General features: G+C 44.8%; 5 protein-coding genes and 1 long non-coding RNA gene across 8 annotated transcripts in view; all 6 read right to left on the bottom strand.

Annotated features, from left to right (window-relative positions):
* Positions 1–9,506: 9,506 nt before the first annotated feature.
* Positions 9,507–21,604, bottom strand: LOC118217386 (SUMO-conjugating enzyme UBC9-B). Its single transcript, XM_035399347.1, has 7 exons — positions 21,445–21,604; positions 11,960–12,037; positions 11,521–11,604; positions 11,008–11,080; positions 10,747–10,856; positions 10,277–10,356; positions 9,507–9,576 (listed from the first exon to the last, which is right to left on the bottom strand). Exons 2-7 carry the CDS (start codon positions 12,023–12,025, stop codon positions 9,516–9,518), a joined length of 474 nt encoding a protein of 157 aa, XP_035255238.1. The 5' UTR covers positions 12,026–12,037; positions 21,445–21,604; the 3' UTR covers positions 9,507–9,515.
* Positions 21,605–26,382: 4,778 nt separating this feature from the next.
* On the bottom strand, positions 26,383–35,398 carry LOC118217315 (BTB/POZ domain-containing protein KCTD5-like). The gene is made up of 6 exons (XM_035399214.1): positions 35,041–35,398; positions 33,551–33,659; positions 32,875–32,966; positions 31,591–31,686; positions 31,327–31,455; positions 26,383–29,087 (listed from the first exon to the last, which is right to left on the bottom strand). Exons 1-6 carry the CDS (start codon positions 35,254–35,256, stop codon positions 29,058–29,060), a joined length of 672 nt encoding a protein of 223 aa, XP_035255105.1. The 5' UTR covers positions 35,257–35,398; the 3' UTR covers positions 26,383–29,057.
* Positions 35,399–36,839: 1,441 nt separating this feature from the next.
* LOC118217213 (3-phosphoinositide-dependent protein kinase 1-like) lies at positions 36,840–50,445 on the bottom strand. 3 transcript variants are annotated; one of them, XM_035399046.1, is made up of 14 exons: positions 50,295–50,445; positions 47,010–47,140; positions 46,632–46,674; positions 45,598–45,735; positions 45,309–45,453; positions 44,987–45,084; positions 44,643–44,718; positions 44,476–44,544; positions 43,758–43,854; positions 42,779–42,952; positions 42,208–42,425; positions 41,707–41,764; positions 39,497–39,649; positions 36,840–38,965 (listed from the first exon to the last, which is right to left on the bottom strand). In XM_035399046.1, exons 2-14 carry the CDS (start codon positions 47,109–47,111, stop codon positions 38,852–38,854), a joined length of 1,485 nt encoding a protein of 494 aa, XP_035254937.1. In that variant the 5' UTR covers positions 47,112–47,140; positions 50,295–50,445; the 3' UTR covers positions 36,840–38,851. The 3 variants fall into 3 exon arrangements, with proteins under 3 accessions (XP_035254937.1, XP_035254939.1, XP_035254940.1); XM_035399048.1 differs by having other exon boundaries at positions 47,010–47,137; positions 50,295–50,418; XM_035399049.1 differs by lacking the exon at positions 50,295–50,445 and adding an exon at positions 50,190–50,282.
* Positions 50,446–54,117: 3,672 nt separating this feature from the next.
* On the bottom strand, positions 54,118–56,488 carry LOC118217244 (interleukin-21 receptor-like). The gene is made up of 6 exons (XM_035399104.1): positions 56,324–56,488; positions 55,921–56,075; positions 55,483–55,648; positions 55,177–55,276; positions 54,948–55,032; positions 54,118–54,839 (listed from the first exon to the last, which is right to left on the bottom strand). The coding sequence occupies exons 1-6, from the start codon at positions 56,439–56,441 to the stop codon at positions 54,186–54,188; spliced, it is 1,278 nt and encodes a 425-aa protein (XP_035254995.1). The 5' UTR covers positions 56,442–56,488; the 3' UTR covers positions 54,118–54,185.
* A 696-nt stretch (positions 56,489–57,184) lies between these two features.
* Positions 57,185–62,520, bottom strand: LOC118217243. The gene is made up of 4 exons (XR_004763144.1): positions 62,435–62,520; positions 58,567–58,606; positions 57,797–57,887; positions 57,185–57,314 (listed from the first exon to the last, which is right to left on the bottom strand). It is a non-coding gene; the product is annotated as an uncharacterized LOC118217243 (long non-coding RNA).
* A 5,064-nt stretch (positions 62,521–67,584) lies between these two features.
* The window catches only part of LOC118216115 (interleukin-21 receptor-like), a 15,824-nt gene continuing 13,621 nt past the window's right edge, over positions 67,585–69,787 (bottom strand). The window contains exon 10 of the mRNA XM_035397140.1: positions 67,585–69,787. This exon is cut by the window's right edge and continues 673 nt beyond it. Coding sequence (XP_035253031.1) covers positions 69,750–69,787 — 38 coding nt within the window. The 3' untranslated portion in view covers positions 67,585–69,749.

The following is a 69,787-nucleotide window of genomic DNA, read 5'->3' as shown; positions in this document are numbered from 1 at the left end:
CAAAGAGTGCTGGAAACCAGCCAGCTGCCAGCTCATTCACTTTTACACAAGCTAGAGGGGAACGGCACAGTGCTTTGATTGCTTCAAGAAATGTACCATCATCACCAGCCTGGATACATTTTCATAAGTGCAAATCCCTATTAACTCATTTGAAGGCCATTTGGATATCTATGCAGGAATTTTTAGCCGGTGTTTAAAATCAAAGACATCTCCTCCTCCGTCTTCAACCCTGCCCACTCACCCCCCCGAGTACCTGACCAAGTCCCAGAAACCTGAATAAATTAGAAACTACCGGAAAATTCGTCCCATCAATTACTCGGACCAGACATTAGGCCACACAGTCCGGCTGGGACCACAAACTGAATATGTACAAATAATATATAAACAGCCTGGCAACCCTAGCTGCACAGCTAGAGGTAACGTTACTTACAGGTCCAACAGAAAACAAACCAACTCCACGTCTCATGGGAAACTTCAGCTGACGCCACTGAGGAGAAGCAATTCTAAGGTTACAGTAACTAGTTCTTGAACAAGCCCTGTTGGCTTGTCTTTTCGCTTCGCTAGCTATAGCAACAAACGCTCCATTGAAATCCGATCCCAAACCACAGGCTCCTTAGACACACCCATCCCGGTAAAGGTGCACAAATTTGGCAAAAGCTCGCAAAGACAGAGTTTGCCGGTTCAACATAGATCTGCCTTATAACATTTAAGGCAAAAATCTATATAAAAAATATAGTATGCCTTTAATTCCGGCTATGGTAATTCAGGAAACTGTATAAATATGATGAATACAGACTCTGTGCTTTCTAAACCTGTTTTGTTCATCAGAGGGTAAAAGCCTGACAGCTCCAAATGCCAGGAAAGCCTATTATATAGAACACAAGAGTATATTTCATAAAGCGTACTCATAAGGGTAATGCCCATGCAGTCTATGGGGACCCTAGGATCAGATCATTTTAAGCAGGCTTGGGGGTTGCCTTAATAACAGGCCTAAAGCAAAGGGGTGGAAAGATGCCACATAGAAAACGAGTCTGGAAAAGTCTGAATCAAACAGGCAGTACACGTTCTAAGGAAGTCATTATCTCACCAACTGCCTTTCCATTTTTTTGCCTTCTTAATAGCCGATGTAACTTCCTCCAGGGTGAGCCTGGCATTTAGGTGAGCCCAAACATTCAGCACAGCTTCTGTCCAATTATCAGTCTCACCGTTAGCGAGAGTCACTTCCATAGGAATTTCTGTATCCCTCTTTGGCCCCAATTTATTCATTTCACTCCAAAGATTCTGAGGGTTAGGGTTTTGAGGGTGATTGCTTTGGAGCGGCTCCAAATGCATTGCTTGCCCAGAGTCGAATCTCTGTTTAAAAAAAAAAAAAACTTTTATCAATGAAGTGTTGACAATGCTGAGACTTATTTCTTTAAGTTGCTTTCAGGACACCCTCCTTACAGTACATCTGAAAAAAAAATTATTTTTAGCTTTTCTCATATCTGTCCATAATACAGCTCATTATTCCAGAACCATTTACCCTTTGCCTGGTGCTTAAAACCTTTGTTTAAGCTAGAGGACTTGGGTAGAGAACGCTTATCAATCTCTTTACAGAGCATGTTACAAAGCAGCTCATAGCAGAAGTCTACTTCTTCCTGCATCTTTTGGCAAGCTTCTATATTTCTGATTATTTCTAGGAAAGCAGTGCAGCTCAGATGAAAGCACCTTATCAGGGAAGTCTCTCAGTCGCCCTGATTGAACAGAGCCCCCTAGTGGCCCAGAGGAGGATAGCATCTCATTATTGACCATGCATCTCCCTTAAATTCCAAGTATAATAATGAATGATCAGGTATTTTGAAGAAATCCACCCACCACCCCAAGGCTTTCAGGAGCATTACTCTCTACAAGGTCATTGGGGGGATCACCCTGAATTCGATACACTGGTCTAAGCACTCTTGGTGAGTCAGGATGTAATCTTTGGCGAAACTGATGTGATGTCATCATTTGGAGGAGGAATTCTACCATTTTAGAATGCAGCGCTTTGAGTCCTTGGTGAATTCAGTAAGTGCTGCCACATGCGTATTCACTGCCGAGTCTCTAGCCGTTTCTAGCACCCATCCATATCTAAACAGTCATCCATATTCCAGATGCGGCTGTCGAACTCACCACATATACATAATGCATCTGCTTCTAAAGAACACACTCGTCCAAGCAAATGGCTAATGAGGGCCACAGAATCCCTTCCTTGTGTGAATCATTTTGGTGATAGACAGCAAGAAACAATAGCAAATGAACATAGTGATAATCGGTGTTCGAGTTAGAGTTATACCACTGCACTTCAACCACCTTAAAACCTCATTTTTAACAAAAATGCCTACCCCACCAGAAGCTTTGGGTGCTCTACTATGAGTTTCTATTTTGACAAAACCAAGAACAGCCCTCCATAGTAACAGAAGAATCATTGTGAAAATGCGCGTCATTTAATGAAATGAAGTTTGCGTCGACTCGCCCAGTGCACGCTGGGATAGGCTCCAGCAGCACCACCCCCACCCCCACCCCACCCCCACCCCACCCCCGACGCTGCTCAGGATAAGTGGGTATAGATAATGGATGGATGGAAGTTTTCATTGAGGAACTGCAATGATGGTTCTTAAATCACAATTTGATGTGGTACAACTGTTCACATTCCAATAAATCAGAGAGAAGTTCATCGCTTATGGACTGGGCAGATGTCTCTCAAGATGGCCACCACGCGCAACCCGCCAAGCTATGGCCGCCACGCGCACCCGGCTCCACGGGAGAGCTTGCCCGACTGGGTCTCCCTTCAGGTGATCCTCTCTCCTCGGCAGCCTGTTCGTCCCAAAGATGAAGGAGTCCTTCCCCCGGGAAGGACGCACGTACTTGGCCATTCAGTTGCAGAGTGAGATTTTTTCCGTGCCTGTCCTCGATTTCGGCAGTTAGGGCTTCCAATTCAACATTACTTTCCATTGTGTAGACTACTGAGAACTAAAGGAGCCCTGGGGTGTGGCCTAATTAACAGAAATGTACTGTGCTTTAGCTAGCTAGCGAGTCCAGCAGATGTACTGTTCGGTGAGATCACATTAAGGACACGACTGTGGGCAGCAGTGAGCTCACTGGGTGGTCAGGTGCACCTGCAGTTTGAGCAGGTGAGTCATCCTGAGGACAGGGCAGCATCTTAGAATAGTGGCAGGGAGGTGTGCTGAGGGCAGTGCATTATACAGGGAGGTGTGCTGAGGCCAGTGCGTTATACAGGGAGGTGTGCTGAGGCCAGTGCGTTATACAGGGAGGTGTGCTGAGGTCAGTGCGTTATACAGGGAGGTGTGCTGAGGCCAGTGCGTTATACAGGGAGGTGTGCTGAGGCCAGTGCGTCACACAGGGAGGTGTGCTGAGGCCAGTGCGTTATACAGGGAGGTGTGCTGAGGCCAGTGCGTCACACAGGGAGGTGTGCTGAGGCCAGTGCGTTATACAGGGAGGTGTGCTGAGGCCAGTGCGTCACACAGGGAGGTGTGCTGAGGCCAGTGCGTTATACAGGGAGGTGTGCTGAGGCCAGTGCGTGATACAGGGAGGGAGGTGTGCTGAGGCCAGTGCGTGATACAGGGAGGGAGGTGTGCTGAGGCCAGTGCGTTATACAGGGAGGGAGGTGTGCTGAGGCCAGTGCGTTATACAGGCAAGGAGGTGTGCTGAGGCCAGTGCGTTATACAGGGAGGTGTGCTGAGGCCAGTGCGTTATACAGGGAGGTGTGCTGAGATCAGTGCGTTATACAGGGAGGTGTGCTGAGGTCAGTGCGTCATACAGGGAGGTGTGCTGAAATGTGTGCCCACATTTCGTGAATCATTGAAATATCATGGTAATATATTTCAGTATGTCACATTACATTTTGATTGGCCTTCTGGTCGCTGGCAGACTATAACAGCTGCACAACCTAAGATTTAAACTTGCCCATTTACATGTGACATCTGTGCACACAGAATTCATTTGTTTAGCTCCATGCTAGATGTGGGTCTAACCCGTCTCTGGAGACTGGTATTAAGGCAGAAGCAAGGACTTGATAGATGTGGTTTCTCAACATCTGTGAAAGATTACGGGCGGGGTCATTGACGGCGTGTTATTCCCGTAACGTATACACCATTTCACAGGAAAATATACCTATGGGTGTTCTAGAACCTGGCGGACATTTTAAACATCAAGTCTACTTGTAGATAATGTCTTCTTTAAAATTAAAGTAGATCCGTTTTGTTCAATCGTTACAGTTTCACTTGCTTGGGTGTATACTAAAGAACAGGACAGCCTTGGAACACACAAACTACATTACCCATTAGGCGTTTTACAGATGCTTTTAACCAGTGCTTCTTACACAGATTAGAGTTCTCTGCATACAATCCATTCCTACAGCTGGATGCTTTACTGAATCAACTCAGGTTTAGCAGGCTGCTCAAGGATACAGGAAATCAAACCAGCCATCACAGACTTACAAGTAGGCCATCCCTCCATAACCATTATGTGATTCTAAAGGTGCACTGTAGAATTGGTGCGCCATTTCTTCGCTGTCTATCGTAAAATGTCATTTTCACAGCAGGTGAATATTTCCCTAGCACAATCACAATACCTTCCTTGCTCCATTAGAAGGCGTCATTGGTCAGAAATGGTTTTGCTCTGCGTTTCTAAAGCTCAGTACGGGCTATAAAACCATCTACTCGCTTTTCAACCGCAGATATGTTTTCCACGTAATCATGTATTCGGCGCGCGCCTGTGTACGTGTGTGTGGATGAGGGGAGGGGATGGGGGTGTTAAAGTTAAGGAGGACAAATTCATTAGCGATCTGCCACAGGAAACGGGGCAGTGACAGCGACGAAATGAGGAGCCCGCCATTCAGCCCGCACGCGACCCCGCGCTCCTGCGCTACCCTCCGGAGCGCAGGAGGCGGGTGACGGCGCTAATGATTTAATTTGCATCACAAACCCCGCGATTTGCATCGCGTGTTAATTGCGTCTCACCTGCTGCTCCGAGCCCGTAATCAGTGGCCCGCGGGGCTGCGGCAGGAGAGCGTGTTCTCCCGAGGGGAGCATCGCCGCCGCCGTGCCTCCAGGCACTTCTCGTCCTTTCTCGTTCATAGTGTTAATTTCCGGTTGTGAGAAAATTAATCCGAGCGATCTGCTCACTTCGAAAAAAAAACGGGCGTGCCTAAATTACATGTGGTGAGATCGCGGTTCACGCAAATGGAGAGACCCGCAGGCGAACCGGTCAGAAAGGGTCTCCCTCCCCCCCTTCGCGACGAGAGTAGCGGCGCCTCTATGCGCCATGCCTGACCGACCAGCCTCGCAAGAACCACCCCTTGATCGCGAGGCGAGACACGAAATTACTCGAAAGCTTTTAATTGCCATTCAGAAGCTCATCATTTGTGGATCACCGGCATTCAGCTGGAACGTCACTCACAGGCTTTAGTCAAGGTTACAATCACAATTAATGGTGTCGGCTCCAAAGAAAAGGCTCACCAGTCATTAGTGCAGAAAAGCCTGTGTCCACAGAAGGAACGACAAGAACCCAAAATTAAAATATCACGATGGTGAAGCCAACATGGTAAAAAAAATTGACTTTGACAGGTCACCAGGGAAATACGCCGTTATATCTGCATGTGTGGAGATGGAATTAGATTTCAGAAAATGTATCAAATTCATTTATTCGCTGGTCGATCCTCATTATTGTTTTCACAGGAAATACAGTTATTATATTTATATACGACAGCATACATTTCAGAAAAGCAGTAGATGTCAAGAACACTGAAAAACGGACCCCAATCCAACTGGGCCCAGGTCTCATCCCATTTGCCTATTGCCTGGAACGACCCAATCACAACTAGAACATAAGCAAGCACCCCGTCCCTACCCCAGGACTGTACTGAACGCTATACACTGGCAATCTTCCGCCCATGCAATATATAGTTTTTTTTTTTTTTTAAGGGATTTGTTGCTGAAATTTAACCAGGGACCAGAAAACATTACCCAAATGTTCTCGTTGAGAATCTTTCCCACACAACAGGATTGAGGACGTATTATTAGCCAGCGTACTTGGGAAATATTTTCAACTGAATAACATCTAGGCTAATTGGACCAAAGCCAGTTATTTGAAGCGTTTACCGGAGTTCTTCTGAAAACTTTTCAACCCATCTTTGTGAAACACCCTCCGTGTCTGAGCCCAAATCACTGGGATTTGACACTGCTGCGTTTCAGCGCTCGAGCACTCCATTTAAGCCACTGATTGGCTAAGGAGTCCACTCGCATTGTTTTCGAGACCTAAATCAGCGGCTGATTGAAAGAAAAATCACAAGAACTTGCAGACGCCGAAGCGCCCCAGGTCTAGGATTTGAGATTCCTGCTTACAGTCAGGAAAGAGAAGAGAGGGGAGAATAAACGCGCTCGGCCCTCTTCAGTTATGAATTGTTCCAGCTCGTTGGGCCCTCGTGTTCAGCGCAGCATATCTGAAATTACTTCAGAAACGCAGATCTGTGATTAGAGCGCAGCTTGGTTATAACGTCGTGTGCCCTCGCATAGTAATGAACGTCATCGTCGGCAATATAAAAACAGATTCCCCAATTATTGTTGTGGTTATTGTGCAATAGCAAGCCGGCGGTGGCGCCCCGCAGGAAGTCGGGCGTAAACAAACGGCCGTACTTCACACTGGAGATTAAACTTCTCATTTAAAAGTGGAGTAGGCCACTACTCGGCTGACCTGCTTTTGAAAATGGAGGAACCATTTGACTCGCGTCCTCAATGAGGCGATGCACTCAAAAGCAAGTCAAGTTCTACAGTGCATTACGGGTCTGCTAAACATCAGTCAATGTAATCAGCGGTGTGATTAGATCTAGGGGGGAAAAACGATTTAAAAGGACAGAAAAATCTGGATTTTATCAGGGCTTCTGATTAAAACTCATTAAATAATTTTTTTTTTTTTAAATCATGCTTTTACCGTTATAGAACCCTTATACCTGTTGAAATTTCACTGTCTTTGTCTCCATTTTTTACAAACCTTTATGATATAAAGCCCTTCGTAGCTTTACTCACCGTACTAAATGAAAAGTCGCGCGTTACATTGAAGTGGATCTGTACGTTCGAAGTACTCACCTGCACGCGGCACGCAACATGTATTTCTCAAGGTCAGTCGTATTATGCATACTCTTTTAAAGGATTTATAAATTAGCAGAAGAGCAAATCTCTATAAACCAGAGAAGAATACGCTTCTCGGCTTCATACTCCACTCCTTTAGCTAGCTCATCTGAGCGTTAGCAGTGTGCCTTCCTTAATCCGTTCATTTGGATTGGACGGAATTTAGACTTCAGAAATCGCACTGCTATGACCGTGCGCTAGACGTCACGTTCGGAAGTCTGCTTCTGAAAACTTCAGTTCTCTCAGAAGTTTTTTAAAGGTCCGCCAGCCAAGTGCCTCCAACGGCCGGATTCATTTCGGCACCTCTTTGTCCTTTTCATTTCCGCTTGCTCTTTAACGGTGACTCATTCTGACACTTCATGATGAAAATACCTATAAAATCCACCTCTCCCGTGAAGGCCTGGTTCTCTGGGTTCTCCTGTGAAAGGGTATTCTCTCTGGAGACTTCTTTCAGTGACAGGAGGGGGATTCACAGCACGGGAGGAGAACGAGGTTTTACTCTAACTTCAAAGTTGGAAGGTCCAAAAATGATGGTGGGGACTGGGTGGGCGTGCGGCGCACCAAGATCCCACAGAGAAAATAACATTTTACAGTACTCACCTTGATCCAACGCTCACATTATTCTAAAACATAACAGCAGCTTACGTGCGCATACGCGTTTAAAAAAAAGAAAGTGAAGAAATAAAAAGTTGTGTGAACATGTACACAAGGGCTGTAAATTGGACCCAAAATTTTAATTTGATTACTGTATTAAAACATGAGATTTGTATATTTTGTAATATTAATTGCAAAATTTACATGCAAGTCAAAAACGCATCATTAATGCATTGCCATGAAATGCTCTAGGGCGGTCCCTGTTATGCGCGTCACGTCCTCAAGCGAGAGCAAGAAGGCAGAACAGGAAATGAGCTGAACACGGAGCACCCCACAGCGAGAACACCGTGGACTGAGACATTTTGGTCTTTTTGGAAGAAGTGAACAAACAAAGGATCAAAACAAAGCTTCTGAACAACCGGAGCCGGAAGATGTGCCGCACTCACCGAAACGAACATAAGTTCCAAAGTTCCCATCACTACTTCCAAGCTTTCGGCCGTGTTGTTTCCTAGTGAGAGGACGTGAGCAAGCTCATCTACGATTGGTTAGTTTAAACAAATGGAAATACGGGGCTCATTCAGAAGCAAGAGGCAAATTAGATTTTCAGCGCACACATGGACATTCAAAAGTTAATTTCAACTATTTGGATGTTTATTTTCTCCTCATTTGAATATCAAATCTAAATTTGACAGCCCTAATGCACACTGCCATGGTTAAGGGTTACCACGTGTTTTCTAACTTGTTGCCCAGTTCATAAGGCGAATGTTACTGCCCGGGTTTTAATATTTAATTTTTTTTTAAACAAGTGCAGACCTGCACTGAACAGGAACTAAAAACAAGACAAAACCACCGTTTGTATAAACATTTTTATTTACTCTAAACACGTACATGAACAAAACACCATAGAAACACAAAGAGTCTGATGCAGTTTTAAGCTAACCTGCCTCTTGATATTTGATTCACTGTGGCTGCTCCCTCCCATTGCCCTCCGGGACCTACTCAAATGGCCAAGGCAGCACGACGCTATCATATATTACAACATGCGGAATACAAGGCCTGCATCAGAGATGGAAAGAGTCGTCTAGAGACGCTAGAGTAATCATAGAAAGTATAAAAGTTCATCATTTTACAGCAGTTGAAATACTGACATATTAAAGTAATAGCAAGTTTTACATCATTAAAACCATGGAAAACACACAGACTGATAGAACAGACCCTGTTTGAAAGAAAATGAGGGGGAAAAAAAAACAGCATATTTTGGGGGGGGAAAAAAAAAAACCAAGATGGCCGACCCAAATCTGTGTACTTGTATTCAAAATTATTATTTTTTTTAGTCTGAATTGTTTGAGAGTAATAAATGGTGGGGGCACAATGATAAGCGTGTGGAATCTGGAACTGTGCCACCCCCCCTTGCACCTACAAAGAACTAAAAAGGATAAAAGCAAGTCCCCCCCCCGCCCCGCCCCTCCCCCCCCCCCCCCCCCCCCCCCCGCCCCTCCCCCCCCCCACACCAGACAAATTGCGGCTAAAGACCAGAAAGGGCAGCACATATTCAGTTTTAAATAAGTCCTGTAAAAGTACGTGCGAAGAGTGGAGAAATAAGTACGTGAAGGATAACATTATTTTTTGGGGAAAATAAAAATTAAATCAAAAAGGGAGCAAAAAAAACAAAAACAAAAAAACAATAAAAAAATAAACACCACCTTGCCCACCGATTCCTTCCGTTCTTTCACAAGGATTTTTTTTCTCTTTGACGTTTTATGGTGAGAATTTTTTGGCTTGTGCTCGGACCCTTTTTTCATATTCTACTCTGTTCTGGCTGAAATGGAAAAGAGATTCATTTTTATTTTCAATTTTTAAAAAAGCACACATTAAATGAACAGGCAAATAAAAGCGCAAACGAACACAAACGTATAGATTAAAATCAGCAGTCAAGTCGATTTATCCCGACGTGCTTTTTAGCAAGGCAGCTATCGTTTGAATGACAGCCGTTTAGTCATTACTCTCTCACCCAGAGCCACTCACACGGCTGCATGTACACAGCTGTTTGCATACTGAAGCAGCTCGGTGTAACAGCAGCGTCTTACCTGGGAACTGAACCTTTGAGAGAAAAGCACAGTTCCCTCCCCCATTAAACTCCACAGCCGACCCTCATTTAGACCCATTAAAGCCTAACTGGCACCCACCTGCAGCGTAGTGTAATGGGTAAGGAGCTGGTCTCGTAACCTAAAGGCCACGGGTTCGATTCCCGGGTAGAACACTGCTGTTGTACCATTCAGCAAGGTACTTATAACTTGTATTGCTTCAGTATATATCCAGCTGTATAAATGGATGTATCCAGTATATATCCAGCTGTATAAATGGATGCAGTGTAAAAAGTGTTAAAAGTTGTGCAAGTCGCTCTGGATAAGAGCGTCTGCTAAACGCCTGTAATGCAATGTAGGCTAATGTAATGTGATGTAACATTAGCGGCACGCTAGCACTCGAACCGCGGTGCGCTAGCATCAGCGGGAACTCACCAGTAAATGGTGTAGGCCTCTGCCTGGGCTGGGTCCTGGATGTTGGGCTCGTTCAGGAGTTCTTGGATTCCTAACAGGATCTGCGGAGCGAGTGACAGGCGTGTCCACACGTCAGTGCCGCTGCTCGGCTGAGCGAAACCATCGCCATGGTAATCGGGCTCGCGGCGCACGGTGGGATTCATGCTTCGTGCTGCCCCCTGCAGGGCAGCTACTGCTACAGCGTTTCTTCCAACAAACTGCTCGCAGGATTGCCTGCACATGCTCAGACCACGCTCGCTAAAACTCCCCAAAAATCCAGCAATTAAAAATTTTTGAGATTAAAATCCCACCAAAATCCGTAGCAAAACCCCCCTCACAGTACCTGTGTGAATGTACCCAAACCCCCAGCACATCCCGCACCCCCCCCACAGTACCTGTGTGAATGTACCCAAACCCCCAGCACATCCCGCACCCCCCCCCCCCCAAAGTACCTGCTTGATGGTGATGGCTGGCCTCCAGTCTTTGTCCTCCTCTAAAATGGAGAGGCACACTGTACCAGAGGGGTAAACATTGGGGTGGAACAACGGAGGCTCAAATTTACCTGGAAAGAGAGAGACAGAGAAACAGAGAGAGAGAGAGAGAGAAAAAGAGTGACGGAGACAGACAGAGAGTGATTCATCGAGCACACAGCAGAGGCCCACTTTTAACACGCCCACCCCCCGTCCAGCTCCAGACGGCCCAGCGGAGCTCACATTTGGGGGGAGACGAAGGGTAGTCGTCCTTAAAGAGCATCCGCAGCTTGAACAGGCCGCCCTCCCACGGGGTCTGCAGGGGAAAAGAGGGGAGCATCAGGACTACAGCCAGAGCAAGGAAGAGACAGGGCCCTGCTCCTACTGCAATATGCAAATAACCCACTGCTCACCCAGCCAATCAGTGCCTTTCAAATGATACAGCACATTCCTTTCAAGGGCTGGGTGAGTTTTAATGCCTAGTGTTCTCAAAATCATGTATGTCAGTTCTGATTTAGAATGGTTCACCAGAAAGACTTCACTATAGAGTAGAGCAACCTTCTCCCTTCGAGAGAGAGTTCCTGGGACTGTTTTTTTCAAAATTCTACACTAGTGTTCTAGAACGCTAGTTGTTCTGACATTACCGGTAGCGACCGTTACGTTGGCATTAAAGTTTCCGGCTAAGAATTCATTCCAAATCATAGGCCACTTGTGAAGGGTCAATGCTACGGTAACCGTGGAAACGGCGCTCCTTACCCCTTTCTTTCCAGGAATGGCGCACTCCCAGTTCATCAGGTTCATGGTTCCGTCGGGGTTTTTGGTCGGCACGGCCACAAAGCCCTAAAACAGACGTCACACGGCGCGTCACGTTCCCCGTTCCAACGTGCTCGGTTTTAGCCAAGCTTATTTAGCAAACTAGCATGCGGCAAGTGCACAGGTGTCAGCTGACGAGGTTGGGTTAGCGTGGGATGTGGTTAGCTAAGCGTGAGTTAGAGTTAGCGTGGGATATGGTTAGCATGGGTTAGGGTTAGCATGGGTTAGGGTTAGCATGGGTTAGCTTAGTGTGTGTTAGGGTTAGCGTTAGCATGGGTTAGGGTTAGTGTTAGCATGGGTTAGCTTAGTGTGTGTTAGGGTTAGCATGAGTTAGCGTTAGTGTAGGTTAGTGTTAGCATGGGTTAGCGTTAGCCGTACTCACGAAAGGGTGGTCTTTCCGCCAGGCCTTGCGCTCCTGCGCCAGTCTGCTTAAGGCGATACCAGACATGACTCGTGGCTCCTGCAGAAAACAATCACAGGAAACTCGGTGACTGGCAGTAATGAGACGGCTTCAAACTCTCTGCAAGCTTTTAAAAGTGAACACCTTGCACCTCGTGGAAATAACAAACCCTTAGTTTCGGACGGATGGCATGATATAATGACAGCAGGTGCTTGTGATCATGTGACCAGCGGTATGATGTTTTAGGCCCACAAGGTCAAAGGTCATCAAACTACCTCCACATACCAATCACCCTAATTCCCTGCCCGCTACACATAAGAGTGGAAAACAGGGGGCATTTTCATAAAATAATTGTACATGCTAGAAGATAAAATGAAGATCATGGTAAATCTTAATGTGATAATCAGTGGACTTAAGAAATCCCATAAGTATAATATAATGAGCAATTCAACAAATTCCAATTCTGAATCTGATCAGGAAAATAAATATGCCAAATTGAAATATTCAAGAAACAAACAAAAAAAAATTTTTTAAACCCAAAAATTCTGTGAATAAAAGAGGGCGAGAAAAAGCACAGAATTTCTGAATTTAAAGTTAATGAACAAAAAAGGCTCCCGGCCTAGGGCTAGTAGTCACTTTTCCTACAACGTCCAGCACATCCACTGACCATTCAACCCAACGCCGAGCACATCCATTGACCATTCAACCCAACGCCGAGCACATCCATTGACCATTCAACCCAACGCCGAGCACGTCTACTGACCATTCAACCTGACGTTTGAAATCCCACACTTCAGTTCCATGAAAAAAAAAATTCTAGTAATTCCATGCAATTAATAAAACACTTCAAATTACAGTAAAATTAAGCTTAATAACTTACACACACACACCTTAACCTGACCTGCACCCAGAAACACAGCTACGCCATCACACACGCACGCGCACAGCCCCCTGCATCATGTCATCCCACTTCTGTGTAATTAAATTATGGCCCAAATCACTTAATCCTATAACCTCCAGCAATGCTAGCACAGAACAGCAGTGCTTAGTCTTACACCACAGCACCTTCGCTTTTTGAAGACAGTGACATTTGACAGCTTCAGGAGAATCTCTTAATGGGATCACACTTCAAAAACAAAGACAGAAATTAGGCTTTAAAGGCATCTTTCGGTACAGCTTTAAAGCTGCAGAGACCGCATCCTTCTAATTTAAACACTACTCTGGAGACTGACATCCTTTTCTCATTTAAACACTAGAAATATAGAGACATCCTTTTCTCATTTAAACACCAGAAATATAGAGACATCCTTTTCTCATTTAAACATTGGCTAGAGATAGAGACAACATCCTTTTCTCATTTAGACACAGAACCAAAGAAAACACAGACCAGAGTGCCTCCAAGAGAGGAGACTCATACATTTCCCAGAATCTCTATATGGGGATTTCTAAATTTAGAGCTAGAAAGATGATTGATCGAAATGTCCTACCAGTCAGGGAATATTAAATGCAGTACAGAACCCCCGCTGGGTGGCTGGACACCTGACCGAATTAAGCCTGATGAGGGGAGCTAGGGACCAGAAACATCAGACGCTCCCAATTCAACAGTCACACAAAATGTCCCTCACTTTCACTATTGGAGGTAGGGTGGGGGGGGGCCGGGGGGGGAGTCCCGTGATCCTTGCAGTCACCAGCTCTCCTTCTGGCTCAGAGTACTGCAATGGAGCTGACCATCAAAAAAAAAAATGTCTGTACGATTCGGCAAGGCGCGGTCCGATTCCCCGCGGTTTCGGACAGCCTACTGATATCGGGCATCACGGACCGACCTCGGCGAAGCGACACGGACGCACGCGAGAGGACTGCGTCCGACAGGAGAAAACTGCAACCCAGCGCAGCGCACGTTTCGACGAGTGCAACAGTTGCGTCAAACGCAGAGTTCTTGGAATCGCACCTTTAATATTACGGCCACTGACTTCCAGTTGGCATAAGTCCAAGCATTTAATGAAACATCTCTTTGAATCCTCCAAATTTAAACTTGTGATTTAAACAACACTTAGGCCAAAAAGACTTGGGTCACAAAAAACTGCACCTCACGCGTGTTGCACTGGAACATTTCCGGAAGAAACCTTTCCCTCGAGCTGTTCTTGGGAATTCTGTGAACACCCTTCCCTTCAGCGATCTTCCATCTCTATTTACAAGAATTGGTGACATGAATCACCACGTAAAGCAGGGCTGCCCGACCCTGCTCCTGGAAATCTACAGTCCTGTGTAGGCTTTGATTTCAAACCTAATTTGGCATGTGACTACCAGTTAGCAGCTCAGTGAGATCTCTACCTGTTGAATGAGGTGTGCTTTGTTAGGTCTAGAGTGGAAAACCTACAGGATGGTAAGATCTCCAGGAGCAGGGCTTACAGGCCCTGACACACAGCATTCAAATTCACTTCCCCCTGTGCTGCAACTCATTTAAATACGTGTTTGCTTTCACTCTGGCTACATGACAGATGCTTTCTGCTATTGCGACTGCAAAGTTGACCGACAGTTGACCTGAACTACAGTTCCCAAAATGCACCACTATTACTCCTTTGAGCTCATGCCTGAAGGAACAGCTAAAATAATTGTAGGTAAACTCATGCATTGTTAGAGTGCAAACAGGAGTCAGACTCCTAGGACACAGTGTCCTGCAAAAGTATGGTAAAGGAGTGAAGATTGTTATTTTTTTCTATATGCTTAAGGCATTTCCATTTAAGATCAAAAAAGTAATGAGACAAAAGTACAGGCAATCAGTTTATATTTCCTGGTATTTACATACGTATGTTTTACCACTTTTTCAGCTGTTTTTGTGTCGTGTCTTCCACTTCCTGCTATGCATGCGTCCTGTAGATTTACCGAAATCAAAACTTAAAAATCATGGGAGTGTTTTAGCTTACAACCCCATGATTTGACAAATGGATCAGCAAAGGCTGTAGTTGCCCTAGCGACTCAGTCCATTTTGGCCCGTTCCGTTCAGTGTGCAGTCTTACTGCACACTTACTGCAAGAGAAGCACGGACCCTCTGCTGAAATGCAGTTTCTACTGCAAAGAAACTACAGTTTCTCTCCCGTCCAGACTGGGGTTCATGGGATTCTGAACGTCTTCGACCGACCGCACGAAGAATCCTCGGCCTGATTTTTCAGGGTTTCGAGCAGCGTATCTGCAAATTTCACACAAGCGGTACGTTTAGGGGACCTCATCTGGGTGCATCTGACGGAGGACTGGAAGTCAATTTCCAACAATGTCACCGATTAAAACAATACGTCCAGGCGGCCCTTGTGATCAGGGGGGTCGAGCCTCGCGCGGACGAGAACGCGTTTCGGCCGAGAGAAAGGTTACGCATCACGCCGAGCGGACGGGGAGCGAAAGAACGCTTAGCAGCAGATTTTACGCGGGGAGACGAGAAACCAACATCGCCATCAAACTACTCATTTCAAACGATACAATTCCCCCTCATAGAAAATCCCTGTTAGTCCGTCACCATAGAGGAAGAGCACCGAAAATCACTGCAGAGAATCACGCAGATAGAGAAGAGCTCTATGGTATGAGACAAGCGGCAGACAGGGAGGCTGGACTTCCTTACTAGGTAAGGTATGCATTCTATCCTTTCCCCTTTACCTCGATGGATGGAAACGTGGACGCTGAAGAAGCCTGCAGAGGAATATCCATTCCACGGTACAGCAATGACAAAACTGCTTCCAGTCAGCTTGGCCTAATGCAGAAGCTTCAGCGTTACCACGGAAACGGGAAGTCGAACCATATGTTGGGGACACGTTTCGAACATTGTCTTTACGGCAGCAGTTTTGTAAAGAAGTGACTCAGTAAAGTAAAGTTTTTGTAAAAGCATGAAAACAGACCACTCCGAAACAGAAAAGTTCATGAGTAGGCTAGTTCTAACAAAATACAAAGAAAAACTCGGCATCACCATACAATCCCACTGAAGGCTTACTGGCCGTGTTCACACAGACCGGGAGTGGCAGCCATATTGCTTTTTGAGAGAGAGAATGTTGTTGTGTGTTGTACACATTACGGCAGAGCGTAGTGGAATGACCTCACTGCGTGGGTGTGGCAACAGGAGTCCCTCTCCTAATCAGATCTCACCAAGGCTGTAAATACCAAAACAATAAAATAAAACATTTTAAAAACGGAGGTGCGAGTTTCTGTCAAACTGTCACCGACAGAGACACTGTCTGTTCTCGGTTGTTAAGATTAATATTGTACCCTAGGTTGAGTGACAAGAAATGAAATGCATTTCAAGACATTACAATTCCAAATGCCACCATTCCTGTAGAATGACCCCTTACAATGCATTAATTCTTCAGTATAGGCTATACGATCATTAAGTATAAACACTGCAGGGCACAGGGCTCAAACAGGGGCCCGCTATAGGGCACAGGGCTCAAACAGGGGCCCGCTATAGGGCACAGGGCTCAAACAGGGGCCCACTGTAGGGCACAGGGCTCAAACAGGGGCCCGCTCTAGGGCACAGGGCTCAAACAGGGGCCCGCTCTAGGGCACAGGGCTCAAACAGGGGGCCGCTCTAGGGCACAGGGCTCAAACAGGGGCCCGCTCTAGGGCACAGGGCTCAAACAGGGGCCCGCTCTAGGGCACAGGGCTCAAACAGGGGGCCGCTCTAGGGCACAGGGCTCAAACAGGGGCCCACGCTTTACGGTCTTGTCTGATGTACTGGAACCGATTAAATACCCTCAAAAAGTGCAAACCCCAGCTTCTGGTCATATTGGCAGGCTCAATTAAACCAGGCAAGATCAATCGAGCACAGAAAAGTATTTGAATTCAAAACAAATACGCATTTGACCAAGGTCTGCAGCCTACTATAGTCTGACAGCACACCGCATTGGCTGCTGGTCTGAACAGTAGTGCAGAAGCTGCAGACCATCAAACAGGTATGTGCAGCACTAATCAAAAGGTGCAGCTCATTCTACAGCACAACAGCAAACTGTGCACTACCATCCTTTAGTCAGCTAAAATACACCAGAGTAAGCAAACCTGTAGCCAGTGCTGAGCTAGCAGTGATCTCCCTTAAAAACCCAGAGGCCTACACGCAGGCTGCAGACAACAGCAATCATACCAGGCAGAGAGGGGTGTACAGGCAAAACGACCGGCTCCCTTATGCACTTGTGTGGGTACCACCAGGTCAGACTGCCCAAAGTCCCACAAATATCCCGAAATGACATTACAAAATTAAACAGTTATTGGTTTTAAAATTGGCTTCTTGGTTTTCCGTTGATAATGTATTCTTACACAAATAAAACCATTAACATACCTCAGTGTTCCGATAGACAGGGCATGCCCCATACCTGTACACCACAGACAGTTTGGCACTTTTCAGGGTTTCCCACAAAAATACCCACAATGACCACAGACTCTCAGCCCTTAAGAACATAACTTCTGAACCTTCTGACCTCAGATAAACATAGAATTCAGATACAACTTCACATGTGTACACAATAAAGCTCCAAACTTAAGTTAGTGTGCCTTTTTTTTTTGTTTGTTTTTTTTTGTCATAGCAAATCCCAGACTAAAACTCCAGTCCCACAATCAATAAATTTAGCTACATCTTATGCCAAAAAGCAACATCAAGTGTAAAACACTGGAATCTATCATTAGAGACAAGTGGGATGTGTTTCTTTAAAACACTTCATTACAATAACAATATACTAAGGGATGGCCAGCATAGTTTTCACAAGAAAAGGTCATGCCCGACAAACCTTTTGGCATTCTTTGAAGAGGCTACCAAGTGACGTGACTAACGGTTCATGATATTACATACTTAGATTTCCAAAAAGCATTTGATAAAGTAACATGAGGACTAATTAGCAAAATGTATGAATTAAAGGAGGTAATTTAGAGTGGGTTCAGAACAGGCTACATGGTAGAACACAGTAGCAGCAGGAGAAGTATTATCTGACCAGGGAACTGTGGGAAGTGGAGTCCCAAAAGGATCGGCGCAGAGACCACCGCTCTTCCTCATTTATATCAATGACCTTGACAGGGACATAGAAAGTAGACTAGTCAAATTTGTAGATGATACAAAACTGGGAGGCCCAGCTAATAGTTTTGAACTTAATAAAGTAACCCAAGAAGATTTAAACAAAATTCAGAAGTGGGCAGAAACCTGACAAATGAAATTCAATATGGCCAAATGTAATGTTGTGCATGTGGGAAACATTAGGCAGGATTACTTTATAGGAGAAACTAATTTGGAATGTACTCAGTTTGAAAAAGACTTGGGAGTAATGATTGATCAAAGCCTTTCAGGTTCTAGGCACTGCTGTAGCAGGAAAAAAGGCCAATAGGATGCTGGGATATATAGTAAAAAATACTGAGCATAAAGCCAAGGAAGTTATACTTATTCTACGCATCACAATACAAGTAGGCTATCACGATTCAATATATTGTGATACTATAAACACCGCAATATTGTGATATTTTGTCAATTTCAGAAAAATGTCACCAAGAACACGCCTGGATATGCACAAAAACAAGAGTAAAAGTTTACCTCTGTCCATTCTGAAGAGGAAAAGCAGAACAATAAATATTTTTGATTCACCAATAAAGGTTCACATTATGCATGCCAACATTCCATTCAAGTAGGCTAGTCAAGAATGCAATCTGCCGAGTCCCTGTAACACCAAAATCATAAAGGGTTGTCAGCAATAGTAGCTAGCTACTGGGCCCTTACAACCTAAGCATACATAATCTAAAAAACAGGAGACTTGATTTTATCCATCAGAAAGTAATCATCTCATGAACCATTTTGTAAAAACTCCATGGCTCTCCAGTCATTCTGTGACCGTCTGTTGTCCAATAAGCACCACTGCGGATGTTCCAGCACCAAAGTCTCACACTTGTGCCGCTGCCACATCTTCATGTGTATAGCGATAGTGTTTTCGAAAATGTATATAATATTGCGAAACATAGTTTTGCACCACTCAACTGTATTGATATTTTCTTACACCCCTAAACGGACAAAAGGTGCCTGCCATGAACTGATAGTCTACCCTCATTCAGAGCGAGCAAACGACGACATTTAAAAAAAAAAATTTTAATTCACAAAACTTCTTAAATTTCTCTTACTTTGTTCTTTAAAATGTTTCCACGAAAATCAATGAGATTCATGACACATGTGCAGACCTTTGTGTGTGTGCATATCCCAGGTGTGTGAGATGATGAATGCTGGCTGTTTGTAAATTTTATGCGCAATCTTGTTCATGTGATTTATATATGGAAACAGAGAAGAAAATAAACAAATACAGAAAAATGATGAATCCCGAAATGTTCTTGGAAACATTTGTATATGCCGTATACGATCAAATGTGATCAAACACGTTTCGTGAACAAGGGCCATTGTCTTCATTGCAAAGGCAAGACCAGTCATTTGAATCCTTCTGGATAAAATACAGCCACACATTATACAGTTTCGCTTTTGCGATTTTGACCATGTTTAACATTCGCTAGCAAGCCAATGGTACCTACTGACGCAACCCAGACGACAAAGCAATGGTAACGGAAGCGAAAACAACACTAAAATGAAGCACCAAAATCTGCATTACAATTCGGCAGGTACCGGTCGTATGGGAACTGGTGCCATAGTGCTACCGGGTTTCAGGACCCAACCCTATTCATGGACCCCATTCAAGACAACTACACGATGACAAAGTAGGCCCTACAACCTCAGACTACTACTGCAGGCTTCGCCCAGCCATGACCACATTCTCTTCTGAAGGCAAGATGAAGAAAGAAAAAAAAAAAAAAAAAAAAAAAAAAAACAGGGCCAAGTTGCATGAAAGAATTTTGAAAACATTGGTTGCTTTTGAAAAAAGCTTGTTTAAATTTGTGTGACCTAAAATAGCCAATAGTTTAATGTAACTTGGCCTCATTTTGATATCAATACTTTTGATTTTGCAAGTTAATTAATAACTTAGACAGCGCTTTGTTTGCATGAGTAACTTGCCATTTTTGTATATTGAAAACGTGTTTTGCTCAGATTTCCATTTACTGCAAGGAAACAGCTGTCAAAATGGTAAAAGGAAGCTTCAGCTATAGAGACTTCCTGCAAAAGTGAAATAAGATGAACTGCTGTGCACTGGCATTCAATAAACACCTCATACGCAAGTCTGCATAAATACATTACCTTGCATGACTTGAAGAGAACCCGTCCTTGTGGACAGATCTAATCACAGAGAAAAGTGATTTGAACAGAAGGTCACATAAGGTTCAGCAGACTACAATTTCCATGGCCATCAGTTTTATAACAGTATCCTTTTTTAAACGCACTTGACTTCCCTTAGTCAATAGGTTTCACAGACAATATGCCCGTGAAATTGGCAATATTTAAGAATGATAACGTTCGGATTCATGCAACCAGAAATCAAAACAAACGCTACCCCTATGTGGCCACTGCGGCTTATTAACAGCATTAAATACTGTGGGCTTGCGTATTGATGATTATTCACAGGTGAAAAAGCACACTGCAAACCTCGCAGAATCCAACAGAGAACCAAGCCAAGTGCCCCAGATCTTCAAAAGCAAAGTGCATTCCGCTGAAGAGCGAGAAAGTTTCAGGCCAACATCACCGTCAAAATGAACATTACCCCCGCCATTGCCTAACTGCGCTAAACTATCGGCGCACATTCGGAATAAAACCTTCGCCCGGCATCTGAAAGACGACCAGTTATAATGCACAAACAATAAAGCGCATTAATTCTCGGGTTGGAGGCCGTCGTGAAATAGCCAGACCTCCGCTGTTCAGGGAGTCAAAGAGAAAAGCGAACTACTAGATGTGTGAAATAAACAGCCAGCTGGATAAAAACAAAGCCGGCGGGGCTACAGCATCAGTCTCTACGGTCGTACTGCTAGCTGACGATAGCGTGCTATTCGTTAGCCACTGCTGCACTGCTAAATAGTTATCTAAATGTGTGGATGATTGGTTAGTTACCCTGGCATTGTTGTTTCATCATTTTCAGTGTTTAATGTTTAAGATGACATTGGTTCAGGATAAACGCTAACCATCCACTGAGTCCCTTCACCTAAAATGAAAGGTAAAAAAGTGACTGAGCGATGCAGTGCTAACGCTATCCGGCCGAGGACGCAGCTATCTAGCAAAGCACCATGTGGAATGAGCTAGCTGCGCAACTCCCCAGTACAGACTTCCCCTTGCTCAAGGCAACATTTCATGAAGAAGATGTGAACGCTGAATGCCTCCCCTATGCCGATCGCCCGCTAACCGCGCCGGACAAAGGGCCAGACTCTCCCAGCAGCGCAGCCGCGCTCATTCAGTCTTACGGTAGCTGGCGCTAGCAGGCTAACAGGCTAACGAGGCAGAAAGAGGACCAAACAAAACAGTCAAACTCGAACAAGAAAAACGCTTCTGGGGTCCATTTAAAGTACAGACGGGTGTGATGCTAACAAGTACTTACCTTCTGTACGATTAAAAATGTATATTACTTTATGAACCGTTCGCTTTTTATTTTTCAGTGGTAATCGTATCTGACTCGGGACAAAACCTTGCGAAGTTTCCCTCCTGAAAAAACACCGAATTTCTCCCAGGCTAAATAGGACCTCTTGGCAGCTAACTTACGATTGCCTGAAAACAATGAGCTACGATTAATGAAAGCGCATCATGTTATATATTTGGACCTCATTTTTGGTGGTGTACACGACTGTTACATCATAAAAATACACAACAGAAAAGATGACAGTAATCTGAATGCAATAGATTTTTAAAGCCTCTCCACATTTTAAAATATCGCAGCATCCTACATATCCTTGACACAGTAACGTCCCATATGTGGACGGCATACGCGAACTTTGGAAAAAATACCACCGCTTTTGCTTATTTTTGATTAAATAAATTGGTTCTAATTTGTCCATACAGGCAATAGTTTTGACAACTATGTTTTTAAAGGGGCCGTGCTCCGTCGTCAAGGGAGTATCTGTAAAGTACAGTATCTGTTGTTTTAATTAATGTTCAATGACCAGACTCAAGATATTTGCAAAGTATCAGATTATTACAGTATAATGTTACACATGCATAAATATGTGCACACACTATTCTTGGTGATGATAGGCATGGCCGCCCACAAAAAAATAATAATTAATAGAAATTTTAAAAATATAATGAAGCAGCTGAGATGCATTAGTAATCAATGCTTAAGTAATTTCATAAGATCAACTTTCCCAAATGTTGATTGCTTAAAACAGACAGAAGCTAGCATTTTCTAGTATGGATCTTAAGTTTTAAATTAAGACAGAAGTGATGATGTTGCATCTGTGTACTTCATCTGTCCCCTCTCCACCCTGAATTCCCATTCCCCTCCTCCACATCTCTCCCCTATCTAACCCACATTTCCTCCAAAAAAATCCAATCTACCTTCTCTTCCACGGGTTAATTCTAGTCACAATGTGGACCGCCTATCGCACGGATGCTATGGCCCGACCATTGCACTCATATTTACTTGGAATGTATGAAGGTGATTTCAAAATCTAGGCCTTTTCTTAATTTGTACTAATTGTAAGTCACTCTGGGAAAAGAGAATCAGCTAAATATCCAAAATATACATGTAATAGGACTAGAAGAAGAGACTGGAGAAGCCATGTGTCTGACTCCTTACCTTACCGACCGCTCAGTGTGTGGTCTGATAGCCACACAACAGGAGGTAGATTGCTAGACTTTGCATCATTCATAATCCCTGGAAGATTTCATTGTACCTTTTATCACTGTTATTGTTTGAAGACCCTAGCATCATTGCAGTTGTTATCAGCGAGCACTTTGAGTTGCTACTGAAGAAGAAAGAGAATAGTCTAATGGAAAACAAGCTAAGGCTGTAGCTTGTGCAAGCAAATGTGTCCTTCGTAGGCATTTTAACTACCTAGCTGCATTGAGATGTGAACTAAGGAAAATACACTTGGTGAATTTTTAACTGTCATTTAATTACCTTTAATGCTTTGTTTGTTTTCCCAGTTAATTGACCAACTGCTTCTTCCTCCTGCTGTTTGATGCACATGTCATGCAAGGATCACCCAGCCTACCTCAAGGGCGACACTGCTATAACATCACATTACAGTAGAGGCATTTAGCAGACACTCTTATCCAGAGTGACTCACAGTACAGAACATCACATAGCATTTACATTGCATCCATTTATACAGCTGGATTTATACTGAAGCAATGCAGGTTAAGTACCTTGCCCAAGGGTACAACTATCTGGTTACAAGCCCAGTTCCTAACCCATTATAGTACGCTGCTGCCACTATTTTGTCACCAGAGTCTAGTTATGATCATTCTCACACAGAAGCCACTTTTCTTTGATTGAGCGCATTTACCTACCTTCCAGAATGCGAGGATCTGGTTCAGAAAATAAAAATCCTCCCCAGGATTTTATTCCAATCACCTGGATTTGCCAATTAGCACAATTCTCCAGCCAGGAGGTGGAACCAATTTGTGAAATCAGCTGGCTGAGTTCATGGGTGGAAGAAACACATGGCAGGACTTTTACTTGCTGGCCAACGCTACAGTTACAGATGGTGAATTTTAGAGGTCTAGAGGGAGGGTCAACGACGAAGCAAAGAGGGGAATCCTGGGGAGTGGGATCAGGGGTAAGCTTCACAGCATTATTATACTTATCACACCATTATTTTATAATAATTGCTAAAAAATAATGGCAGTCAGGATGTACCGTAGAAGTGCACAGGAGCTGGCCTGGTAATCCACTTTATTTTTTTGTGTTGCAACACACCAGCCTATGAGAGAAAAGCAAGTGTGATGTGTGAAGTATTTATCACGTACTAATTAGCATGCCAAAACGAATGCCTTTTCAGCAGCTGCATTTTTATTATTCCCAAAACCTGTATTTTGTGGATTTTATATTGAATCTGATGATACTTTCATAAGAAAAACCGTATTACTATACAACTTCTTTGTTGTGTGATTTTCTAAAACCCCCAAGATGTGTGTCCCTATATTTCACACCATATATTCTTCTCAGCATACATTTTGCCTTTCTGGGATCAAGTATATTGCTAATGAGCACGTCAATAAAGGTAAGTTTTCCTTCAAGTGACTCCTCAACATAAGGTCAGTCAGATACTGATCACATTTTTATGATTTTTAACACACCTGCACAACTTCTTGAATCTATGTGTTGTGGCGTCTGAAGCAACGTTTTCTTAGCAACCAGATATAAGCAACCCAGCCATGTGGCTGATGTGGAATAAGAATTTAAGAGATGTTTTATCTTGATGATCCAGAGAATCCCTGACATACTGAAGACCTCTTATTACACTCTCATCCTGCCAAGGTGGCTATCATCCCTATAATTAGAACTTTTTGTAAACAGATGCAACTTCAGAAATCAAAATGTTCAGATTTCTTTTAATTTTTTTAATAGCCACCATGCCTGGAATTTTGAGACCCTCCCTGACTGCAACAAAGCAGTGAAGCTACCAATAAATAGCCTACCCCTGTGCACCATATCGCTTGTGGACCAGATGCTAACCATTTCTGAAGCTCCCAGACGATGAAACATAATGCAGGCTCATATTAACTGAATTTAGTTAATATGGGTCATTATGATGTTACTCTGGGCAGTTTTGCAATGTTAAAGGTTATCATTCTTTTCATGCAAAATGTTAAAGATTGCACTGATTCTGCACCCTGGCACAGAGGATATGGCAGTGTGAGGTATACTTTCTACATGGGGAAATTATACAGAAATATCACATTTAATCCTACAAAAAGCACAGACCAACAGCTTAATAACCCCTTTTATTAACAACCTTTGCTATTTTTTTTTTGAGGGAGTAAATAATACGGACACCACAGAAAAAACTAAAGATAGAGCATCTTTCTGTCATTTATATAGTGAATGTGATTAAACACATGAAATGCTAAGCCTGATGATTGCATAGACAGCAAGCACAGTGCCCTGTTCATCAAAAGACCAGAACTTTCCAAGCTATCAGCATGTTGTCCCCTGGATTAATTCAGTGCTTATGATCTGCATTGCCTATCCAACCACTCCTAACGTGGTTAAACAGCCGAACGCGATTAGTCAAGGCCAGACGCGGTGCACCATGAATCACAGCACCAAACTGAGAACAGGACACGGACCGGATGGAGACTCTTCACCTTCAGGGTCATTTTACACCACCCGCTCAGCCACGTCACAGAACCAGCCTACGTCACAGGCGTGCAGAACAACGTGCTAACTGCCTGCTAATGCTAACGCCATCTCGACTCTTCATCCGAACGAATGAGTCAGTCAGAATGTTCTTGTTTGTCTTGGCAGGAGCGACTGGCTGCTCCAGATTTTCACTTGTGGTGATTAAACGGCAGTCTGATTCCTCCCTCTGCTTGGTGTGTGCATCACAGATGTGGCTTCCCCTGCGAGCCACACATGGAGCGCTGTAAAGATCAAATCAAAAAAAATAATCTGGGAACGCACCCTGGGATTGGCTGCCAAAATGTGCTGAATTATTAAAGGGCACATGTATCTCAGTGAGTTTATATATGGGTCGACCGACACTCAAACACTGAACAGAGCGCATGGACGCTAGGCTAGCGAAACCTCCAAGGAGCACAGCCTTTATTGCTATGAATGCTAGCCAGTAGACCCCATGCTGCTACCCTGTGATGTTTACATCATTCTCACTCTTGACCAGCCCTGCTGCTGATGACAAATGTTAGCCTGTCGGCATGGTGATGAGCTCTTTGTCAGGTCTGATCATTAGTGCTATTGCAGAAGTCCGGTTTTCCTGAGAATAAATAACAGTCAGATTTCTGTCAGTTGAACACTGTATACCTGACAGTGTACAATGTATGTGCAATGGACAGTGAAGTGTAGTGATTTAGTTAATCCCAAACATACCACTGGTGCCCAGGGATCCCTCTCCTGATACGGATGCTCTTTTGGGTCTGTTGTTGTTTTTTCCCCTTAATTGAAACCACCTCAACACCCTAGTCGAATGTCCTACAATGTCATGAATTGATATGGTTCCTATGAAACAGTCAGTAAATATCCAAAATCATTATGAGTTATTTTTACGTGTGTGTATGTATGAATATTGGTGTTTCTATGGGCTGCTTAACATGTCAGACAAAATCAGGAAAACATTCTTCTTGGTTGGAAATACCTCATTTACAATTGTTAAGAGTTTATTGGTTAAATGAAGTCAGTGAACAAAGCATTTCTGGACCGTAACACCATTGTGTATGCGCACATGAGATGCTGTGGGTTTGCGGGGAGATGCTGTGAGTTTGCACAGGAATGCTGTGGGTTTGTGCAGAGCTGTGGGTTTGGATTTGACATGTCTGCTCGTTGGAACAATAGTGAAAGTACAGACAAAAACAAATTCTCTAAATGAAAGTATGTTTATTTGACTAAACCCAGTATCTCCATTTTATTCAGTGTACCCACTTAAAATTGTATATCTTGTACTTTACACATAAACAAATTTAAATATACAAATACAAAACATTTCAGAGGATATTAGAATCACAACAATAGCAATACACTGGTGCAGAAAATAAAATATAATAATAAAAAACAAACAAACCTCAAGTTTGTTCTTAAAAAATACATTTTGCAGATTCATAAAGGTAAAAGTCAAGTCTGGAACAACACTTAAGGAGGACAAACGCCTGTGGTGAAGGGGCAGATGTTCAATCTTTCTGCTACATCAGAGGCTGATTTTAAATAAAAGGCTAACGTCGGCTAGCGGATGTGTTCCGAAACACGGCACAGTGGAGCTCAGCGAGGCCGCGCTGTGCAGGAAGAGCGGGAGGTAGACTAGCACCGTAAACGCTGCGGTCGAAACACCAGAGAACACCACTGCAGTGACACGAACACAGAGACCAGATCGACCAATCAGCCGCCGCCGCCGCCACCCACCACCTCTCTCTCTCTCTCTCTCTCCAGCGTATTGCCACGCGGTGGATGTGCCTTCTCCAATGTGCCCCAATGTGGTGGGTGGTCCCTTCCCGGGCACCGGCTACGGATTGGCCGGTCTTTATCACTGGCCAATGGGAGCCGAGCAGCCTTCGTCACTGGCCAATAGGAGCCGAGCAGACCGCTGCGGGACGCCGGTTCATGGGGGCGTGGGTCGCAAGCCAAGCTCCACATGGCAGCAGATAAAGCGATCGCCCCTTCGGGCGTCGTAAGAACACAAGGCTAACGGCTGAGTGAGAAGCATTTTAAACGCTCTAAAATGTGTCAGGAAGCCAAGCTAAGGAGCGGTGTGTGAGTTTACTGGAAAGCTTCAGAACTCCGAATGTAAACAATGCCTTGGTCTGGCAATTAAGCAATTTTGCTCTCCTGAAATGACTTTTTTTTGCTCAACAATTAACAGCCCTTGTGTTTGTGTTAAGAAACTAAATCGCATGCACGTACATACCCAAATGTGTGCACCAAATACACTTTGACACCAATCATTTACGTACTCATATCAAAAAGCTGTGTAGATATGTAAATAGTTTCAAAGTGTTCCAATAATCCCTGACCCTAAATAATCTTTATTTTTTTTTGTCACAAGTTAGGCATTGATTTGGTCATTGGACTAAGGCAACACTATTACATGTCTTGTTTTTTTTTTCTTCATTTAAATAAAATATCAATAAAGCAAAACATACTGGATTCATACCGAATCGCATATATGGGTTGGCCACAGCAACGAGTTTATTGACGTTTATTTTTTTAAAAATGCATCGTTAAAATATCTACGCTCAGTGGTATAACAGTGTCAGGCTGTACTCTGTTCAAGGTCAACCAGTATTACCCAGAAGTCTTGCACAATGCGGTGATTTGAACTGTGTATGTAACATATACACACACACACACAAAAACACACGCATGCAGACCACACATACAGACACAGACACACACACACACACACACACATACAGACACAAACAAAACCCCTGACTGCATGTGCAGTCTTGTAAAACAGGAAAGGATTTCACTCAACATGAAAAAAGACAGTAACACCAGTCTTCAAGTCAGTCTTTCCCAAATAAAGATCATGTCATTGCATCCTTTTTCAAACGAGGTTGTCAAAATTATATCAAAGGTCAACCCCAAAGAAGTACAAGGCCTGTCGTGATTATTAAATGTCCATATATAATAACCTGTGTATAAACTAGTCACAGAACAGAAACCTGTTGAATTCAGCATGCTTTTCTGTATATGAAACCTATCGAACTATCAAACAACAGGAACTGCTTTGTTCTTTGCCATTTGTCTCTATATCATAAACACCAAGATAGAGTCAAATCCCTGTGGAGTCCAATTCCACAGACAGAAAAGAACACTACTCTTCCAAAACAGAAGGGTAACTTTAGAAAAATAGGTCAGCATTTCCTTCTGTGCTATAAGGAGAGAGATGATATTCAGACATGAAGGAAGTGTGTCATTTCTCATCTTTTATGGCAGACAATTTAACATGCAGGAACACACCCTCCTCAGAGTCGGTAGTTTTCCACCCTCAGCCCTTACCCTGCCACCCAAACCTCAGAATCCTAGCTTCGGTCTGTTATTTACCTTCAAATACCCTCTAGTCTTACCCATTTTGACTGCTGACACATCGTTTGACTATCTGAAGTCTCTGCCTGTCACAAGATAAATATGTATTTGCAAAGTTTTTCTTAAATACCTTTCGGGACTTAGAAAGGTGTGAACACACTACAAAACTCAAAGAGCAGGAGACCCTGAGTAAACTACCGGTCAGTTATGACCGAGTCTCCAGCTCTGTTCAGCGTACTTAGAAACCACGTACACCATCACCGACCGTTGAGAAAGAAAAGAAAAGAAACTGTCGTTTTTTCCCGCCCACCCACACCCACATTAAAAGATTCCAGTCCAGTTTTAATTCGCAGGCACAAGAGCAGTCACCTGATTGGCTGGCTGTGTGCAGTAAGGTTAAGGTGGGGGCGGGGGGCAGGAAGTGCGGCCTCCCGGGTGGTTTCCTGGCGACGCGTTCCGCCCTGGGTGGTTTGTGTCGGCCCACCCGCACCTCGCGGGGTTTCGACGCTGGTCCTTCACATTCGAGACCCTCTTTCCTGAAGAATCTGGAAAAAAAACGGATGCAGATTCGACCCGTTCCGTTAAACACGTGCAGATATCCACAGGAACCTGAAGGGACCTGCCCAATCTTGCCCCCGCAGAACTGCAGAGCGTTAATCGGGCCTCTGTTAATTAAAGCAGCTGATTAATTTGTTCTAAATTGGTTGCTGATTTTAAGTCGTAGAGCTGGTCTTGAGGGTAAGCATGTACATCACTAAACAGCTTTGTGTGCCCCAGCGGCAGTAGGACACTGCCGTTGAACCTCTGAGCAAGGTACTTAACCCGCATTGCTTCAGCATATATCCACCAGGGGCTTTATGCGCCCCGTGGCTGTGTGTGCACCAGGGGCTGTGTGTGCCCCGTGGCTGTGTGTGCACCAGGGCTGTGTGTGCACCAGGGCTGTGTGTGCACCAGGGCTGTGTGTGCACCAGGGCTGTGTGTACGCCAGGGGCTTTATGTGCCCCGTGGCTTTATGTGCCCCATGCCTGTGTTTGCACCAGGGGCTTTATGTGCCCCATGCCTGTGTGTGCACCAGGGGCTTTATGTGCCCCATGCCTGTGTGTCCACCAGGGGCTTTATGTGCCACATGCCTGTGTGTGCACCAGGGGCTTTATGTGCCCCATGCCTGTGTTTGCACCAGGGCTGTGTGTGCACCAGGGGCTTTATGTGCCCCATGCCTGTGTGTGCACCAGGGGCTTTATGTGCCCCATGCCTGTGTGTGCACCAGGGCTGTGTGTGCACCATGCCTGTGTGTGCACCAGGGGCTTTATGTGCCCTGTGCCTGTGTGTGCACCAGGGCTGTGTGTGCACCAGGGGCTTTATGTGCCCTGTGCCTGTGTGTGCACCAGGGCTGTGTGTGCACCAGGGGCTTTATGTGCCCCGTGGCTGTGTGTGCACCATGCCTGTGTGTGCACTAGAGCTCATTCGCGAGTGGGACCCATTCTGGACGAGTTGCTCAGCTGCCCGCCCGCCGTTTCTTTAGCCGCCACAGCCCCGCACACTGGGGACAAAGCGGGAGCCAGAACGAGGCTTTGGAGCAGACCACAGGTCAGCCGCAGACACGCTACACGTCCCCGTGTGACTGCCCCGTGACCGGGGCCCTCTGGCCGGCGGCCGTGCTCCGCTCTCTGAGAGCGGCGATTAATTCGGTGAGTCTGAAATGACTTCCGGGCCCGGGGGAACCGTGCTCACGTTCTCTCCTCTCCCGAGTCCCGCGTCGCTCTGGAGACGGAGAGCGCTCATCCGGCCGTCCGCGCAGACGGCCCTTTGCCCGTGAGGGGTCGCGCGAGCTTCGCGCGCCTACGGTTAGCCTAGCGCTCGATGACTCATTCAGAAGCGAGAGTTAGTCCTCTTGCTAACACTGTGCCCCCCCCACGAGCGCCACAATCTGAATCATCTTGTAAAACATGCCTTACCTTTAAAAGCACAGCATGGACACCTATGGGTCACTGAATCGACTCAGGTTAGATCAGAACAGAAGAGATGCAGCTGCAGGTGGACCAATGCTGTGCTGCACATCTCTGCAGTGCTTCTGTATGAACTCTAACAGACCAGCTTGTGAATAACAGCTACCTGCTTCTGCATGAACTCTAACAGATCGCTGTGTGAGTAACAGCTACCTGCTTCAGTATGAACTCTAACAGATCGCTGTGTGAATAACAGCTACCTGCTTCTGTATGAACTCTAACAGACCACTGTGTGAATAACAGCTACCTGCTTCAGTATGAACTCTAACAGACCGCTGTGTGAGTAACAGCTACCTGCTTCTGCATGAACTCTAACAGACCAGCTTGTGAATAACAGCTACCTGCTTCTGTATGAAGTATGAAATCTAACAGACCAGCTTGTGAATAACAGCTACCTGCTTCAGTATGAGCTCTAACAGACCAGCTTGTGAATAACAGCTACCTGCTTCAGTATGAACTCTAACAGACCACTGTGTGAATAACAGCTACCTGCTTCTGTATGAACTCTAACAGACCGCTGTGTGAGTAACAGCTACCTGCTTCTGTATGAACTCTAACAGACCAGCTTGTGAATAACAGCTACCTGCTTCTGTATGAACTCTAACAGACCACTGTGTGAATAACAGCTACCTGCTTCTGCATGAACTCTAACAGACCAGCTTGTGAATAACAGCTACCTGCTTCTGTATGAACTCTAACAGACTGGTGTGGAACTCAAACAGACCACTGTGTGAGTAACTGCACGTCCGGACAGACGAGCGATGACAGGGACCCTCACCTTGGCCTTCTCCGAGGGCTCGCTGCTGCTGCTGCCGTATGATTGGTTGTGCAGCTCCTTGGAAACGACGCACAGAAACTCCGCCTGGTCTTCGTTCCCGTAGTTATAGGACGACCCGATGCTGATAAGCTAGGAGGAAGAGAACAGTAAACAGAGAAGCAATCAACATTGTTCAGCTTTCGCATTTCATATCCTTTCAGCGTAAACACTCGCCGTTGGTCATTTGCAGCAAAACACACGAGGGGCTCCTGCGGCTAACGCTACCTGCTCAAATCTCCAGCCGTCGGACATGGTGGACACCATCTGCGTCAGCTCCTCTTCCTGGCACTGCAGCACTCTGTAGACGTGCTTCATCGGAACCTGGAGAGGGTGAGACAGGTACGTCACCCACAATACAATGACTGTCACCCAGCAGCTCCGCCCCTGGTAACGGCGATGTGATTACCAGTGCGCCGCGGCTCCACTCCTGATAAGGGCGCTGCCCAGTCATTTTCACTATGGCAATTATTTAACTTTGTATCATAGTTCATATTTTCATTTAACACTGTCCATCTCATTGCTGTACGGTAAAGTCTGGAGTGAGTAACATGTACAGGAGTTCAGAGAGGAGGTGCTGGCGGGTGTGAGATCTAGAGGACTTTAGAGGGGAGGTGCTGGCAGGGAGGAGATGCACAGGAGTTTAGGGGGGAGGTGCTGGCAGGGAGGAGATGCACAGGAGTTTAGAGGGGAGGTGCTGGCAGGGAGGAGATGCACAGGAGTTTAGAGGGGAGGTGCTGGCAGGGAGGAGATGCACAGGAGTTTAGAGGGGAGGTGCCAGCAGGGAGGAGATGCACAGGAGTTTAGAGGGGAGGTGCTGGCGGGGAGGAGATGCACAGGAGTTTAGAGCGGAGGTGCTGGCAGGGAGGAGATGCACAGGAGTTTAGAGGGGAGGTGATGACAGGGAGGAGATGCACAGGAGTTTAGAGGGGAGGTGCTGGCGGGGAGGAGATGCACAGGAGTTTAGAGGGGAGGTGCTGGCGGGTGTGAGATCTACAGGACTTTAGAGGGGAGGTGCTGGCAGGGAGGAGATGCACAGGAGTTTAGAGGGGAGGTGCTGGCAGGGAGGAGATGCACAGGAGTTTAGAGGGGAGGTGCTGGCAGGGAGGAGATGCACAGGAGTTTAGAGGGGAGGTGCTGGCAGGGAGGAGATGCACAGGAGTTTAGAGGGGAGGTGCTGACAGGGAGGAGATGCACAGGAGTTTAGGGGGGAGGTGCTGGCGGGGAGGAGATGCACAGGAGTTTAGAGGGGAGGTGCTGGCAGGGAGGAGATGCACAGGAGTTTAGGGGGGAGGTGCTGACAGGGAGGAGATGCACAAGAGTTTAGAGGGGAGGTGCTGGCAGGGAGGAGATGCACAGGAGTTTAGGGGGGAGGTGCTGACAGGGAGGAGATGCACAGGAGTTTAGAGGGGAGGTGCTGGCGGGGAGGAGATGCACAGGAGTTTAGAGGGGAGGTGCTGGCGGGGAGGAGATGCACAGGAGTTAAGAGGGGAGGTGCTGACTGTCACTCACCAGCGACGGTTTGCTGTCTCGCTCCCGGACCCTCTCTTTGATCAGCTTTATTAGTGAGGCGATGTTGTAGAACTCGGCTTCTTCCAGCACACCTGAGGGACACAACAGCCCATTTTCAAAAAGACCACGTCTGGCAGGTAACTAAACATCAATCATCACAAAACTACTGCAACCAGTATCAGGCACACAAGTAAACATCAATCATCACAAAATTACTGCAACCAGCATCAGGCACACAATTAAACATCAATAATCACAAAACTACTGTAACCAGTATCAGGCAGGTAACTAAACATCAATCATCACAAAACTATTGCAACAAACATCAGGCACACAATTAAACATCAATCATCACAAAATTACTGCAACCAGCATCAGGCACACAATTAAACATCAATCATCACAAAACTACTGCAACCAGTATCAGGCAGGTAACTAAACATCAATCATCACAAAACTACTGTAACAGTATCAGGTAGGTAACCAAACATCAATCATGACAAAACTACTGTAACCAGTATCAGGCAAAACAATTAAACATCAATCATCACAGTACATATTAGTTTTTATCATCACAGATATCAAAAAGTATTTTAATTGGGGGATATCTTTGAGAAACGGTTCCCCTAAGCGCTGGATGTACAAACGGTTTGAGGATTTAAACTCAGAGACTGACCTTCTTCAGTGAGGTCTTTGTTCAGGACCAGTTTACCGTGCCTCAGGTAGTTCAGCACCGGACCGAAGTAGGTGGGGTCTCTGTCTATCAAATAGGCACCTGTTTCATCCTGAGAGAGAGGGAGCGAGAAAGAGAAAAAGAGAGAGGGGGGAGAGAAAGAGAGACAGGGGCGGAAAGAGAAACAAGAGTTAAAGTTCTACTATGGAAAAACAGTGATTCATGAGTGACTCACACACGCACACACGTGTGCACACACAGACACACACACCCGCACACGTACGTGCCGGCACACACATACACGAACGCACCGCCCGCACACATATACACACACATGCCTGCACACACACATGAACACGGCCACACACGTACATACAAACACGCACACGCTCACCTGCACGCATACACACGCTCAAACACATGCACATATACACACCGGCGCACATGCCCGCACATGCACTTACACACACACATCGGCACACACACACCTAATAAACAATCTGACCCACTTTCCTGAAATGTTAATGTCAAGCCCTGACTAAGCACATATACAGTCAGAATGACCCAACACGTGGGGTGTTCAAGTATGACAGGACTCGCATTTCTTCAGCTAATTAAAGATGTTGAACCCCAGGAGGTAAGAGTACGGTGCAGAATGCTCAGCAGCTCGGCACTGTACCGCGGAAACAAAGCTTCATGCATTCTCAGTCGCCTCTGTTATATGTTGGCTGACAGATCCCGTTAGGTTCAAAGATAGCACTCATTCTTAGAAAAGTTTTTTCAGAAGTCTTCGATCTCATGTAAACGTTATTGAAAATGTAGTATTTCTATCTGGCAAGACTGGCGGAAACTCACGTCAGTGATACTAATGTTACTGCACCACTGGAAAATTCACTTGAACTGCACACTAGCACGCTAGCCGCTGCATCAGTTATCACCGCCGCCCCTTTATTTATAATGCCAACCGAGCTGGATACTCGCAGATACCCAGAAGCTGTACCGATACATACACACTGCTCGCTGACTAGAAATCAAGCGAGGGCATTTGAGAGCAGCATACACAAGGCCAACTCTGTTAGAAAGCATAACCTACGTTATTTATTCAGCTAACTTAGATACAGCTAGCGCTGCTTATTTAAAATTACCCAACAGTCCGGCTGTTTGTGCTGAGCTTAAGGAGCGTGTCGCTTCGCCTCCTAACGGTAGACGGAGCTGCCATATGCAGCATCCGCAGTCTCACCTCATTCGGTAGCAAGCGAGCTAAAGTGGCTAGTGTTAACGCTAGCCAGCTAGCAGGCGAGCAACCACTCATTACCTTTGGCTAGCAACGCTAACGTCAGACAGTTTGCAAATTAAATAAGTCTTGGAATACAATTCAAACCCTTTGGAAGGTGCCCGCTATTTAGCAACACTGCTATTCCTGCTAGATGAATAATAAGCCTGTAGCGCTAGTCTATTATGGTAGCCTGTTAGCAAACGTTTCGCTGAGTTACCTTATCGGAGTCGAGGTCGGGGTCGGCCTGGCACAGTCGGTATAAGAAAGACTTGGGCTCGCGGCACAGTGTCTGCCGTGTGGTCAGGAAATAGGTGCCGCCGACGTTCAAGCGGACCCATTTAGATGAGCTGGCACCAGGCGCCCCCTCTCCGGGAGAATGCCCGGGACCTCTCCAACAGCCGGAGCCGCTGGAGTCGACGCTCTTCTCTGCCATTCCGTTCCGCTCTAGAAACTGAGCGCGAGGCAGGAAGTGTCCCGCGCCTCGCTCCCTCCCTCGAGCGACAGCGGTGCCACTCCCGAGCTCTAGAGCGGCAGAACAGCGCGCGCAATGTCCCCTTGGGCCGTATTCCTTCAGTGTTAAATTTAAGCCGATGCATGTCGTTCCAGTTGTTCAATAAACAACTATGGCTTCCTATTGCCACATAATTGTAGCTTGTCAGAGATACTTAGCTAGCACAAAGCCTGGTCATTTAACTTTTAGATTAAATATTTTGCCAAGTTTGATGGTAATAAAATCAAAAGTTATCTATGCAATTCCGTCAGATAAAAAGTTATTTAAACTACAGTGAGCCCCAAAGTAAATAGGCTATATAATGTATCTAGGGAAGTTTCATGCTGACACAATTTATTTTGGGCACCTGCAAGCCAGCTTAGATAGTATTGTTAATCATTCCCAACTTCCTATAAATACCTTACTTCTTTAAAATACGATTTGGCAGGAACATACAAACCCAGATCAATACAGGTTTGACTGCATAGTTCATCATACTTATCCATGTTCATGCACACAAATCCAGCATATTCATACACTAGGAATAAGAAACACGTCAAAATAACCATATAAGTGCAAAACAATCTAGTAAATAACAGCATTGTTTTTAGCCCCTTAGGTTTATGTTCACATTTAGAGAAAACTACTTTTCAAGGAAGAAAATTAGCATACAATTATTTCTTTATCAACTTATGCAGGACCCATGTCTTTGTAGTGGTGTAGGTCCTTTCATCTCTAATGATTAGTGTGTTATAGACAGGAGAGGATAAATACAGACAAGAGGCAGTCAGCACAATTCAAATCTATCCATGGATGGAAAAATAGTGTGTAGGAGTACAAGGGTAAGCTTGTATCAAAGCAAATGATATATGAAACAATACTACGCAATTTGGTTTCCATATATCAGTTATAAAAACATATTACACAAGCTACATTTCTAATGGTTGCCCAAGCCATTATAGGCATAGCTGTATTCAAGTAGAATCCAGGTAAAGGAGGCACTTTTAATTAAGTATGTGGCACATGAAACTCACAGGGGGCATTTCTTAGGCCTTCCTTGTTGCAGTTCAGCTGAAAGGAAAACAACATCGAGGAGCATTGCAAAGAGAAAGCCATTAATATGACTGAAATATTTACATCTCTTCTTGAGCTACATTCTCATAGTTTGTACCTGTGTCTTTGACCAAGTGACATAAGAAACTGTCATGTAAATGGTTTTCCTACTGACTGGACAATGTCTTTTCTTATACTGCCCACAAGAGCCGCCAGAGTGGAGTCAGTAAAAACATGTTTAACCAAGGACCTGGTTTCAACACACTTAAGTTGCAGTCGCACCACGCCAAAATTACAGCACCTCGCATTACTGACCAGCAGAGGGCAGTGCGTGAACATTACAATTCAAAAGTATATCTAGTAGTTGAATGCTATGTTTCATGACAGGTAGAGTCTATGCCTGGGAGCTCTGCGAAAAGCAGTAAGCACCTCTTCACACATTGGAGGGAGTACAAACGGACAGGACACTCAAGGGAATTGTATGCCTAAAACCCTACATGCGTTTATTGTAGGACGACCAATCATTATACGGGACTTTCTTCCATCAATGACTATATCTAGCTCACACATGATGGTAAAGAAAATAAACAGATTCATTAAATTATGACAAATATGATTAAATCACTGACCAAATAGAAAATTTATATAATAAAGTAAGAAAAACAAAAGTTGAAAAATATTATAGTTTACAATAATTAATCACATTCAAAGGCTTTACATCTCAAAACATACACAACATGGCCCCTGAACATGACTTCAAACCAAACATGATTCATATATTAAAATTTAAATAACACAGAATGAACTAGAGGCTAAACAATAGCCAGCAAAATAACCTGAAACAAGAATAGAAATACAAAAGAAGTGTGTCCTAATATCATTGCATTACTTGCTTCAGTTTTCAGCAATATGTCGTCTGTACATCACAGTTCTGACCGGTTACAAACCAGGTAGAGTAGCCTGTTGAATACACAATGCAACCGACTGTCGCCGACCTGATTTAAAGGGGGGGAAAAAAAAAAAAGTCTAGCAAGAGTAAAACAAACACATCCTGCACTTGCTAAATTTGGATTGAAACGTCTTTTGTGGACACCCGAACCCGCTTTATTACATCGCTGCGTGAGGATGCTTCTAGTGTACGCAGGCACACCTGGAAACCTGGCAACCCAGCCTGAGGACCTCTTCCAAAAGCCACTGCTCTCCCCAAAATACAAAATTAGTGCTTTTGACTCCCAGGCCAGATTTGATGGCGAGACCCCCTGCCAAAGTTGTAGAAACCCGCGGCAGACCGAGCGACCGCAGCCGCCGACTCATACTTCCGCCAAGTCAGTCCTGCCGTTTAATGGGGGTAACGCGCTCAACTGAAGTACCGCTGTAAACCCATGAACAGGAAGCCAAGCCACCACTCACAGGACCCAAAGCGGAATAAATAAAAAAACAAACCCACCGGAAATAAGTCCTTACCCGCCACCCCCCACTCCTGACCACAAGGCTGCGCGCTATAGACAAGCTGGATGCGTGTGTGAGGAAATCTGCATCAGTCCCGGTGAAGCATACGTGGCTACACTGAGACAGGGATCCAGGCCCTCTGTTCGAACGAGAGCGATACGCGTGTGAATCGTCTGAATGAGAGCGATACGCGTCTGAATCGTCCGAACGAGAGCGATACGCGTGTGAATCGTCCGAACGAGAGCGATACGCGTGTGAATCGTCTGAATGAGAGCGATACGCGTCTGAATCGTCTGAATGAGAGCGATACGCGTCTGAATCGTCTGAATGAGAGCGATACGCGTCTGAATCGTCTGAATGAGAGCGATACGCGTCTGAATCGTCTGAATGAGAGTGATACGCGTGTGAATCGTCTGAATGAGAGCGACACGCGTGTGAATCGTCTGAATGAGAGCGATACGCGTCTGAATCGTCTGAATGAGAGCGATACGCGTGTGAATCGTCTGAATGAGAGTGATACGCGTGTGAATCGTCTGAATGAGAGCGACACGCGTCTGAATCGTCTGAATGAGAGCGATACGCGTCTGAATCGTCTGAATGAGAGTGATACGCGTGTGAATCGTCTGAATGAGCGACACGCGTGTGAATCGTCTGAATGAGAGCGATACGCGTCTGAATCGTCTGAATGAGAGCGATATGAGTGTGAATCGTCCAAACGAGAGCGATACGTGTCTGAATCGTACGAACGCAAGCGACATGTGTCCGAAATCGTCAGTAAAAGCACATAAAGCAGGCAAAGCAGTAGCAACCCTTCCATTACCCTTCTTTTTGCTATATTTATTATTATTTATCATTAAGTGACATTCTGAAGCCAGCCTTGGTAAAAAAAAAAATAAAAAATAAAAAAACTAAACACAAAAGTGGTGTCAAAGTTGGTGAGGAAGGGCTGGTTTGGGAGGGGGGGGCAGAGGCTCCCGGTCCTGGGGGGTCCTGTCACAGCGAGGGCGGGTAGATCTCTTAGGCGCTGGGGCTACAGCTACAGACCGGCGTTCTGGTGCTTGTGGTAAATCTTTCGCCACACTTCCTGAATCTTATCGCACCACCTGTCCGCGTTCCCGCTGGGATCCATTAGATAGTACGTCCTGTGGGGCTGTAAGGAAGAGTCAGCGTTACAGCCCCATTTCTCTGTGTAACACGCAATTTGAAACATTTAAAAAAACCAACCTTAAAAGCCAAAAGCAAAAGTTTACTTTTTGCATTATGGTGTAAAGATCCATCACCAAGACATAGGAGGCATCCTCTGAACAAGTCTTTACCCCGAATGATTCATATCAGAAATCAAATAACCCACAGGATGCACAGCCATTTGCACAACACGCAGTCGATGGGTGTCGATTCTTGCACAATATGCACAATAAACGAAACTTTTTTCCCCTACTCGATTTGAAATTAAGTATTTGTCATTTGTAACATACATTTCATGTAATGTTTTAGTCATCAGTGGGAACTGTCTTAGAGAACTGCAGTGAATCAACTTTAGCCGACATCATAACAAGACGACTGACTCAACCAATGCAGAGTGGCGAGTAGTGTTCCCACAGAGCCCCTATCCCCCACCCCCCCCAGAAGCCAGTAACAGTGTGACGGATGTGCGTGGGGGCGGGGCCTGGTCATACGTTACCGTGTGAACGAAGAAGGTCTTGAAGTTCTTGGCCTCGGGGCGGAGCTCGGGGGACCAGGGGATCTCGCCTTTAAGGACCCGGTTGACCGGGTCCACGTAGTACAGGTGCGGCCCCTCGGTCAGCAGCAGCTGCCTCCGCCGCGCGAACAGCCCCTGGAGCAGACGCGGGCACAGCCTTTAAAAAACTAGAGCTGAATTTCACCTTAAACAAAACTAACCTGAATTAATGAGGAGAACAGGCCTGAACAGGTCTCTAGATGAACTGAATGGCCCATGAGGAGAACAGGCCATTCAGCCCATTTAGAACTTAAGAACACAAAGAGGAGAACAGGCCTTCAGCCCATCTAGAACTGAAGAACACAATGAGGAGAACAGGCCATTCAGCCCATTTAGAACTGAAGAACACAATGAGGAGAACAGGCCATTCAGCCCATCTAGAACTGAAGAACACAATGAGGAGAACAGGCCATTCAGCCCATCTAGAACTGAAGAACACAATGAGGAGAACAGGCCATTCAGCCCATTTAGAACTTAAGAACACAAAGAGGAGAACAGGCCTTCAGCCCATCTAGAACTGAAGAACACAATGAGGAGAACAGGCCATTCAGCCCATTTAGAACTGAAGAACACAATGAGGAGAACAGGCCATTCAGCCCATCTAGAACTGAAGAACACAATGAGGAGAACAGGCCATTCAGCCCATTTAGAACTGAAGAACACAATGAGGAGAACAGGCCATTCAGCCCATCTAGAACTGAAGAACACAATGAGGAGAACAGGCCATTCAGCCCATTTAGAACTGAAGAACACAATGAGGAGAACAGGCCATTCAGTCCATCTAGAACTGAAGAACACAATGAGGAGAACAGGCCATTCAGCCCATCTAGAACTGAAGAACACAATGAGGAGAACAGGCCATTCAGCCCATCTAGAACTGAAGAACACAACGAGGAGAACAGGCCATTCAGCCCATCTAGAACTATTAAAAAAAAAAAAAAAAAAAAAAAAAAAACAGGAATTTTTTGGGGAATTACACCATGTCATTCCACTATCAATATCTGCTACTAAACATGGAATAAATATAGAATCTTACCACTGGTTTTACAAGTAAAGGTGTCCCTTTCAAAATTCAGTGGTTATTTATTGTATTGAACAGCCCAATGGAAAAATAAACATGCAAATAGAAAGCGGGGTAGGCATTTACAACGGCCGTTCGCAAAATCATTTTACGCTGCCGTAACTCCTTTCAGTTAATTCTCATTTGATTGATGCCACTTTAATCGCGTACAGGACACGTACACGCTCGTACAAGCACAAGCCTTCCAACGATTTATGGAATGTTTCAGTTGAATTTTATTACAAAGAGTGAGAGCTCTGCAAGTCGGCGTGAGCAGTTTCTTCAGCACAGCATTGCGCATTCAACCGTAACATTACCCAATAATATGCAAGAAGTCGTGGCGGTGTAATTGTTTTTTTCTGTCGGTTACCGAAAGATTTTACTAATTTCCCCAACCGATCAGCAAGGAAAATTAAAATCCTTCGGGGAGTGGGTCAGAAAAACAGGAAGCATGAAGTCTAGCTAGGATACATACAAACATGTACTAATTACTGCTCAGCACATTTGCATTGGGGCATAATAATACCAAGACAATTGCATTTGACGACTCTGTGCGTTTATAAATAGTTCCTGAAACCTGTTCAGAAATGTATTTGCAGGGCTCTTATCCAAGCCTGACGGCTATGTGCTGTGCAGTGCCACGTCGGTGCTGTAAGGTGTTCAAGAAATTAAATCTAAGACAAAAGGAGGCGCTTGGCAAAGCTGTGTCAAAGACCTCCCGCGTGCTGATTGGGCGGGCAGGTCAGCTGCTGCTTGGGATTGGTCGGCCTAGTGATCACCTGATGAGCTCTCGGTCCTCACACAGTACATAAGACGGTCTATGATTGGGGTGCCAGGAGGGCCTTAGGTGCATGTGTCTATGATGCATAAAACAAGACAGCACTCTGAATAGTCAGAAATACCCCCATGTGCATTATGGTCCTGATTGTGCTTAATTTCTGTATATATGCAAAATGCAACACAAAACTGCTTACAATGACTTTTAAAAACTAAAATGGATAAACGCACACAGAAGCATTCATTTTGCAAACAGCAGTGATTCAAAGCACATCATTTTGAGTAAGTGATGGCAATTCATCGGATTTAAGCCTACCTTCCTTTTGTCCACCGGCCCCATCTTCAGTATCAAATTATTCTCTACAAATTGGTGCCTTAATAAATGAAAAGAAATGACAAAGAAATTAGGTAAAATCTGAAGTAAATTGAACAAATCTAACAATTTTACAATTTATTTTTTATGTATATGTATATGTGTGTGTGTGTGTGTGTGAGTGTGACATTCCCAGGTTTCACATGTAGACCGAGGTGTTGTTAGAGTCAAAGCTTTACACAGGGATGAAAAAACCAAGCGCATGCTTGCGTAAATAAATCAGTGGAGACAGAGCCACTCCACAACCATAAATGGGGCCAACCAACCCTGTTAGCCGAGTCAACGTTATGGTCATTACAGAGATAATGACGACGATCAATTAAGCACGTGACGCCTGATAGGACTTCTCAGACAAACATGTTTTGGCTCCCGCCTTCCTGTCCCCATGACAGTGGGATGGGGGCAGGGCTAAGGAGGGGGGCGAGGCTGGGGGCGGGGCTCTACCAGGGGTTCCTGCTGGTCTGTTTCTCCAGCAGCAGTAGCTTCTCCTCGTTGGAGAACTGCAGGTCCAGCTCGAAGGCGTTGTTGTCCAGGTCGTGGACGTACTGCTCGATGTTGCTGCGGGACCTCTGCGGGGGGGCGTTGTCGGGCACGGACAGCGAGCGGGAGGAGCCGGACTGCTCCACCTGCAGGCTGCTGAACTGGCTGAGGAGGTCGTCGTACTGCGGAGGCAGGGAGAGCGACAGGCGTTTCAGAGAGGACCGTCAACCCCACCCAAATACCCGCTCCACCCAAATATCTGCTCCACCCAAATACCCGCTCCACCCAAATATCTGCTCCACCCAAATACCTGCTCCACCCAAATATCTGCTCCATCCAAATACCTGCTCCACGCAAATACCTGCTCCATCCAAATACCTGCTCCACCCAAATACCCGCTCCACCCAAATATCTGCTCCACCCAAATACCTGCTCCATCCAAATACCCGCTCCACCCAAATACCCTCTCTGCCAAAATACCCGCTCCACCCAAATATGTCACATGACCTAACGGCCGACGCCCCGCCCCGCTCACATGGCCGTAGCAGTCCTCCTCGTCCTCGGACATGGCGGGCAGGTAGGGGGTGAGGCTGGGGGGCGTCTGCAGGTGCAGGTTCTCCCACGAGATGCTCTCGAAGAAGGGGTGCCCCCTCAGGGGGTTGTACCCGCCCATCTCGTCGCAGCCAATCCGCTTCGAGGGGTTCAAAGACTGAAGGAGAGGCAAGCGAACTGTCAGAAACTCGGCTATCTCCAGCCCCACACGAGCACAGAAAACGCTGAAAAATGATCCCAGACGTTTTCACAGGGACAGTCCACAGTTCTGAGCCCAGGCATTAGCGTGTCCAGTAAAGTTAGCGAAGGTTTATGTTTATCAGCAGTCCCTGGGCCAGCCTGCACATTATACTGCACCCTTGAGCAAGGTATTTAACCGGCATTGCTTCAGTATATGTTGTTGGGAAACAGACATTTTTGTGTATTCTGCGTTTGGGAAGTTTCTGCTGGGTCCCGGAGGGGAGGGGGGCGAGCCCCCCTGTTGTATTTCAATTTCAATGTGAATGGAACCTGTTTGAATAGATAGGCTGGGTTTGAATTTGAATGGTCCAATCGGAAGGAAGCACAGCCTTTAATCACCAATCAGAGGCAGCGCTCCACCTCTGACATTATGCAAAATGTATCCACTGAAAACTGTATAAATCCAATTACCCACCGGTACTTTTTTGAACTTTCTCGCTGAGTTGTTTCCGTAGTCGGCTTAGTAATAAATCTTCCTGTTTTTACTACAAACTTCTGATCTGCTTCTTCCTGGGATAGCGGTCATTTTACTTGTTTTCGGTAATATCTTGAATAAACAATGTATAAATGGATGCTATGTAGATGCTATGTAAAAAGTTGCGTAAGTCGCTCTGGATAAGAGCGTCTGCTAAATGCCTGTAATGTAAATGTAACGTAATGAAAAGATAAATACACAAAGTCACAAAGATATGTAATAATAATGAGAAACGAGAGGGACTTACTAACAGCTGCTCAACGAGATCCTTCGCTTTTGGGAAGAACTTCTCCGGAAATTCATATTCAAGCTTTATGATCTTCTGGAATATTAGGTACTCGTTTCTGGCGACAGAGAGACATTTGAAAGGGATCAAAACCCGAACCTCGCTCGCGCGTTTTCACATGTAACGATTCAGCGTTTTCTATTGGCCCTCCCCTCAAACGGCCGTGGGGGGGGGCTGAGGACCGGAGGTGGTGGGCGGGCACGGCGGCGTGCCGGTCTGCCAGGGGGCTCCCTGAGGAGTGGCACCCCTGTTATTTTGCCAGGTGGTGGCCCGGTCATGTGACCAGGCTTCTGTAGTTCTCCGGGCATGCTCTATACAAACACGTCACACGCGCCTCCGCTATCGTTTCCGGGTCATTTCACACAGTCCTTTTAAAAAAAAATAATAATAATAAGAAATTATTTTTAGACCGTCCTTCTAGTCTTTGGTTTCACTAAACAGCGGCTGCTCTAAAGCAGGTCGTTGCGACTTTCGCTGCAGGAAATCAGCAGGGGCTGATTTCTGTCCGTTTCCGCGGTTACCCGCGCCCCAAAACCCGCAGCCTTCTGGCCCACGTCTGCAGGCTGCTCCGCGCTGACATCGCGTCGCAGCTGAAACTACAATTCGACCGCGCTCACAGAGGCCGAGAGGAAATTCACACGCGAGAAAAGAATTTCGCGAAAAAGCGAAGGGCACTCACCCGGCTCTGAATGGGGGGAGTCCTGCCACCAGCTGGTAGATTATACAGCCCAGGGCCCACAGGTCTGAGCTGAAGCACAAGACGACGAATTAAGTTAGTTATTCCGAGTTTAACTCGTAAAAAAAAACGACGGAGAGAACGTTCTAGAAAACGGAATGCCGTCGTACCTTTTGCAGGCGGACTTCTCCGTCAGCAGCTCCGGAGAGACGTACTGCGCGGTTCCGACGAACGAGTTCGCTCGCGCTGCGGAGGTAAGAACAGCCAGAGTCAGGAAAAAAAAAAAAAAAACAAAGACCTGAACTGCCAGAGACAAGATACTCCACTTGTAGAGAGTACGGGACGTCTGAGCCGTTACAGTCCAATGGGCTGCACGCTGACTCCCGTACACGGGCCTAAAAATGCACCAACGCCGTGCTCCATGGAGGACTTTGGAGTAGCACACTGAAAAGTAGCGTAACACATAAAAAAACGACCTCAAAATCACAAGAGCAAGAAAAAGAAAATTGCGTGCCTTGCTTGCTGTCCGGACACAACTGCTTTGCGGTCCCGAAGTCCGTTATTTGAATGTGCATCTCTTCATTCAGTAAAATATTCTCTGGTTTCAGGTCCCTGAGAGGAGGAAAAAAAAAAACTCACAACTATTAAAATGAGGAAGTACGCAAGGATTCGAAGAAACGCACCACATTAGCATTGGCCTAATTCACAAACCAATGTTTGTTGCTTTTGAACAATATTTAATACAATTTCCAGTTAAATGAAATAAAAAGCAGAATTATGAACGGTAGCAGGTCTGACAGACGCCACACGGAAGCCCTAACGCTCTGTACGCTCACCTGTGTATAATCCCCTTGGCGTGCAGATATTCCAGCGCGCAGACGATCTCTGCCGAGTAGAACCTGGTGCAGGTCTCGTCGAAAGAGCCTATTTTGCGGATGTACCTGAGCAGCTCCCCGCTCTTGGCGTAGCTCAAGCCGAAATCTGAGAGCACGGGGATCAAGGAACGTTCGACGACCCGAAACGCAGAATTGCGGCGAGGGTTCGCGTCCAGCCCCCCCCCCCCCCCCCGCCGGCCACGCCCTTTTTTCGGCAGCCCGTCCGAAAGGAAAGGAAAGGAAAGGATACACAGCTTCTCCTCGTCGTGGAAGGTGAAGTAGAGCTTGACGAAGAAGGGATGGTCCAGGTGCGACATGACGTCGCGCTCCCTCTTGACGTACTGGGCCTTGTTCTCCTTGATGATGTGCCGCTTCTCCAGGATTTTGACTGGAAGGAGAAAACGGCAGGATGAGAGGGCGGCCGAGTGGCGTGACGGGTAAGCAGCTGGTCTTGTAACCTAAAGGCCGCAGGTTCGATCCCCAAGTAGGACACTGCCGTCGTTCCCTTGAGCAAGGTGCTTAACCCGAATAGAGTGTCACAGTGATGACGTCTTTTTGTAGGCCAACCTGGACGTTTCTTCCACCGTGGGTTCCCTCGTTCAGATTTCCAATGCTTTTCTCCCCACGGGGATTTCGTTTTCTGCCTAAAATAAGGTCTGTGGTGAACGTAAGCCTAAGAGAGTTTCACGTTTGTTCTATGAGACAAATTAAACCCATTAATATCTCAACCGTGAATTTCAAAGCCGTTACTTGCTTTAAAAAAGTAAGTTGCTAACGAGTTGAAGCTAACGTGAAACTATCTTAGGCTTACGTTCACCACAGACCTTATTTTCGGCAGAAAAAGCAATCCCTCTGGGAAAAAAAGCATTGGGAATCTGAACGAGGGAAGCCATGGCTCAAAAATGAGAACTCACTTCCGGGTTTTAGGACTACAAACTGTAACAATCTATTGCTTCGGTGTATATCCAGCTGTATAAATGGATGCGATGTAAAAGCTATGTAAAAAAAAAGTTGTGTAAGTCGCTCTGGATAAGAGCAGGAACTCCATCGCCGGGAGACTTCCGGAACAGCCCGTGACATTCTGCACAGAGCACAGGCTTCGAAGCGGCTGTTCCGAAGTTTAAACGTGGCGTGTCCTCACTTTCATGTGTACGGTCACACTTCAGGCCAATCGTTTAACAATACGCATGCCCACGTCATCATTCTACTGACACCAGTGTCTCGCATGGCACTAGCCTCTTCGTTAGGCGCGTCTACGCTAACGTTTAAACGCAAAGGCCTTACTTGCATACTCCTTTGATGTCGACAGTTCTCTCGCCAGAACAACCTGTGGAGGGGAAAAAAAAAAAAAAAAAACTGTCCATTAGAAGAAAACCCAAACAAAAAAAGAATGACTCTTGCCTGTCCCACCCCAAGACTGGGAAAAACCCAGAACAATCGCACTAGCGAGCACCGCTAAGTCATTTATCAGGCGAAACAAACCAGAGCCGAAGGGGGGAGCGGCGCGGTTCACCTTCACGCCGAAAGAAAGGTTACCGAGGAAGCGCTAGCAATTAAAGCTACCTGGACACGCGGCTGCTTTCGCAGCCTCCAGCTGAATAAACTACAGCGGTTTTGTGGCGGGCGGGCGGGGGGGGGGTTGGGGAGCACAGCCCCGCTCACCGTAGAGAAGGAGCCTTCTCCGAGGATCTTGCCGAACTTGAAGTCCTCGGGCCTCTTCTTGCGGGGGGGCTGGGGGTTCGTGATTACGGGTGCCGGGTCCATTAGACACCGAGCGGGTCTCCCTGTTACTGCTGCGACACGAGGGAAATAAAAAAAGCATCGGTGCTCACGTGCAAAGCACCAACACAGCTTTCAACGCCTCCCGATCGCGTACAGCTCATCGAAAGTACACAGTACGCACTGGATAGTACACAGTGGTTTTGAGTCACACTGGTTTGCAGCTGTCACGTGGCGTGGCGTGACTGCTTCTTCTCTAAAGCATCCCACCTACAGATGACAGCTGTACACCCCTTACTGTTAAGCAGAAAAGCCCACAGACCACTATTACTTACTACTGACCCGAAACGCCCACAGCCAACACAAAAACAGCACTGCCCGAAACCAACTGGTTCTGACACAGCGCAGACAGAAGGTGGGGGGGGGAAGGGCAGGTACTTTCCACACACCTGCTACACGTAACGCGGGTCCAACACAGATATGCTCCCGACCATGGAGTCCCATATCCCAACCCTGTTACACACGAGCACGCCCGCAGACCACGCCATGCCGGGTCTGGGTCGACCCGTTAACCAGCACCGAGCCGAGCCCCAGCGGACGAGCGAGACCTGTGCCCCCCCCACTGTAGAACGCCTCCCCCCAGCCCACAGAACGAGCCGAGCACCCCCAGAAGCAAGGCCAATGCCCGCAGGAGAGCCGACTCGGCATACGGTCTGCCGGGACCCCTCATCACCAGGGAACGCAGTCCCACCACGACGGGACTGCACAGGCGGGAGCAAACAGAGGGGAGCGGACAGCGAGGAGCAGACGGTGACACAGGAGACCCTGAGCACAGCCCAGAAAACAACCGCTTCCACATGCTGAAAGAGCCACTGCGCTGACTGCTCCAATGCTACTCGCTGCTGCTGGGTCATACTGCTCCAACACTACTCACTGCTGCTGGGTCATACTGCTCCAACACTACTCACTGCTGCTGGGTCATACTGCTCCAATGCTACTCACTGCTGCTGGGTCATACTGCTCCAACACTACTCACTGCTGCTGGGTCATACTGCTCCAGCGCTACTCACTGCTGCTGGGTCATACTGCTCCAGCGCTACTCACTGCTGCTGGGTCATACTGCTCCAACGCTACTCACAGCTGCTGGGTCATACTGCTCCAACGCTATTCACTGCTGCTGGGTCATACTGCTCCAGCGCTACTCACTGCTGCTGGGTCATACTGCTCCAGCGCTACTCACTGCTGCTGGGTCATACTGCTCCAACGCTACTCGCAGCTGCTGGGTCATACTGCTCCAACGCTATTCACTGCTGCTGGGTCATACTGCTCCAACGCTATTCACTGCTGCTGGGTCATACTGCTCCAGCGCTACTCACTGCTGCTGGGTCATACTGCTCCAATGCTACTCACTGCTGCTCGGTCATACTGCTCCAACAGTACTCACTGCTGCTGGGTCATACTGCTCCAACACTACTCACTGCTGCTGGGTCATACTGCTCCAACACTACTCACTCCTGCTGGGTCATACTGCTCCAACACTACTCACTGCTGCTGGGTCATACTGTTGCACTGACAGCTCCAACGCTACTCACTGCTGCTGGGTCATACTGTTGCGCTGACAGCTCCAACGCTACTCACTGCTGCTGGGTCATACTGTTGCGCTGACAGCTCCAACTCTACTCACTGCTGCTGGGTCACACTGTTGCACCGACAGCTCCAACACTACACACTGCTGCTGGGTCATACTGTTGCACCGACTGCTCCAACACTACTCACAGCTGCTGGGTCATACTGCTCCAAAACTACTCACTGTTGTTGGGTCATACTGCTCCAACACGACTCACTGCTGCTGGGTCATACTGCTACATTTACTGTTCAAAGGCTACTGACTGCTGCTGGGTCATACTGTTGCACTGACTGCTCAAACGCTACTCACTGCTACTGGATCATACTGCTCCAACTCTAGGTAAAAACAAGACAAACTCAGCCTTCTATTTTTAATGTATAAGGCTGCTTCACAAACACACCACAGGCTAATCTGACAGACAGGCAAAACACCTTAATTAGGACAATCCTGAATGTCAATCTAACTACTACTCCCTTTGGCTACAAAAGCAAAAGCTTAGCAGCATTACAGGCCAGACTTCACCAATACAAACAACTATAATGTAACTTACACAAACATAGGAGGAAGAAGCATGATAGACAAAAATGGTAATAGAGGAAGAGGAAGAGACAGAGACAGAAAGAGAAAGAAGTGTAACATTTTTGCCGTTAATAAGCCTTATTAGGGTCACTTCAGCACAACAGGGGCCCGGTATTGTTATTATTGGCCGGGTCGCTAGACAGCGTGCACACACGATCAGTACTGTGAACTTACAACTTACTTCGGTAGCTAAAAGCTAACAAACAGTGTACAACCCCTGCAGTCATCGCGCGTAACTTAACATTTAGCTACAATGTTTTCCATGACATAGTTAAAATCTCATATTGTTCCCTTTCAGTTCATCACCTAAGTTTTTCATTAGTTGGACAGCTGACGTTAGCTACAGAACTTCTTCCCTGGGCTGTCCGCGGTTAGCCAGCTAATACTGTCTTGCAACCTAAAAATATATCTACTTAGCGTAGATTGCGAGCTGTTTTCTGAGTAGTGGGATTAATAGTTTTATGTAGTTACTTGCAATTCAGTGACATTACAGGAAACAACAGTTATACATCACACTGCTAGTTTGTATCCAAAAAAGATATCCCTTAAAGTTTTACCTGGATGTGTGGTCATAGGACGAGATCACAGGTCCCTCGCTACGGTTAGCCCGCTAAACTCATAAACCCATTTCCCCAACTTAGTCGGCTAGCTAATTAAGTAGCCGGCTTGCTAACACCACGCTATCGGTATTCAGTTTATCCCAAGCTGTCAGGATAGCTACACTATGCTGACTGAATGAATCATAGACTGGGACGAGCACTAGATTAAGTAAACTTTTTCCTCTACCAGGCAGCTTGTATTGTGTCGCTGCGTTAGCTTGCCAGCTAATCCGGCTACCTAGCTTTTCTTCTTCTACTTGAGTGTAGCTAGTTAGCTAAATAAACCAATGTAGCAGCTATGCAATGCTAGTCTCATACCTGAATTTAGAGCCTTTCGGACGTTTGTTCTAACAGCTGCCACAATACGTCTTTGCCTGAATAACCGCTTCGAATTACGACTGAGGCAACAATACCAATACTCACAATTTAACTAGTAGTCCTTGCCATGGAGGTTTTCCGCCAATATTTATTTGGATTTGATCATCACAGAACCGCCAGTAATGGCTGCCGCTGCACCTTCATCTTCTGGCCGTGATGTCATTCCACAACAACGTTACGCACTTCCATTGGCCTTCGCCAATCACGGCACACCCCCATTGGCCTTCTCTGCTATCAATTAAGAAGATGGTAATCCGTGGCCAGCGCGGGGTTGTGTTGTGTTGTGTTTCTCTTCAAAAAATAATGCGCACTCTTCTCTTATTGGTGCAGACTTCCATTTGACAAATGCGGGCCAATTATAAACAAGGATGTGCGTTGCAAATAAAAAAAAAAGAAACAGGCCGGTGCTTCAATGGCGTCGAAATTCTGCAGTCACCTGTGTTGGCACGCTCCGTGGCTAATGTTTTGCAGTGCATATATCCCAGGCAACTGTGTTTCAGTCGCGCATGACGCTGCATATTCCCGCACAGTTCCAGCTGAGCCTACCAGCCTTTTCTAATTACATTATAAGTTATCAGTGACAATGAGCCAATGTTAAAATATGTAAAGGTAGGCAACATGCAACCTCGCAATATATCACACCGTTACAGCATGTAACCAGGGAACTGATCAAACTTTCAGTCTCTTTAACCAAACGTCCAAGACAACAGAAATACATTTTTAATTATTCTGAATGATCACACCAAAATATGATTCACATTGTATTTGCACAGGCCTAATTTATTTTAAGTAATTATTAGATCACTGTTTATTATTATTATTATTATTATTATTATTATTATTATTATTATTATTATTATTATTATTATTCTAAACCATATCTTACTTGATGCATGTATGTTGACTGTGGAACCCGATCTTTTTTCGCCTATCATTAGTGGTGTTTGCTTACTATGTGAGAGATTGTTTTTGAGTCACTTAGGCCGAAAGCGTCTCCCAGATGACTAAATTGTACATTTCAATTTTATTGAGATAAAATTCTAGATGCCGAACATGTTTTTTAACCTCGCGAAAGAACTGTCCTGATGCATTATAGTGGTTCTCTTTCTCCGCCAGAGGGCGATACAATAGCAACGTTAAATAATGATTCTGCTACGGAACAGGTCTGCCGCAAAGACATCCGAAAGAGTGTTTTTTCATTTTGAGGGTATTTCAGCGGAAATGTCATTGCTTCGTTATTTTCCTTAACAGTAGTCCAACGCATTTAAACGAAAATTACGATCAAAATTGCATAATGAATTAATTTTATTATTTTTAAATGACTGAATTTAAGCAGGACTCCTCAACTTGACGAACGTAGAATTAAGTTGCACAATTTGTAGGCGACATTACGCAGCTTGCAGATTAAAGCGTAAATAGAAACACTTATTTATTTAATTGTTTATGTGTTTCTTTGTTTTGCACTTGAATTTGTTCAAACCCATTTAAGGTCTTACTTGCGCTGCTGAGAAAAATAATTAAATTATGCATATTTTCTTTAATTATCTATTATATATAAAATGAATTTTATAAATACAGTATCATTAAATATAAGCTGAATAAATAAATTACAGTGTATGTATGTAGGTAAGTACCTAATTATAGGTCTGCCTTGAAAACGTCAATGATGTCGAATAAATATAAATAAATATAATTTTCAAATTGTTTCCATTTGTAACCTAGTTGGCTAGGATATTAGCTGAGATTTTACATTGTATGTGCCACTCAGAATGATGTTTGCCACACGGTACCTTGGTAACTGTCTACATATTTTACTTTGTATGAAAAAAAAAACTATATTTAAAGAGGATAGTAGACAGGTTCAATTTATTGACACTTCTGTATGACACAATATATGGAATTGCCAATATACTGTACAGCATAGAAAGCACAGAAAAGTTAATACAGGTATCAGCACCAACAATAGCTCTTATCCCGCTGGCAGTTGCTTATGAAATGCCCACTGTTGCTCACCGTTGCTTAGCTAGTGATAATGCATGCAAGCCAGGTAAACCTACATGGCCTACAATTAAGTTCACCTGGCTTTCATTTTAAATATACCAAGTTAATAATGCATTTAATTAATAATGAATTTATTTTTTACATTTACCCTGTTGGAGTTGAATTAACGTGGACATTTTACTGTGGAGATGGAATGTAGTTAAAGTGGAAGGTGTATTCTTTTATTTTAAGTGATCTATGATGATTGATTACAACAGATTATGAGGAACAAAAAATAATAATATACAGAATTATAAAAACTGAATTCAAACTGAGTTCATAACAGGATGACAAGAGACAAGAGGCTGAATACTACTACAAAATAGTACATTCTACCTTTTAGAGAAATCACAAGCAATCAGTGAATACAAGTTAAAGACCACATTGTGAGATGAACTCCCATTTGCAGGTGTGCACTTGGTTCATTGCATGGCAGTTTAGCTGATGGTACTGAAATAATTACATGCCTTTAACCTACACGCCTGTGTTTCTGTGATTCAAATGTTCACCACAGATTCATACCGACAGGATATTCAATTTTGTCTGAAATCCAAACTCATTAAAAAATGGTTTAGCTGCTACTAGAAGACTAAATGAATGAGAGTGGAAGAGTGAGAGCAGTATTAAGGATGTGGTTTTACACCGAGTTCACTTTGAAACCTGCATTTCTTTTCATGCAAGCTTTCAGTGGGAGGCTTTGCTTCAGAGTGTTTCCTGGACACACACTTCTGTTCCTCAGCACACCCTGTGTGGGCCAGGGGGGTGTATGCGCAGCTGTAGCAGACAGTGGGCCAGGGGGGTGTATGCGCAGCTGTAGCAGACAGTGGGCCAGGGGGGTGTATGCGCAGCTGTAGCAGACAGTGGGCCAGGGGGGTGTATGCGCAACTGTAGCAGACAGTGGGCCAGGGGGGTGTATGCGCAGCTGTAGCAAAAGCCTATACCAATGGGTCAGCACCCAGCCAGATACAAAGGTCAATCCACTGTGATTTTCTTACAGAGGTAATGCAAGCAGGATCTATACTGATCTATACTGTTTTGCCATGATTGTGTCTTTATTTGATTGCTTGGTGTTTTGCTTTGATCTTTTCATATATAAGGGGAAGTGTGCAATGGTTCAGGGAGACTCATCAACACGGCCTCTTACACATTACATGTGTATAGCCATTTTACCACTCACATTTTTCAGTATTGTACATTATTACTGAACGCACAGAACAATAAACTGTGTTCATTTTATTCTGGCATTCCTCATTGACTCTTAACACTGCACACCTAGAAGTTTAAGGTCCTAACATACACATAGAACTCAGGACATCTGCACCCCATAGTCACTTGCCTATAGACTAGTGTTGTAGCAGGATACACAATTGTATTTTTGCAGGCTACACAAGCCAGAGACATGTCCGCATCTACCAAGCCAGATAGCAAGTCGTATAAAGCCACACTACTGGCGGACAGCAGCCTCCTCCGTCTATGCATAACATAGCACAGAGGAAAGGTTAAAATACTATTTTGGAGTCAGTTAACTGAAATGACATTAAATGAATCCTGCTCCAGTAGCACCGGTTAAGACTACATGCACTCAGATACTTCCACTGTTTGGTTAGCGGAGGGGTTTCTTACAGTCGGTGACCTCGACATGCTAAGTTTGGTTTCTTGCTGTTGGTGTCTTTGACGCACTGTCTGGTGTATCTGAGGGGTTTCTTACACATGCACACACACGCACACATGCATACAACCACACACACACACACACACACGCACACACACTTACACACATGCACACAAACATGCACACACACACACTCACACAAGCACACAAAAGCACACACACTCCCAGCCACTCACACCCACGCACACACACTCACAAACACACACAGTCGGGAACAACTGTCGTCAGCTCTCGACATCGTCCAGCTCTGCTTGAGGGCCAAGTGCATTGTGGGAGCTCCCTGAGCCATGGTCCTTGTCCACCCCGGTGCCGGTGGGTCTGAGCGCGGCCCCGGGGACGAGCTCGTTGTGGGGGCCAGAGAGGGTGCAGTAGTCCTGGTGGGCACACAGTCCCTTGGGCAGGGCGGTCAGAGGTTCCCGGGGCCAGCAGCCGTCCAGGCTAAGTATGGGGTTTTTGGGCTCCCCATCCAGGTCAGGAGTGGGGTTCTGGGGCCCCCAGTCGAGGTTGGGCATGAGGTTCTCGAGCTCCCAGTCCAGGCCGGGCGTGGGGTCCTCGGACTCCCATTCCCCTTCACCGGCCAACACCAGGCCCAGCGACCGAGAGCCGAAGATCTCCGCCAGGCCGACCTCGATCAGGGACACGGAGAGGGGCGTGTCGGGGCGGTCCCCTTGGGCGGGGCAGGGGGCGGGGCCACCCGCGCACCAGACCTCGTTGCCGGCGGTGACGTAGGGAGCGGGGGACGGCGCGGGGCGCCAGGCGGGGCTCGGCGGGCGGGTCTCCTCCCCCCTCAGGGGCCACGCCTCCGTCACCGTCTCGATCTTCTCCGCCTCCTCCGCTTTGAGCGGCTCCCCCGGACCGCCCTGGGACAGCAGCCAGCTCTAGGGCCGTAAAAGAAGGCAGGTTTTAAACTGAGCCGGGAAGCGCTTTCAGAGGGCTTGCATGAGCATGCATGTACGCACACACGAGAAACGAAGAGTGAACTTTACCCGGAAATTTCCGCTGTAGCTCTTGAAGAGAGGCTGAAAATATGGAGCAGGCGTGGGGATCACGGGCCAGACTTTTACCTTTAACCTGCAACACATCGGAAAAGCATACTGCAGTCACACACGCGCATTTCAGTAAGTCTGAGCACACACACACACACACACACACTGATCACAGAAAATCCATACACTCATACGCGCACTCAGAGAATAGAGCAAAATCGACGATTACCTGGCAGTCGGAGTGAAGACGAAACAGAGCAGGATCCCGACTACGACACACACGGGCAAGGCTACATTCCAGAGAAACCTGAGCGCTCCCAACCCTCTCACTTTCCAGCACATGCACACAAACAACACACAAACAATAAAACAACCGCATTTGCCCCCGATATGCTTTCAAACGCTTTTCCCCTGACAAATGTAGTATGAACACAAATTCAGCATGTGTTGAGTCAGCAAACTGACATGCAGGTCTGCTAATGGGCCCATTGAGTCAGAAGTCCAGTAGAGGAAAGCAGGACGGAAAGGTTTTTACTTGGGATGGCCTTTGTCCTCCAGTGCACCGGGGGGCTCCACTCACTCCACTGCCCTCGGTAACCTGGACCCGGGTGAGATGACACAACTGCAGTGTACTGAGTGTCTGTTTCTAGATGGACGTCATCAATGTGCTGTGTTTTCCCCAGAGGATGGACTACAGTTCCCTAGGGCCAAACAGAAAAATAATACTGCGCAGTGAATGGCTGCATAGGGATCCATTCAATTTGAATTCAGTCACCCTCACAATCAGAAAAATCTAAAACAAAAACCAAAAACTAACAAAAAAGAAGAATGAATTTTCAGGTAATTAAAAGAATTGCACTTTACTGAACTGTCCTCAACTGAAATGGGATTGATCCCGAGCACAGCAAAAAAAAAAAAAGAATATATTGATTCCATCTTCAGGTTTTAAGAGAGACACAACAATATGCCATACCTCATCTGGGGATCCAGTCCTGTGGTACAACAGCTGGTAACGCAAATTATTTTCGAATGATTCGTACGGATGGCTCTCATAATTACTACTCCACGTGAACCGGTAGCCGCTGGAATTCCTGGCAACAGTCAAATTGCTTGGAGCCTCTGGTTTTACTGCGGAAGAGCAATCGATCAGAACCGGCGATTCAATGCAATTTGTTCCCACTATTTTAATATGTCGTGTAATTTATTCACAATATCTTAAAAACTACAGCCACAGTAATAGCATTACTAATGAGACAGTCACTTAAAACATATTGTTTTTACTCCTTTCAGTAGCTTAACAGAATTATTAATGATTAAAAAAAAAAACATTTATTGAGCAAAGACACAATTTGGCCCAAACAGGACATGGAGCTCACTGTTACTTGCGGGTTGGAATGTAGAATTCATTGACACGCTGGTTTGATATCCGCTCATTTCGGAATGGAGAGTCACTTCGAAATAGTCGTGAGACATGAACGATTCCCTTTCCTCCATTTCGGGCTCGAAAGAGCAGCGTAAGTGCTCCCCGACATTCGCCAGGCGGCACTCGAACTTTGGGAAGCTGCGGAAAGGCAGAGCACAACGACGAATGAGGGACAGGGATAAACGGCACAGAGCGAATCACGCGCGAGAGGCACCGTAAGACGCCCCCGGTCAGGCGAAACAAGCATGCTGTCTGTTAACTGCTAGGCTGTGTGACGCAAAACAAAAAAATGGTCTTACACTTTATGCGATACATTTATATTTTAGGATTTTTTTTTCCAGAGCATCCTACGTGGCTTACAGTCCCTTACACAATCCATTTAGACAGCGGGATATTTTACTGAAGCAATTCGGGGTAAGCAGGCCGCTCACGCCTACAGTGGGTTCGACGCCCCAGCTGGGAATCAAACCGACAACCTAAAGGTTGTGAATCCAGTTTCCTAACCACTGCGCTTCTGCATGAAGGTTCAGACAATGGCTTAAACGAATCGCTGCGCGTGGCCATTATTTGTTCGTTATTTGCCTGCGCAAATGAGTCACACAATTTGCCAATAATGAGCAAAAAGGCATACTTGTTTAGTTCAATGTGGGTTGTTTGCCTCTCGTGTGGCTTAAAGATTAGGACTGTATTGGATTAGAGTGCTCCGCGACCATTCGCCATCTCTCTCAGAGGAGGAACCGTATTTGTATAAAAGCTTTCACCCCTTAAATGGAGCATGACGGATCATTTGGGAAGGACAGAGAATGACACTCACGTCTCATCGTCGCAGTGCTGGAATTCCAGCCAATAGGATGGAGCCTTATTGAGAGGTTGTGCAGTGGTGTTCCACACACAGCTTATCCTCAGCCAGTAATTGGTCACACAAGTGAGCCCTTTGTCCGAAGCTGAAATCACACACAGTTATGAGCGTCTTACTAACAGCTCGAAACGACACTTTCACACAACAACGCTTTCACAGTTTCACACTGAGAAAATTTAGAAAACTGCAGCACTGGAACATTTTGGAAAGTGGAACATTGGAATATTTAGGAAAGTGGAACACCGGAATATTTGGGAAAGCGGAACAATGGAATATTTAGCAAAGCAGAACACAGGGAAGCGGAACACTGGAATATTTAGGAAAGCGAAATGCTGGAATATTTAGGAAAGCAGGACGCTGGAATATTTAGGAAAGCGAAATGCTGGAATATTTAGGAAAGCAGGATGCTGGAATATTTAGGAAAGTGAAATGCTGGAATATTTAGAAAAGCAGAACGCTGGAAAATTTAGGAAAGTGGAACACTGGAATATTTAGGAAAGCAGAACACTGGAATATTTAGGAAAGCAGAACGCTGGAATATTTAGGAAAGTGGAACACTGTGTTTACCTCCAGTGGTTTCTTGGCAGGCCTGAAGGAAGGCAGTGTCATCACAGCCTGCCCACAGAATGGCCAATAACAGCGTCACCTTTCTGGTGCCCTGCAGGAATAGCCATGGGAAAGTGCTCTGTATTTTTTTCCCCCAATGTTGTGAAACATACAGTATGTTGCTTTCACAATCTGCCCCAATATTTAAGCATGAACATTACATAACATTACATTTATTTAGCAGACGCTTTTATCCAAAGGAACATACAATATCATATCAAGCATATCAAGGTCATTGGAACAGCTACAAAACACAGGTTTGATAAGGTACAATACTCGTTTTGTACAGTTATTCATTTTGTACAGTTATTCATAAGAATGCAGTCACAGTCCAGTTCTGACCTAACCTATGATAAGTCAAACTAGGGGGGAACAGAACAGTACTACTGAAAACACATTCAGGGTTGCTGTATAAGAATCTGGGCGAATGCTTAAGCCTGAATAATACTCTATCAGCAGGATGGACCCTGATATGGCTCAGAGTCCTGTTTGTGTGACACAGAACACAAACTCATGCAATGTGTCCTGGAAATGCCTGTGCGGGTCCATTAAATTGTCTGGTCAGACACTGAAAGCCTGCATCTATTATCCAACCAGCGTGAAGGTGGAAGACACAGCTCTGACTGACATTGCAGTCTGTTCTCAAGACTGGAGGCACAAAGGAATAAATCAGCAGGATTATATTAGGCTTCAGGTGTGATGTTAATCGGTGTATTCAATTGATCACTTACTGAGAGGGTCCACGGGATCCGGCTCTGCATGCTGTAAGGCCTGCAGAAAGACACCCCATTTCAGGGAAACACAAAATTAACTGTGTCCAGTTTCCATTCGTAAAGAGCACGCAAACCACACCATACACAGTAAATTCTTCAGTGCTAATTCAACACGAATATGCAGCCATATTCTACTCCTGGCGGGGTCCCCCCAATACATACCACTGCCACTTTACTCACTGTCTGCTATATTGCAAATTCCCTAATTGCCGTTTCCACCCTCTTCCCCACGCTGCCGGCGGGGCTCTTGCCCCAACCCTCGAGAGTGCTTCAAGAGTCTTCTGGTCTCCCCCACCTCTGCGGTCCAGCCCCTCCTTCGTCATTGCCTCCACCCTGCCCACATCTGCCGCCACCTGCTGTTCCCCATCACTGCCACCCGGCCCCACCCATCATCTGAGCCACATCACATATCATATCTTGTGCATAAACTGGCTGACATGCTGGTCACCCTGAGCCGACCAGAGGAGGATGGGTTTCCCCCTTGAGCCTGGTTCCTTTCAAGGTTTCTCCCCATCTGCCACAGGGAGTTTTTCCTTGCCACTGTTGCCTTAGGCTTGCTCCTGTGGGGGTTTAGGCTAGGGTTGTCTGTAAAGCGTATTGTGACAACTGTTGTAAAATACGCTATACAAATAAAATTTGATTTGATTTGATTTGAATTTGAATAACAAAAATGCTAATAGGGTTTTTATTAGTTTTTGACACTGATAGAGTGCATTTGATCCATCTTTGACCATATGTCATATGTCAGAGTGATTGTTTACATTTCAGTTCTTACTAAACTGCAAAGAAAACACATATCAAATATGACATTCAAAGTAATTCCAGAACAGCTTGTTCAGCGAAATTACGACTCCAGAGGCTGCCGGTTTTCAACATTATATTACCTTATATGGCCTCAAGCAGGCCTAAAATATATGACCGCTGCTCTGAAGCTATTACTGAGAAGTCAAAGATGTCACAGTGGTCTCCGGCCCGCCACCAGGCCTTCCGCCGCCTCCGCACGGCCCTGGTTCCTGCCCCAGTCTTAACTATGTCAGACCCTGATGAGCCCTTCATTTTAGACACCGATGCTCGTAATTTAGGCATTCAAGAAGTGCGGTCACAGCTCACAGACGGGGGGAGAACGCAAGCCACACTTCAGCCGAGGAGTAGGCTACAACCGTTTTGTCTCCTGGCGTGAGCTCTGGCAGCAGTCAAGCATTTAAAAGCATATCTACGGGAGCAAAAATCAAGAAAAAAAAAAAGTCTTTGGCCCAAACATTGTGGAGCTTGTAGGAACATTTTGAGACACCCCATGATTGTAATGACGTCACATGTTAAAGTTAGGGTATTCCCATCAATGTTGATCAAACTGGTTCCTCCAAACTCTCGATGCTCCATGGTAAAAGTACATCACATGTATGACTATTCACTCATATAATCAATATGTAATCCAATAAACCTGCATCATTAGTTGCAGCTGAGCTTATGGAAGCGCAAGAAACCACAGTATCAACTGTAGAGAAAAAGCAAGAGAATGCAGAAGGCTTAAAAAAACCACACTTACTCACTCAGCAGAAAACATTAATCAAATAGTAACCATACGCTTATATTTTCAAACTGATTAACTGCTAATAAATGTGCTAGAAGACTAATATTTTACAGTGACCCCTATGTAACCTGAATACAATGGAAAATTACAGGAGGCTGTGACTTGTATTCTTAATGGAAAATTACAGAATAAAGACTAATATTTTTTAAGGGAAAGTTGGGGTAACTTTCCACAATGACGTTATCACCCAAGAACAGGAAATCATTGTGGTGCTAAGAAGGTCAGGTGGTATTTTAAGGAATGTGTTAGGGGGAGTTATGGGGAGCACAGTGTATAAAATGGATGTTAAACTGACAATCGAGGTTCAATTCTGCAGAGTTGATCCGGCTTTGTGCACCTGTGCAAATAAAGTCTGACTTTTCTGAAAAGCTTGCTGCTGTGGTGTCTTTTCCCTCGTGAAGTTGTTTTCTACAAATTAAAGATTGGACTTTGAATTCTGTCGGTTCCTAGACACGACAAGCTAACTGTGTAGCCTACTGTATATGGCCTTGGCTATATTGCTTTAGACCATGGACCACCGATTCATAAATATCTAAATCGCATTAATTGCGCCCAAACACATAAACACAATAAAGCTAAAGTGACAGGCTATCAAAAACTCCAGAAAGTGAACTACAGAAGTAATGGCTGCGGATGTGTTTCCATGGAAGGGAACTGTCCATAGAGTACGGTGCTGAGGATGAGCGATCCTTATGTTAGGGGCTCAGATTCCGTACAATCAAACTCAGAATTTAAAAAAAGTATGAATGGCGATAGTGGTAACATTACAGATAAAACGATTTCCGAACATTTTTACAAAAAATTAGTAGGAGCACCAGGAAGCTCAAACTGCATTGTCCAGATGCGACGAGTGAGTGCAAAGTGAACTAACGTTAGCCAGGTTAGCTCCTCTTGGTTTGATCGAAATTAAGGTTATAGATAATAATTACAATTCGTTTATTACAGTACAGTACACTACATTTTATCTGGCAGACGCTTTATTCAAAACGAAGGTCAATACGTGCATACTGATCGTGGGAACAACTGCAGAACGCAGATAGATCAGATAAGATACAATTCTCATGAAGTAGCCTATAGCTCAATTATCCATAGCCAAGGACATCAAGTCTAGATCACGCGGTAAGCACAGGCGATCAGTAAAGTTAAGGTAAGTCTTAAACTAGAAGTGCGTCATGATTGCAAGAGATATGATGAACAGCTACAGCATCAAGATCAAGATACAAGTGCAACGTGAAGGTGCTATGTTAAACTCATGTAACGTAGGGGGAAGAGGCGCTTGCTGTTTGATTCACCTTTTCGGATTTATTGAACGCCTTGGAAAAATAAAAGAACCAAATCAAAATATATAGCCTATTCTGAAATGTAAAGCGACCATGGTCCCCGCAGGGCACCTCACGTTCCATTTCCAGGTCCCACTCTCTTTCCATTTCGTTATAGTAACGCAAACCACCTTGAGGCGAGGAACTTCCCGTCAGGTAGGACAGGTTGTATTTTCCGTTGGAAAACGGAAACAAATAGCTTGTCAACTGTGATTTAAAAACACGTGCAGGGATGAAAGGTAAACAAGCAAATGATAAGCAGAAATTGCATTACGCATGTGCGAGCCTATAATTAAGTCCCTGGGTTCTCAAAAGGGGGTTCGCAGAGCCTTGGGGTCCTTGAAGGTACTATAGGGGGTCCCTGGCCAGATTTGTTATGCAATGCTTATATACAGATTTGGTAAAATATTACAAACTATAAAGCTTAAAAAAAAACTTTTTAACGTGCTTGGATGTCGGGTGGTGCTCCCTGGATTAGAAAATGTTGAAACCCTCGTTTTAGCCAATAAAGTGTATATTCACTTCGAAATTACATGAAGCACATTTAATAAACACACATCAGATTAAACATCTTTTGCCAACACAAGCTTATTTTAGCGTCTTTAAAGTTGCCATTCTTCTATTAGGACGTTTTTGCGAAATGAACGGTCCATATAGGCCTATTTAAAAAAATATATATGAACAGATTTCCACTTAACCAGAGAATGCATTCAATTTAAAACTTAGGCTAATTGTTGTAAACATGTTACAATACAACGTACCTTGCTTTTCAAGATCAGGTTCTATAAGACTAAAACCTGGATTTTAACTCCGGGTTTATCATTATTTTCTTCATTGTACGCCTCACAGTTCACTTCATATAACGCGCCACAGAGCACAATCCTTGCCCAAGGAAAAGAGAAGTGTCACACGTTACCTCGTGAGGTTTATCGGCGGAACAGTCCGTGGGGAGCATGAAACAGAAGATCTGGTGCGCTCGGAAGTGTATCGCAATGAGCGCACTTGACGAAAAAGACATTTCCTGATGTCGGTTTCGACCTCTAGGTTTACTATGATTTGTTACGCGGAGTGAATATAGAATGAGGGGGGCGTCGTCAGTCTCTGATTTAATTACTGTTAATCAAATACCACTGCGCACGTCTTAATTGCATTAAAACACACCGTTTAGAGTAGTCGCAAAGGTTTCTTTATAGGGAGATTCGTTATGGACGCAAACCCTCCCGAGGCCTATTCTCCCCCGCAACTGATTGTATGAGAAGGCTCTCCACGTGCATTGTTTCACTGCTGTTTTGTGTTATCTGGTCATCCATGCTATCCTTATGGAAAACATAACAGCCATTTAATCAATATTCATTTAATGTTGCAATTTTTTAGATGCATTTTCCCAACAAATTTTCTATGGTTTAAATAAATTACTTAGTTTGACAACAACGTTATCACAGCTCCCACACCACTGCATATTATGCATAATGTCTTCCGACCACATCGAATGTCTACATTTTCAAGAAGCTTCATTCGGTTATTATTTTTCTCTCCAAGTGAAAAATCATTGTCAATGTGTAATCTTGAAAGTAGCTTACCACGAGTACTAAGAGAAGACATTTGACAGATGATCGATTTTATCATCAGAAAACACTCGTTTATTGAACTCATTTAACACTCATTTATTCATTTGTTGAAAGCGATAAGAATGACCGAGACAGGACATAGCTGACAAGGGACGGGACAGAGCGTACTGTGCTCCTGGTTCATCAAAAGCAGAGCGAGAGGAGGGTTCAGCGATTATCTGGGGAAAGTACCAAGCCCGATTAGACCCGCTGTTGTTCCGAGTAACTCGATGACATTTTCTTTGTACGGCTGATTTCACATCTGACTCACTACCACAATCGCCCACCCAGTGACTGCCATCGCCCTCTGCGCTGTGGTGGTACATTAGCGTATTCCAGGACCCGTTCTAGGCATACGCAGTAACAAGGGCGGTGCATTATCCCCAACCCCCGGCGCACGTTCTGCATGTTGAGGGATGGGAGGGAGTGTTAAGAATGAAACATTTTTTGGGTTTTTGAGTGAGGTCTTCTCACGAGAAACTTTCACCAAAGGAGCCATTTAAACGGTCAATAACTACTGGCATGTCAAACTGTTAAAAATAAAATTCCGTAGCCTAATGCTAGACTAAATATTTTTTGAGTAAATGAGCAAAATACAAAAATTTACATTTATGGGGACTCCTATTTTCATATCACTCAAGATAAGATTGGGTAAGGTTTCTATGAATTATGCATGTACCTTCCAAACTCATCCTAAGAAAAAAAAATCGCTGCCCTTAAAGCCTGTTTCACAATCTGTGCACCGACGTAAACGGGTATGGAAAAATGATCCGGCCATATTTCAAATTAAAATGTAAATCGGCGAGATCCACAACTGCTAATGGAAGAACTACAATGGATTTTAATGTATGGTCAGCCTTTCAAAGTGAGACGTTGGTTGGCCTTCAAACATGCAATACCGGTATATTGTTTCCTTTTTATCGTTAAATCATACACATACAAGAATGATATTTCAAACGAAACATAGGCTACATTTTTGATGGTTACATTTGCATTTGACAGGGTACCATAGGCATTTGACAGCCTATGTATGAAAACGTCAAATGGACTTAATTTGCATTTCCATTTTCAAATAGTCTGATAAATGCATAGGCTACATTAACTTGAAAATGAAAAGGCAAACTGGGCTTTTGCTTTTGAATTTGAATTATGTCATGATTGTTGCGCACATTAAGTGAAAACGATATGTAATCACTGACTTGCATTTTAGTCTGAATTCTGCTGAGATTACAGTTCCAAAAATTCACATGCCGTTTTTCCAGTGAACTGATTGGTCAGGGGCCAATGTCTTCATACGGGTTGAACACTTAGCCTGAAAACAATCAGGGAGTATACTACGAAGAAAGCGTAACATATGCCTACCCCGGGTTTCTTTGTGTTAGCCGGCTTCACAAAACCTAAGGACTGCATTCGGGGTTAACCAGTATCACAAAAGTGGTTAACAACTTGCCAAGTGAACGCGGGCGTCGTTAACCAAACTCTGTGCGCTTTCCCTTAAAGGTGGCGGTGTCTGCAGAAATGAACCAATGGCAGTACAGCGTGGACCGTACCGAGAAGCGCATTTCTCAACCGAGAAAAGAGTGTATACTGATATGGATGGATGTAATGCACAGATATGAATAACATAGAACGATCATCATCACACAATCACTCAAACGAAAAAGTAACACCGTTGCCGCCAACAAAGCCAGGGTCAAAAAATGCAGTGTAAATTAGTTGATTAACATACCCTATTTAGCCTACCACTTATAACAAATAGATCTGCACTCTCACTAACTGTCCTGCAGTATATTAATGTGACAACTACTCATAGAGTTCCTAAACCTTTCACTTGGTATAGGATATTTTATATATTACCCGAAGCAATCACACCAAAGTTTATTCATGAACTAAAGAATTGAGGACTCTGGCTGTTATCTCATAATTAAGGGAAGTAGATATGGATGCATAGGGTTCAAGAAGCTTGTATTCCTTCTGTTCATAATCTACAGTACTATTATTAGTATTATAGCATTATATAAACACTGCATTTCTAAGCACAGTTTGACGATTGATGATTGATATCTTGAAACAGTTTTCAGCATACTAAATGTAATATGTATATCAACATAAAGCAAAAATAAAGAAATAACGTGCTTTTGTGTTGCAGTAAGTAATAATTACCATTACACCCTCCTGCATATATTAGTTAATACCTACATAATTGAGCAGTCTAATGTATACTACTCTTGGAAATTTTATAATCAGCTTGAACTTATATTTTGTGTCCAGTATTTATCCACATAATATGAAAAATTCATTTGCCTTTTTGGCTCTCACAATGATGGTCACATGATGTTGTTATCACTCATGGACAAGAAGATAAGCATTTCAAATGCATTTTTACCCATGGAAACGGCTCAGAGAAACAACGGCAGAAGAAAGGCCACAGATAAAAGTTTTAGGAGTACGAAACTTCTTTAAGTGCAGTGTTTCCATATTTTTTCCTGCTACTGTAGATCTTTTGTATCGTGTATCCTCTGAGAAAGACTGTGGATGAATTTGTTGTAAGTACTCCAAGCTCTATGGGATCCATTAGGAATGGAGACACCTTTTTCCAAGGAGGTATTAACTGTGCTCCCGTTGAGAATCTGTATATGGGGCTAAAATGGCGGATGTTTAGAGGAAATGAGCTGCGCCTCAAACTCTTCCTTTCCACTTATTCTGCATAAGAAACCCTTCCGCTTATTCTGCATAAGAAACCCTTCCGCTTATTCTGCATAAGAAACCCTTCCACTTATTCTGTATAAGAAACCCTTCCACTTATTCTGCATAAGATACCCTTCCGCTTATTCTGCATAAGATACCCTTCCACTTATTCTGCATAAGAAACCCTTCTGCTTATTCTGCATAAGAAACCCTTCCTCTTATTCTGTATAAGAAACCCTTCCACTTATTCTGTATAAGAAACCTTTCCGCTTATTCTGCATAAGAAACCCTTCCGCTTATTCTGCATAAGAAACCCTTCCGCTTATTCTGCATAAGAAACCCTTCCTCTTATTCTGTATAAGAAACCCTTCCGCTTATTCTGTATAAGAAACCCTTCCACTTATTCTGCATAAGAAACCTTTCCGCCCACCGCACCTGTTCTCTTTTGTTCTCGTTTTACGTGCCACACCCTTCCATCTCCCCTCTCTCTGTCTACTACAGGGACCAGCATGGGCTCACTGAGCCTACGTTGAATCCTTCGCCAAAGTCGCCCCACAGACTAATCACCCATGCTACTATTCATCACTTTCAGTTGTGAACACAGATGCTCTTATCCAGAGCGACTTACACAACATTTGACACAGCACTTTATATCGCATCCATTTATACAGCTGGATGTACACTCAACGGCCACTTCATTAGGTACACCTGTTCAACTGCAAACTGCACCCGTTAATGCAAATATCTAATCAGCCAATCACGTGGCAGCAACTCAATGCATTTAGGCATGTAGACATGGTCAAGACGATCTGCTGAAGTTCAAACCAAGCATCAGAATGGGGAATAAAGGTGATTTAAGTGACTTTGAACGTGGCATGGTTGTTAGTGCCAGACGGGCTGGTTTGAGTATTTCAGAAACAGCTGATCTACTGGGATTTTAAAGCACAACCATCTCTAGGGTTTACAGAGAATGGTCCGAAAAAGATAAAATATCCAGTGAGTGGCAGTTCTCTGGGCGAAAATGCCTTGTTGATGGCAGAGGTCAGAGGAGAATGGCCAGACTGGTTCAAGCTGATAGAAAGGCAACAGTAACTCAAATAACCACTCGTTACAACTGAGGTATGCAGAAGAGCATCTCTGAACACAAACCACGTCAAACCTAGAAGCAGATGGGCTACAACAGTAGAAGACCACACTGGGTGCCACTCCTGTCACCTAATGAAGTGGCCGGTGAGTGTATACTGAAGCAGTGCAGGTTGAGTACCTTGCTCAAGGGTACAACGGCAGTGTCCTACTTGGGAATTGAACCTGGGACCTTTAGGTTACTAGACCGGTTCTTTACCCATGATGGTGCAGTTCTCAACCCGTGAACTTTCATATAGTGTATCCACAGATTACGCCAGGGGATTAACTTGGTCCCTAAATTAGCTCCGCCCTGCAAAAGTACCTCTGAGCTCTACGGAGTCTGCAGACATGAAGACGGTTCATTAGTCAAAGGGCGGTGCACTTATAGGTTTCAGTCTGATTGCGACGGTGAGTACGCCGTCCTACCAAGTCATCCCTTGGCACTTTTCAGAGTTTCCCCCAGAAATAACCACAGAGCCTTTAAATGACCGCAGACTCTCAGCCCTTAAGAACTTATTAGCTTCTGTTCCTTCTGACCTCACAGACAGAATTCACAAGCAGCTTCACACCTCCACACAATAAAACCCCAAACAATTAGTAGGTCTGTCATGTACACTAGCCCATTAAAAACACTTCCATTTAAAAATATGAAAAAAAAAACCACTCATTTATTTCTCATTCATGGTGAAGGAATATGACTGAATCAATGCCTATGTGTTTCTCTCAGCTAGAATGTATGTGTGTTTGCATGTATTTATGTGTGGGCCAATCCATGTCTCTCTCATAGCCTACATTTATATGCATTACTATTATCAGTTACTCATAACAAACACAATACAAAAAGCTAATGATATCTGAGGAAAAACACGTTTTCAACGTACACAAATTCCAAGTTACTTACACATACAAATAACCATCTATAGGCCATTAATTCAAATGTGCAAAATCTTGGCTTGCCATTAAAAAGTATTGATATGTAAATTAGGCAAAGTTACAAGAAACAATACTGGCTATCTTAGCGCATTACAAATTAAACAAGCTGTATTCCAAAGCAATGCTACCCAATGTTTCCCAAATTATTTCAAGTAACTTGACCTGTGTTTTTTAATCTTACCATCTGAAGACATTGTGGTCATTCAAATAAATTCACCTTTTTAATTCACAGACAATTTCTGGCATGTTCTTTTAAGTTGTTTAACTTTTCTGAAATGCATTTGTAGAGACTCTGTAAATCAAAAGACAAGAGTGATCTTTTAAAAATACTAGGAATTTCTCCATCAGACAGATGTGCTATCACATTTATTTACAGTATTAACACTTCAAATGCCTTGAGGTTCTCAGTTATATACTTCATGAATCATATACAGTAAATGGAAAACATACAAAACCCTCTGGACTAGTGCTGACCTTTGCTTAAGATAAGGAGAAAGGCCATAAAAAGGTCACTGTTGTTTATCAACTTGATCTTGCACTCAAAATTTGAAAGAAATCTAAACTTTGAGGTAAACTTATTCCAATTTTAAAAAAAAACTGTATCCAGAACTCTGCATTCAAAAATCTGTGTGTCACAATTACTGGCACCTTTATTCATTCTTATGAACTAAATGTAATAGAAGTATGTTGTTATTTATATTCTAAAGTTCATTTGAGTCATCCGTGATTTCCCACTTCACTGGGGTGTAAATAGGAGGTGACACACATAGAAAACACCCTTAGGCTACGTCCAAATCAGCCTCTTGACTACTGTGTGCTAAAATTACGTACCGTGTATGAAGCATACTGTGTACTTTTTATGCACATTTTTTAGTATGTGATGGGCAGTATGCAAACCTTGCAGCTTTATGTTTTTTTGGGATCAAAATGGGATCAAAATGGTCATTTACTTTCATTCTCATCCAGATAGAGAACATTTGAGGAAAGAGAGGAGATTCTTACTGCATCGAGATCAATTTCAAGACTTAATTAAGGATTACTCATTCAGGAGTGGGACAGTGTGAAAATATATCAGAATTAAAAAATACAGTCACCCTATGCAGCTGGTTTGCAGAACTGCGTGAAACACAAGTCAGGGAATCATCATCCAGGAACAAAAGCAAGGCAGGGCAACATAAAATGTCTCTGAATTATGTTGCAACCCTGACTTTTAGAGTCCTGGGGCCTCATTTATAAAACGGACTTACGATCAATTTTGGATTTACGCAGAAAACCACGTATACGTAGTTATTTATAAAACCTTATTTTGACATGGAAATGATCTTATCTGTACGCAAAGTTTAGCCTTGACGTAAGTGATTTTCCTGCTGGTTATGTATGGCTATTTTTTTCCCACCCTTGCAGTTTAAGGTCAGAATAATACATGTTGCCTGTCTTCAATCTCCTCTACCATTGCCGTGATCTTGTCTTCCAAAAAGTTTGCTTTTCTCTTTTGCTCCATGGTCATTCCTGATGAAACCCTCATTTGTGTTAGCATTATATAAGGGGAAATCGCTGATTGTAAGGCATGTTCAGGTGCCGTCAATTTTAAGTTAATTTGAGATCTATAGATCACTGGTGCGTAAGTTACAAATGGGCTTCTTAGAACCTACGTAAGCAAGGTTTTTTATCCTCAGTATCTTTTATGAATCGAACGTAAGCACACCGTCGGAAATGATCTTAAGACTAAGTTCAAGTATAAATCTAAGAACATTTTTATAAATGAGGCCCCATGTGACCATGTACCCAAGCAACGGGAGTCCAGACTAGGTTCGATGGTCAGACTGGGGGGTGGGTTGGGGTCACCCCATGTCTCTGCTGTACAAGGAGCACCCTCAGTCAGTGGAGCCCCCCTGTCTCCCCCACCGCCGAGGTGA

Source organism: Anguilla anguilla, chromosome 17 (assembly GCF_013347855.1).
Source record: "Anguilla anguilla isolate fAngAng1 chromosome 17, fAngAng1.pri, whole genome shotgun sequence".
NCBI classification, from domain to species: Eukaryota; Metazoa; Chordata; class Actinopteri; order Anguilliformes; family Anguillidae; genus Anguilla; species Anguilla anguilla.
Note: the sequence above shows the minus strand (reverse complement) of the source record. Positions and strands in the feature narration are given on the sequence as shown.

What these genes read in the sequence shown, in the direction of transcription:
- LOC118217386 (XM_035399347.1), bottom strand. Translation starts at nt 12,025, where the DNA reads ATGTCTGGTATCGCCTTAAGCAGACTGGCGCAGGAGCGCAAGGCCTGG. An exon ending in GGCGGAAAGACCACCCTTTC is followed by an intron (nt 11,605 to 11,959) that starts GTGAGTACGGCT and finishes CGTCTGTTTTAG; the next exon opens with GGCTTTGTGGCCGTGCCGAC. An exon ending in CCATTCCTGGAAAGAAAGGG is followed by an intron (nt 11,081 to 11,520) that starts GTAAGGAGCGCC and finishes TTTCCCCTGCAG; the next exon opens with ACCCCGTGGGAGGGCGGCCT.
- LOC118217315 (XM_035399214.1), bottom strand. Translation starts at nt 35,256, where the DNA reads ATGGCAGAGAAGAGCGTCGACTCCAGCGGCTCCGGCTGTTGGAGAGGT. An exon ending in ACGGCTGGAGATTTGAGCAG is followed by an intron (nt 31,456 to 31,590) that starts GTAGCGTTAGCC and finishes TCTTCCTCCTAG; the next exon opens with CTTATCAGCATCGGGTCGTC. An exon ending in AGCCCTCGGAGAAGGCCAAG is followed by an intron (nt 29,088 to 31,326) that starts GTGAGGGTCCCT and finishes TTTTTTTTCCAG; the next exon opens with ATTCTTCAGGAAAGAGGGTC.
- LOC118217213 (XM_035399046.1), bottom strand. Translation starts at nt 47,111, where the DNA reads ATGGACCCGGCACCCGTAATCACGAACCCCCAGCCCCCCCGCAAGAAG. An exon ending in GAGAAGGCTCCTTCTCTACG is followed by an intron (nt 46,675 to 47,009) that starts GTGAGCGGGGCT and finishes TCCCCTCCACAG; the next exon opens with GTTGTTCTGGCGAGAGAACT. An exon ending in CTCCCCCCATTCAGAGCCGG is followed by an intron (nt 43,855 to 44,475) that starts GTGAGTGCCCTT and finishes CTCTGTCGCCAG; the next exon opens with AAACGAGTACCTAATATTCC.
- LOC118217244 (XM_035399104.1), bottom strand. Translation starts at nt 56,441, where the DNA reads ATGGAGGAAAGGGAATCGTTCATGTCTCACGACTATTTCGAAGTGACT. An exon ending in ATTCCAACCCGCAAGTAACA is followed by an intron (nt 56,076 to 56,323) that starts GTGAGCTCCATG and finishes GCTCTTCCGCAG; the next exon opens with TAAAACCAGAGGCTCCAAGC. An exon ending in GGACTGGATCCCCAGATGAG is followed by an intron (nt 55,649 to 55,920) that starts GTATGGCATATT and finishes GTTTGGCCCTAG; the next exon opens with GGAACTGTAGTCCATCCTCT.